Here is a 72,089-nt window from a genome sequence, read left to right on the forward strand (position 1 = left end):
TATGAAAGTTGTTAAGACAGTAAATCCTAAGAGTTCTCATCACAAGGAAAAACTTACTTTTCTATTTCTTTAAACTATATGAAATGATGAATGTTCACTAAACTTATTGTGGTAAACATTTCATGATATGAGTCAAATCATTATGCTGTATACCTTAAATGTATACAATGTTGTATGTCAATTTTATCTCAATAAAACTGGAAGGAGGGAGGGAGATGCATGAGGGAAGGGATGTGGGAACAGATGTATATGTATGACTGATTCACTTTGTTATAAAGCAGAAACTAATAAAAAAATAAAATAAAATAAAATAAAATAAAAAACTGGAAGGAAAAAAATTTTTAAGATGAATAAGTTCTAGAGATAGGCTATACAACTATCATACCTATAGTCAACAATAATATATTAAATACTTAAAAATTTGTTAAGAGGGTAAATCTCATGTTAAGTGTTCTTTCCACAATAAAATAAAATACAAAAATAACTGAATTGCCAAAGAATTCTAACAAGTATTGGGGTTACTCAAGACCCCCAAGTCCAGAACTCCAAAGTGTGAGACAGATACCTTGCCACTATCATCAGATACTAGACTTGGAGATTTAAATCCCACACACTCTTGGTGACATTTGCTCAAAACTGAGCAGAGGAAGGAAATAGAACTATATAAAAAGAAACACAAATCAGACTTTTGGTCACCTCTGTGGTGACAGTAAGGCATGACAGTGGAGTGATTCAATTCACAAACTCCCCTTTGGGAACAATACTAAGGAGCAGAGAACCAGTGAATTTCCTCCCTACAGGTCAGTGTAATATCCTGACCCTCATACCTAACACAGTACTGTGACGCTTGGCTCTTCCATAGCAAAAAAGAAAAGGGACACACTCAGACTCACTTTAGCTTTGAACCTGCAGAACGTTCCATACATTCATATTCAATGCATGCTCCTTGAAAAAACAAACAGTATAACAACATTGTAAATCAACTATACTCCAATATAAAATAAAAAAATTTTAAAAACAGAATATAAAAGTGTAGAATATTTAAAAAGTCTTTTCTCTCCTCCCTACTTTGCCATGTATCCCCATACTTTGCTATCACTTTGATATATATCCTCCCAGCTTGGTGTGCAGGTACACTCACATGCATATGCACACACACAATATTTGAAATAAATGATATTATCCTAACAACACCATTCTGCAGTTTGTTTTTCTTACTTAAAATTTGTATAGATGGACCTTGGTTTTTCTACTGGCTGCCTAGTATTACGTATGACTAAACAATCCCTCACTGATGGGATACTTTTTATTTTATTTCATTTCTTTTTTCTATTTTTAAAATTTTTATTTAAAAGTAATGCTCACCTTTAAGTCTCAAATCCATTTTGAGTTTATTTTTGTATATGGTGTTAGGGAGTGTTCTAATTTCATTCTTTTACATGTAGCTGTCCAGTTTTCCCAGCACCACTTACTGAAGAGGCTGTCTTTTCTCCATTGTATGTTCTTGCCTCCTTTGTCATAAATTAGGTGCCCTTATGTGCCTGGGTTTATCTCTGGGCATTCTATCCTGTACCATTGATCTATATTTCTATTTTTGTGCCAGTACCATACTGTACTGATTACTGTAGCTTTGTGGTATAGTTTGAAGTCAGGGAGCCTGATTCCTCCAGCTCCATTTTTCTTTCTCAAGATTGCTTTGGCTATTCGGGGTCTTTTGTGTTTCCATACAAATTGTAAAATTTTTTGTTCTAATTCTGTGAAGAATGCCATTGGTAGTTTGATAGGGATTGCATTGAATCTGTAGATTGCTTTGGGTAGTATAGTCATTTTCACAATATTGATTCTTCCAATCCAACAGGGAGGGGATATGGGGACATATGTATGTGTATGGCTGATTCACTTTGTTGTACAATAGAAACTACACACAGTATTGTGAAGCAATTATACTCCAATAAAGATCTATTTAAAAAAAAGTAATACTCGCACATGTTCTAAAAACTCAGACTATACAGAAGTGCCTAAAATGAGAATCAAAAACCTCCCACCAGCCATCCCCACCAACCCCACCACTCCCACGCCCATTACTCAAAGGTTTTATTAGTAGTTTCTGTCTTAAGTTCTACTGTTGATTACCACTGAAACTGTATGTAATATATTTATACCTCTTTTTCTTCATTTATCAACTATATATATTATCTATTGACTCCTCCTGATGAAAAATTAGGAAAAAATAGTACATTCACCACATGGATGAAAATGAAATATGGCATTTGGCTACTGGAACAATCTCAGCCTGCTACTGATAATGAGTCATCTTCTATGGCAATACAACTTGGTTGCTACAAATAATGTTTTAATTATAGAAATATAGTGGTTTAGTAATAAATTGGATTTAGTACAGATAAGCTCCCCCAGGAGACAAAATACCTCACTTCACATCATGGTCCTGCTGCCAATTAATTCTGTGACTGTAAACACATTACTTGACCTCATGGTGCCCTAACTTCTTATCTCTTTAAATAGGAATAACTATTTCACAGATCTGAAAGAGGATCAAATTAAATCATGCCTCTGAAAATGCACTGTAAACCATGGGGGTAGCATTAGCGCCTCTTTAGCCACCTCTGTCATTCCTGGAGCTGGTGAAGGGCAAACAAGGCAGAGAGTTGGGCAGACAGGTCAAGCTGCAAGGCCAGGAATTCTCACCTTGCCCTTCGCTTCTCAGGTTTCAGCCCCTAAGACATCTGATGGAATGGAGCTGCCAGCAGGAACAGAAGCTGAACCAGCAGTTGAGTTAGCAGGGTCTGTCATGTATCCCAAGAATATGACGTCTTAAAGCAAAACCAGAAGCTGGAAGCAGGAGAAATAGATCCAGTGGCAGCAGTAGAGGCACCCACCCCCTCAGCCTGGAACAGGATTTAAGTGCCTGACATGGGGATGGGGAGTGGGATGGATGTAGACATCAGATGTCTAAGTCTTGAGACAGTCCCTGGAACTTACCTTGGGACAGAAGAGCAGAAGGGGAGACAGGAGCTCCTGGCCACAGACGGGTCAATGTCATTGCCTGAGTGACCATCACAGTCCCAGGGTACAGGGGTCACACGGGAGAGCTCAGACCCAGAGGCCTCTGGAGCCCTCACTCTGTGCTCTTGAAGCGAGCTGTCATTCTGTAAAAATGATCTCTCTGGTGCTAATTCATCTGTAGACATGTGAGGAAAGTTCATTCTGTAATTAATCTAAACATCCCATAAGAATACAGCTGCTAACTCACAGATATAGAGAACAAACTAGTGGTTACCAATGGGAAGAGGGAAGGCAGGGAGGGACAACATAAGGGTAAGGGATAGGAAAAAGAAGTTTTTATGGGGTTCTATGAAATCGTGTGAAACTTTTGAAAATTGTAAAGCACTATAGAATTTAAAGAATCTTTCATTCAATTAAAAAAGAAAAGAAAAATAATGTTACAGTGAAAACAATAACAGAATACAGCTGCTAGAGGTCCTTTGTGGAGGGCAGCACGTCACAGCTCTGTAGTGCACCCCCTTGCCGTGAGGCTGATTTTGTCAGACTACAGGCTTGTTCCTGCTGGTCTTGAGCTGATTGGGCTTTAACTGTGATGGATAATGGACAGCTCCATCGGAGACATGGCTGGGATGGGAGGGAACAACCGTGAGGTGTCCCTCAAGACTTGAAATAAGAGACTAAGCCATCCTCTAAAAAGTTAAACACAAAGGATAGGATCAGTTGTCTGTTGGAGTAAAGTAGGAAGCTGTGAATGAGTAAGCAGAGAGTTCGGGGGCACTCAAATATGCTCTGGTTGTATTCTTAGGGAGATGGGACCATACTGGAGTTGTAATTTAGTAAACAGAATTGTTTTTGGAGGAAGATGTGGAAAACAGAAAGGATGGTTCAGTCATCTTATATGGTTAACAGGGCAATCGCCTTTTGTGGTACACATTGTCATGTTACAAAAATAACAGAAATTATAGCAATATAGTAGTGAGGTGATGTTCTGGATTTAGACACAGATAGAATCCTACAAGCCAGAAGACTGAGCTTCTATCTGGCCTACGGCAGCTCAGAGAAAGCCAATATCTTTTCAAGCAAGTCTGAGGGATGGGAGTCCTGCCAGGCCCCCCCAGTGGGTGACTCTCCTTGGTGGAAATGACCCCAGAGCATGGAGTCATTAGCTTGGATCCTCCAGCTAACACCCCTTGCTAGGACTGCAGGTGTACCCAGCAGTCTTAAATCAAATTAGCTTTCCATGTTGTATTCCTGGTGAAGGTAACTTGAACATACAGGTAACTTATTTTACTTCTCTCTGTAAATTATCGTCATTTTCTTTATATTTTTAAATTTTATATTAAGAAAATTTCCAACACAAAGCAGAAAAAATAGTATAATGAATATGTATAACATTATATAATGTATAATGAATAATGTAGAATACTCATTAACCAAGTTAAATCATTATCGAATCCCATACTTGCTTCATTTTCCTGCAATTTTAAAAACTAAAATTTTTTTTGTTTTAAAGAGAGAAAAAAAAAAGGGACTTCCCTGGCGGTCCAGTGGTTAAGACTTCACCTTCCAATGCAGGGGGTGCGGGTTCATTCCTTGTCAGGGAGCTAAGATCCCACATGACTTGTGGCCAAAAAACCAAAACATAATACAGAAGCAATATTGTAATAAATTCAATAAAGACTTTTAAAATAGTCCACATCAAAAAAAATCTTAAAAAAAGAAAATATTGGGCCTCCCTGGTGGCGCAGTGGTTGAGAGTCCGCCTGCCGATGCAGGGGATACGGGTTCGTGCCCCGGTCTGGGAGGATCCCATATGCCGCGGAGCGGCTGGGCCCGTGAGCCATGGCCGCTAAGCCTGTGCGTCCGGAGCCTGTGCTCCGCAACGGGAGAGGCCACAACAGTGAGAGGCCCGCGTACAGAAAAAAAAAAAAAAAAAGAAAGAAAATATTTTAAAGCAAATGCTAGACTAAAGTCATTTCATCCTCACTTACTTCAGGATGGATCTCATAAAGGATTAGTGTTCTTATAAAGGAGAGCCCACTGAGCTCCCTAGCCCCTTCTACTATGTGAGGACACAGCCAGGAAGGGCCAGCCATGAACCAGGAAGAGGGTACTCACCAGAACACAACCCATGCTGGTACCTTGATCTTGGATTTCTAAGCCTCCAGAAATGTGAGAAGTAAATTTCTGTTGTTTATATGTCATTTGATTTGTGGTATTTTGTTATAATAGTCCAAACAGACTAAGCTAACCTGTTAAGAAATATAGGCTGGATAGATGGATGATGAGCGGTTTAAATCAAAGGGTAATACTTCAAGACCTACGTGAGTTTTGATGGAACTCTAACGTGACACTGAAGGACCATTCGCCAAAATGGGTAACCAATCATAACAAGTGGCTGCTCCCCCAAAAGATTATATAAGTGAGAATGTTGCATACACACCTTCCCACCACCATCACCAACCACCAAGCATAAGAAGGGAGGAAAATGTCAGATTGGAAAGATGATGGACACTTGGCTGGGACAAATCTTGACTCCACCATTTCCTAGTTGTGAGGCTAATAAATTTCATTTATTCCATTATTTCATTTTTTACGTGGAATAAATTTCATTCCACATAAAAAAAGGGGATAATAGTGTCTACTATGTACAGCTGTTATAAGGATTAAATTAAATGATGCATGTAAGGTCCCTAGCACAGTGGTGGACATGTATTGGGCTCAAAATATTGTAATTTTTTTTTGAATTTTATTTTTTTATATTTTTATACAGCAGGTAAGATACTGTAATTTTTATTACATGATATTCATTATCATTGGGACTTCCCTGGTGGTCCAGTGGTTAAGACTCCATGATTCCAGTGCAGGGGGAGTGAATTTGATCTCTGGTCGGGGGAACTAAGATCCCGCATGCCACGTGGCACAACCAAAAAAAAAAAAAAAATGCATTATCATTAAGAAATCTTGGAGGGAACCTGGGAAGTTATGGTTTCCTTGTGAAATAGGCAGGCTAAACACTTAAAATTAACTTCAGAGAAGAATGGCAAGAAGGGTAAAACTTGACAAACTTAGTTAAGTTTTAAGGAGTAAATAGCATGTGATAAAAGGGAATTGCATAATATCATCCACTTTGAGACCTTAAGAAAACCTCTGACAGGTTTCCAGAGGAGAGGCTGAAATAAAAGTCGCATGAGATTGGAATGTTTTGTGAGGCAGTAAGGAACTAGCTCAGAGGCAAAAGCAATGGGGAGGGCCTGTTGATTCCAGTAGGGGGAGGGAACTCGAGGGCCCAAGTGACAGCTCCTGGAAAGGCAGCAGATGTGTGAAGGGTGTGGTAGTCACATTTCTAATTCTGGACTTCTCAGAGGAAACGCCTCTTCAAGAAGGTGGAGTCCTGTGCGCTTGAGGAATCTGGGCAAGAGGTAGTTAGGCGTCAGGCAACCATGGAGTTGACATCAATGAGAGGAAGCGGGGAAGGGGACTAACATTAATCTCACCACGACTGGGGCAAGCCATGCGCCAGGTACATTATCTCTTTAAGTCACCACAACCTGATGATATTAGCTATTACCTCCATTTTACAGAGGAGGAAACTGAGGCTCAAAGAGATCTTGTAATTCATGCCAGTTCGCTCTGCTGGTGAGGGGGGGGCAGGGGCTGTCATAGACAACAACGCCCCGGCCAATAGGCTGAGGTCTACTGGGGTTCTGGCACCTCTGTTCAACAAATGCTTGTTGAACACCTACTATGTGCCAGGCAGAGGGCCAGGTGCAGGAGATACAGTGCTGAGCAAAGACAGACAGCCCCCCTCTCATACAGCAGAGTCTAACAAGGGAGTCAGAGGCAGCTCTTAGTCAAATAATGCCACTAATGAAAATAAAAGTACAAAGTGAGGCATTAGCTCATGTAACAGATGGACTCCTCTAGACCTGGGGTGCCATGGGGGAGAGTGGCCCCAGAGTCTACCTAGAATTGATTAGGAAAAGGAGTGGCGAAGAAAAGCATTCCAAATAAGGCACCTGCACTTACAAGGGCTGTGGTCAAAGCCTCAAACAACGCAAGTTCAGTGCAGCTTCCATTTATAGAGTGACTCAGCTGGGGGTGAGACGACGGTGGAGACACAGTCAGATTTCCATTCTGAAAAGTTCAATGCATTTTCACAGGAGTCACTGGGAGGCTTGGGCAGCCACAAACAGAGCACGCTGGTGGGTTCTGGGATGCCAGCTGTACCCCACCTATATGAGGACAGTTAGGCTGCCTTAATAGAATGTTGGGAAGCAGGGATTGATGGACCCAAGTAAACAGCCTGAATCCTCCAGCACATGTGTTAGGGAGGGGCTCACTGATGTGTGTATGGGATCAGGTGGAGGGAGTATGCAGTAAAATCCCTAACAACACTTCTAACTAGCAATGGGTCTAGATCAGGGTCAGCAAACTACAGTCCAAGAGCCAAATCCAGCCAGCATCTATTTCTGTGCAGCCCACAAGCTAGGAATGGTTTTTAAATGGTTGGGAAAAATCAAAAAAAGACTAATACTTTGTGACACATGGAAATTATACGAAATTCACATTTCGGTGTCCATAAATAAAGTTTTATGGGAACACAGCCCTGCTCATTTGTTTACTATCCTCCATGGCTGCTTTCACGACACAGCAGCAGAGCTGTGCCTCCGACACTGGGGTATTGCTGCAAAGCTAAAATTATGTATTATCTGGCCCTTTACAGAATAAGTTTGCCAGTCCTTGGGCTAGTCAGAAGAGCCTATAAATATGAGCATGTGTTCAGACAACTGACAAATGAGTTTTAGTAGGAACAAGTGCAAAGTAATGTACTTTGGGATAAAAATACCCAAACTATTTATAAAATGAAGACAGGGCTCTGAGCTGTGAGATCACAACTCAGAACTAAGCACAATGGCAAGGACTGAAGGCAGCTAGAGTAATGTTGTGTGAATTTCCTGCCCCAGACTATAAAAATCAGTATACAATGGATGGAGTTGGTTATCTGACGACTTCCCTGGATGGGGGCCCGGGGAGTGATTTCAGTAAAACTAAACTAAAATTCAACTGAGAAGAAAGGCTATATTATTTTGCACTTTCACTTAATTGTTAGATATAGCTATAGATATCAACGGTATGCATGTAATCTCAGGAAAAATTAGTGATAAAGATTTACAATGTGTGGTGTGTATACAGGACTATTGCAGGATGGGTTATCAGCTAGACTTTGTCTTGTTCAACTTTATAGTTTAATTACTGGCATATGATAAGCATTCAAATAATATTTATTGAATAAGAGGAAAGAAGAAAAGGAAGAAGAGAAGGAGGGAGAGAGGGAGGGAGGGAGGGAGGGAGAGAGAGGAGGGAGAGAAAGGAGGGAAAGAAGGAGGAAACTGGGCAAAACCTACAGGGTTTGAAGGCTGAACAGAAGTTAGCCGGCCACCAAGGATGAGGAAGAACACCCCAGCAGGAAAGCAGGAGCATTTAAGAGGCCAGGAGAGCCCAAGAGGCCTGGAAATAATATCATATAAAACTCCCTGTCACCTTTGCTCTAGCTCTAAGGTAACTTGATTTCTCATATCACTGGTCCTGTGAAGGGGGCATCCAGGGCAACAGGAGAGGTGTATCCTTCAGGATAATTAAGTCATCAGCCACACAGTAATTTCCTCAGTCTCTCTGGGCAGTGGGGCGTACACCGATTTCTTCAGCCTGATCCTCAGGGGTAGTTTCCACAGCTGCAAAGCTTACCGAACTGACCTGGGACCTTGGAGGCTCTAACGGGGTCATTGGGGGCGCTACATGGTGTGGCTGGCCTCCCTCTTGGACACCTCTGATCTCTTCCATCTCAATGTAACAGGAGTCACATCCACAGAGTTCCCTGAGAACACCCAGCCCAGTGTGCTGCGGGCCCAAAAGGAATAAGGTGTCTTTCTCAAGTAAGATACTCTCCCGGCCCAGCAAAGACACAGCCAGCATTCAGGAATCTAAATATTCAGGGTTCCGGACTCTGTTCTTGCTGAGAGGTAAACTCATCCCGGTAAACCGAATGTCCCATGCCCTGGGAATCCCCTCTGTCCCAAGCAAACCAGGACAGTTGGGCACCTGCCAGACGGGTTCCTCATTTACAATGGGTCTACTGGGGAGGGGGAAATTTCCCTCTCTATCCCTCTTGAATTTGCGTGGTTGGATTAAAAATAAAATTAACAGAGAAAAAGAAACAAATTTTAATTCACGCCCATGGAGGACCCATAGAAATGAGACCTAAGAAGTAGCCAAAGCAGGCAGCTTTTATACTTTTTAGACAAACAAATTTGTAAGGAATTGACAGGACAAAGAAACTTAGGTTCTGGGTGCCCAATTAGTGAAGAATCAAAACAGAGTTTGGCAGTAACGGAGTTGAATACTGATGTCTGCCAGGAATGCAGGCTCTCAGTGGTCCCCTTGGCTCCTCTCCCCTTGCTCAGAAAACGAGACGTCCACGCTGGAGGTCAGATGGAGAATGAGAAGCTTCATGGAGCCCCCTTGTCCCTCCCTCCAAATGGTCTTTCCATCATGGGCAGTTTCAGGAAGTAAGATGACCCTGGATGGAACTCAAGTTAGCCTCCATCACTTGGACGGCCCTGCAATCAAGTATCTGTCACTGAGGCTCCCTTGTCGGGAGGCATGAGTTGCAGAGCATTTTTATAGGGTTTTAAGTGTTGTTACTTTAAAGAATGACTGAAATAAAGCGGTTTGTAGAGGAAGTGCTTTAGGGGAGAGAAAAGAATTGTCAAAATTAGAATAACTTATTGGGAAGCAGGGAGAAGGGAAACTAGCTCATACTGAATTCCTACTAGGAGCAGGGTACTCTGCACGTGCTACCTCTTTCAATTCTCACAATAATCCTACAACAGAAGAACTATGATCATCTCCATTTTGCAGATGGAGAAAACAAGGTCCAAGAGGATAATAATATCCCTCAGGGCACAGTGTTAAGTGACAGAGAAGGAACCTGAGCACACGTTCTATCTCGGTTCCCAACCCATGTCCATTCTTATGTTCCCACACAGGGTGCACATTCACTTCTAAAGTTCTTGACAGTGTTTAAGGAAACTTCTTAAAGTTGCTCACGAGTAATGGAGCCTCATGGTTAAAAATCTGGGCTTCAGAGTTGGACAGCCTGGGCAAGTTACTGAACCTCTCTAAGCCTCTATTTTCTCATCTGTGAAATGGAGACAATGGTACTTCCCTCCTTGAGTTATAATGAGGAATAAATTTAAAAACAAAAAACAAAAAACAGAGTTTGGGCTTAGGGTAGTAAGCTAAAGAAGTAGTAAGATTTGTTTATATAGTCTTCTCAGCCCAAATTCCCTACCTTTGGCGATAAAGGTGTCCTATCTCCAGACACAGGGAGTACACCTTTCACATGAGAGATTTATTTTCTGCTTTCAGGAAGACAGAAGATTCAGAGTGTCCCTTCTTCTGTTGGCCATTAATTTAATTCAAAATAAATAATATGCCATTGAGGCACATTTTGGGGTGGTCTACCCAACAGGCCTTTTTTTTTTTTTTTGGCCACGCCATGTGGCACGTGGGATCTTAATTCCCCGACCAGAGATGGAACGCGTGCCCCCTGGATTGGGAGCTCGGAGTTTTAACCACTGGACCGCCAGGGAAGCCCCCCAACAGGCCTCTTGTCCTACTGTTCCCCAGACCTCATGTGGGCCTGTTCCAGAGTCTGCTGCCTCCAGCCCGTCAACCAGAATGTGCAGAGTGGCTCCTTCTGGGTCAGGGGAAGGGATTGCATGGGCCAGGTGGGTCACTGGGGACAAAGGAGACCAAGAAACTGAGTTAAAGTGGTTCCCAAGGAACCTCAACTGTTGGAGAATTGGATCTAGGACTGTTGTCTTTTATCTGGTGTCTGTATGTGTTTCTGTGTAAACAATGAAGATCGAACAGTACCTGGTATCAGGGAAAATTTTCAACATTTGCAATGTTTGAAGATAGGGAGGACCTACTAAAGGGAAGGCTGCATGAAACCCTATTTGTAAATGAGCAGAATGTGAGTTATTAAAATATAAATAACAAACAGGAGAGTAAAACTTTGTTGCTCAGTATAAAATAGCTGTAATAATTACAGTAACTTATATCTAATGACCATGTAGCACAGTGATTACAAGGCATTATTGTGTCATGTAAATCATACACCAAGATCTTTGTGATTAGGGTACTAAATTCTGCTCAGTCATGTGTGCACTGGTACCCGCTTAAAACCATTAAAGGTAATTTAGGTTGGCTTAGTCTGGCGTTTTGCTTCAGGGAATACAGAGAGTTAAACAGTAGGTGAACTTGTTTCATTTGATTCTAGGAGGACCAATATAAAGATACTTAAAAAAAATTAAAACCATCTTTATTTATAAAAGAATTCTGGGAAAAAGTCAAAGCATTTTGTAGATTTTAATCTAATTAATCCTCACAATAACCCCTGGAGGGAGTTCTTATACAATGGTCTTCATTGTTTAAAGCCACCAGTTGTCAGAGGCCACAAAAGAGTCACTTTGTCTGCAGTTGCTTCTCTGTCCCAGCTTAATTCATAAACGTTATAATGTTCTTTGAAATAAGTCTAGTATAAACACAAACTGACTACTAGTGTATCAATAATCTCTAATTATTATGAGACACATTGACCTCACCAATAAGAATTTCTTACAAATGACTTTACACACCAGCTTAAAGAAATAGAAATGTTTGTTAGAGGGGAATTTAAAGTCATGGATGAGCTCTCTATAACCAGAATATTTTCATCTATTAATCCACGTGTATTTACACGGTTCCTGCTCTGAGCACAATGTTAGGTGCTATGGACACAAACAGAGCCTAGGAGAGAAATAAAGGAATTTTAACAGTGAAACGTATGTGGTGGTGACCTAGAGGTCTAAGTGAGTCAAAACATATTATTAATAAACCAAGGATGGAGTGTAGCAGTCCTTAGAAAGGACAGGCACAAGTGGAAGATATTTCATGACCAGCATTTGTCTGTACCCTTGCTTTGCAATTTGGTTCAGATGGCATGGTCTTTAGTAGTTCTCACTAGTGAAGTAGGTAAGGGGATGCTTTCACATACAAAATCTCATTGCATTCTTACAGTGTCCCTATGAAATAGGTAGGACAAACATTATTTTCCACTGTTAACACACAAGAAAATAAGCTCAGCAATAGTACCCTGCTAGAGATCATAGTGAATGGATGGCAAAATTAGAAGCTGAACCAGGTTCTACAAGTCCCACCCTCACCTTCAAGCTCCCTCAGCCCAGCCACCACCTCCAGATTCCAAGACTGGCGTGCTTAGTTCTCAAATTACCGTCCCAGCTGGGACCTCGTTATTCCCTCTCATTTCAGCCAGACATAGTTACAGAAATCCATAGGAATGTTTAATTTAAGCACTAAGCAAAGACAAAAACAAAGATGTGAAAACAATGAACTTGACTAAGTGTAGGTTTTGGCTCACAGGTTGGTGACAGGGTAGATGGTCTCCAGGGCCAGAGATCTTCTCATTTATCTCCTCCCCGTCCAAGAAGGCAACTGCCTGTCCTCAGGCAATCTATTTCTGGTATTTCTTCTTCTTCCCTGGAGGAGGGGTTAAACTGAATCTCCAGCCTCTCTGTTACTAGAGTAACCCACAGAAAGAAGAAATGATTACGTTCACCGTAGTGGTGTATCACGTCACTAACCCTTGTTCATGCCCACCCAACAGCTTTCATCCCCTTCTGAAAAAGATAAGGGGACACTTTCCAAAAACAACCTAGGGGAACCTCCTATCGCCACATACTCCAATGGAGAAAGGAGTTCTCATCATGGGGAATATGCAGCATTTGAACCTGTCATCTAAGTAGATGAAGCACCTTTTCCACATTTCAGTTTTAAAAAAACTTTTCCACTTTTTTTCCCTCCATTCCCAAGAGGGATTTCACCAGACAATGCAGAGGTCTCCAGGTGCTGGCAAATCTTTCATATATGAAACAGGGATCTCTCCTAACATACCGCAAGAAGTCTAGATGCTTTTTTGCAGATCATTCCATTTTTATGCAGAAAGAAACCGAGAGGGGCAGTGTAGAGTGATGGTTAAGAGCTTGAGCTCTGAAACCAAACTGATCGGGAACTGAGGTCCTGCTCTGTTTGCTAGCTTCACGACTGTGGCCAAGTTACTTAATCTCCCTGAGGTTCCATGTCTCCACCTACTTAAAAAAATAGTAATAGCTGGCATTGATTGAGCACTCACCATGTGCTAGGAACTAGGTATGCTAAGTTTTACATGCTTTACATCCATTAACCCTCATCACGGCCCTGTGAAGCAGGTACCATTATCATCCCCACTTCATAGGTAAGAAAATTGAAGCACGAAGAGGTTAAATAGTTTGCCAGAAATTATAGGACTCTAAGATGTAAAGCCAGGATTCTAACGCAAGCAGTCTGACTCCAAGAGCCATGCTTTGAATACCTTCAATACCTTCTTCATAGTGATGTTGTAAGGATTAAATGAGCTCAGGTAAATCAGGTCCCCTGCATAGTGCCTGGCACATAAAAAAGCCTTAAGTAAATGTTAGCTGTAGTATTATTTTTAGCACCGTCATTTGTTCTAAGAGACATCTAGGCCAGAAAACAGGTTTTGACATAGGGTATTTTACATCTATTCCAGTTAACTGCCCCAAGATATGCGTCCTGCAGTTAAAATGACAGGCCTCTGCTATTAACTAAACAATCTGTGTAGTATGGGCTACCTAGTTAAGAGATAGCCTAAATCGTTGACAACTTGTTCCATTTGCCCAGGCAGAAAAGCTCTTCATACTAAAAAGAAGTATTGAGTCTCTTATAAAGGAATGGCGTACTGAACAAGAGCTAGCAGAATTGCAGGCAGTACTCAACATTGGGTTGAGTTTCAAAAGTGTTTCAAAAGTTGGTGTGTTTCAAAAGTTGGTTTGTCTACTGTTATAAACTCTGAATACATAGACATAAGTTTGAAAATGGTGGTTACATTCCAAGACTATTCACAGAAGTCTATCTATTTAGCCCATTTTAAAGTTCAATGATAGAAACCACGCCACTAGCCCAAGGCAGGCCTAGGAACAAGAGCCCATGTGATAAAAGACTAAGAAAGGTGTCTTTCCTGGTACAGAGGAAAGTTGATATAGACTATATTAGTCATCTATTGTTGTGTAACGAACTACTCCAAAACTTACCATATTAAAACAATAAACATTTATCATCTCATAGTCTCTGTGGGTCATCTGAGAGTGGCTTATCTGGGTGATTCTGCTCAGGATCTCTCATGAGGTTTCAGTCAGCATCACCCAAGCTACAGTCACCTGAAGGCTTTACTGGGGCTGCAGGATCCACTTCCAATATGGCACACTCATATGGCTGTTGGCAGGAGGCCTCAGTTCCTCATCATGTGAGTCTTTCCACAGGGCTGCTTGAGTTCCTCATGACATGATAGCTCTGGCTTCCCTAGGTACAAGTGATCCAAGAGTGAGAACAAGAAGGTAGCTGCAATGCCTTTTATGACCTCGTCTTATAAGTCACACACTGTCACTTCACCCATATTCTGTTCATAATGAGCCACAAGTTATACATTAAGAGCAGCCCACACTCAGTGGGAAGGGGAATTAAGCTCTACCTATTGATGGGAAGCACATCACAGAATTTGTGGACATACCTTAAAATACCCTACAGTTTTTGTTGTCCTCCCATTACTCTCTCTAGGTACTCAGTACACAAAATAGTAAAAATAAACTGGGGTGCAGAGCTGCAGCCCTTCCCAACAAAGTTTACTGTAAATACCCCCCCAAAATCCATGCTCTTGCCTCATCTTGCTTTAAAAACATCTATCCCCATTCCTTAAATGGAATCTCATTTGCAAAATGTATACTAAAGAGTGATCACATTCCTGAAATACTTGCTGTATTCATTTGTATCTCTCATTAGTAGAATGTCAGGCAATATAACAAACTAAAAGTAAAAACAACAAATAAACGACTCCCAATCTGGGTGGATTAAGATATTTGGAATTAAGAAAGCAACCTTCAGGAAACTTTCACCCGTCTGTCGATAATGACCTGAGTCCCCTGGTTATTGAGTATTCTGGGTCTAGGGAACTAGGGGATCTCTGACCCCCAGTTCCCTAGACCTGACCCCCATGGCTGCAGCTCTGCAGGAATATTGTGGGCATTCAAAAGTGATGGACTGCCCTGGATTCCAAAAACAGTTGCTGCTCTTGCACCAGAGACATGCAAGATTCTAAAGTATCACCGGATCTTCAGAGGAAAATGATGTTTCATATGACTTTCTATTGTATTCTTTGTAACTTGAAATTTGGTAATTCATGTAGACTGTTGTCAAAATACATTTATAAACATTGGATAAACGGGAGTTTGCACTGTAATTCAACTCCAAGTAGAAGCTAGAGGCTTGATCTATGAGTTCTTCTAACAGTGTTGTTGTTGTTTTAAATCTTGAGTGCCCATTTGAGAATATGATGAAAGCTAAGGGACTTACTCAAGAAAATACATATACCCACAAAATTTTGCACATAATTTTAAGGCCTCCGAATCCCCTAAGACCCATCCAGGGAATCGCTGGAGAAGCGGGAGGCGGGGCTTACTGTCACTTCATTTTGTCCTTAAAATGTAGATCTAAATTAGAAGCTACTACTAAAAACTTAATTCCTTTTAAATCTTGTTGTTAAACAAAACCAACGGCCAGTACAGATACCTCTACTAGATTTTCTGTGCTGGGGTTTAGTCCATACTGTAAATACCTTGGAGGCAAAAGGAACCTGGAGGTGAGCACACAGAGGACAACACACATTTGCTGAAAAAAAAACAGGAAATATAACGCAGGACACAAAACTGCTGACGACCACAAGCCTTGCCCTCTCCAAGCTGACCTCACTGTGCAGCAAATTCTGCCAATTTGCCAGAGAGGCAGCAATTCGAGGAGACAAAAGCGGCTCAGCAACCCACTTAAAAGAAAATGCTAAATTCGTTTTCTGTCGAGCATCCGAAACCCAAATCCCAGCCCAGGATTCTCTAGGCCCTCCTTCGGTGGGGCGAACTCCCGGCAGCAACGCCCAGCCCCGGGTGGGCGGGACCGCTCGAATCTACCCACTTAGCCCGCGGACTCCAGCTCCATCCGCTCATGCCTCCCAGCCTCGGGAAGTGGAAGCGCCGCGCGGGAGACTAGGGCTTCGCCTGTGAGTGTCCCCCGGGCAGAGGCGGGCCCGCGGGATCCGCATCCAGGAGCGGGACGAGGGGCGCCCCTGTCCCGTCCCTCGCGGGCGCCCCAGCTCAGCGCTCAGGGCCTGCGTGCCCTCGTGCCGACTCCTCCCTCGCGCGCCTCGCCCGCGGCTGCTCCGGCGCACGCGCGCGGCCTCGCGCAGGGCGGGGAGGGGCGGCGGCCGAGGGCGCCTGACCCCGAACCTGTCAGACCCGGGGAGCCGGCCTGGAGTTGTGGGCGCCGCAGGCGCGAGGACGGCCCCGCTGCCCCGCAGCCCCGCAGCCCCGGGCTGAGCTGTGCGTGCCGGCCCCACCGAGCCGGCCAGGGGCGGGGAGATGAGCGGCGGCACCGCGGCGGCGCCCCAGGTAGAGCGCTCCCCCCTTTCGGAGCCCCGGCTCCCCCGCCGCCTCGGGCTTCGGAACTTGTGGGCTTTGTTGGGGCGCTTTTAATTTATAATGAGTTTCGTTTTCTACAGGATGGGGAGGGACGCGCGGCAGTGCCATCGGGAACTGGCACTCGGGTGAAGTAGGAGCCGCCGGCCGTCCGCCTGCACCGAGCCGTTCGGCGCCGCGGCCGCACAGCCTCTGCCATGGCCGGATCCGGCGTGTGGAAGCGCCTCAAATCTCTGCTGAGGAAGGATGATGCGCCGCTGTTTTTAAATGACACCAGCGCCTTTGACTTCACGGATGAGGTGGGGGATGAGGGGCTTTCTCGGTTTAACAAACTTCGAGTTGTGGTGGCCGACGATGGTTCTGAAACCCCGGAAAGGCCTGTTAACGGGGCGCACCCGGCCCTCCAGGCCGACGATGATTCCTTGCTGGACCAGGACTTACCTTTGGCCAACAGTCAGCTGAGTTTGAAGGTGGACCCCTGTGACAACTGCAGCAAACAGAGAGAGTTGCTGACGCAGAGAAAGGTGAAAACCAGATTGACCATTGCTGCCGTTCTTTACTTGCTTTTCATGATTGGAGAACTTGTAGGTGAGTTGTGTTGCCAACTCACTTTCCATTTACCTTGCCTGGAGAGTCTTTGTCAAGCTGTAGTCACACATAACTTGGCGTTTAAACTTTCTTTTTAGGAAGCTTGTTATTTATCAATGTACTGATCTGGTGATGTGAAAAGGCCTCACGGTTCCAAAGTGCAGATCAACCTAGGTACAGCAAACTTCCAAAGATAACTCTGCCCTTTTCTTCTGATTCTCCAAACACTGTGTCATCTACTGTAAAGTTAAGGACATTATCTTCATTATATATCATGTAACTTAATCTTTTAAAAAAAAAACTGATAAAACACCAGGTTAATTTTTGCAACGTTTAAAATAGTAAATGATTCTACAATTATTTAGAGTCATACAATTTTACAGTATGAAGGGACCTTACTGAACACCTGCGCCACCTTTTTCTTTTTTAAGAGATCGGAGGGCCCAGAGGTTAAATATTAATAAATTATAAGGACACTTAAGTGGGTAATTGAAGAGCTACATCTACAGTCCTGTTGTCTTGATTTTTTGCCCTCTACATTTGAATTAAGTGGTCTCTTACTATTTCCTTTTGTATTTATATTCAAGAAATTTGCAAAGCTAAATAATGCTAACCAACCTCACCGTTTTTCATTATAAGGAGGATCTGAAGGCCAGAAGTCTCCCCTGGGTTTTATAGAACTTGGTTTTATTTTTCATTTTTTAATTATTCAAGTAATGCAATCTTATTATAAAATACATGCTCAGTTTAGATATTAATTTTAGAGTCACATTAGTGTAACTGCTAACTTCTTTTAGTGACAATTGATAAAATGACATTAAAGCAGGGAGATTATTCTCCTGTGTTCTCTTTTTATTTTTTTTCTTTTGGCCACACCGCGTGGCTTGTGGGATCCTAGTTCCCGGATCAGGGACTGAACCCGGCCCCTCGGCAGTGAAAATGCAGAGTCCGAACCACTGGACCGCCAGGGAATTCCCTCCTGTGTTCTCTTAATGATGAACCATGACAAGAACAAAGGTGGCAGTCCAGATTTAAGATGCTGGCTGGAGGTTATGTGCAGGAAAATTATATACATTTCCTACCTCTTTTCATACCACTTCTCGCCAGTGCTCACTTCAGCCATGCTGGCCTTCTTTCTCCCTATGACTCACAAAGCTCTTTTCCTGCCCATAAGACCTTCAGACTGAGTGGTCTCTCTACCTCTGGCTTTCAAACTTTTTTGACTTCACTGTAGTAAGAAATACACTTAACATTGTGACCCGTGTAGGCATGCACGCATACGTATGTATGTATGTACACACACATATACATTTGTATAAATATATGAATAACTAAAACAAAAATTTTACTTCATGTGCTGTGTTCTATTGTTTTTTCAATTATGGTCCCAGCCCACTTAATTGATTTCATGGTCTACAAATTGGTCACGGCCTGCAATTTGAAAAGCACTGGTTTATATGGACTGCCTTTTCCCAAATCTTCTCTTGGCTGCCTTCTTGTCATTCATGTCTCATAACAAAAGATGCCTCTTAGAGACCTTTCCAACTGCCTAAAGTCAACCTCTCTTCTCCCCTGTTCCTTCCCCAGCTTTAAAAGCCCTCAGCACCTGAGATTATCTTGTTTGTATATTCACTTGTTTAATATCAGTGTCCACTGAAATATAAGCTGAATTACCAGCACCTAGCACAATGACTAGCACAGACTAAACACTCAATAAAATTTTGTTTAATTAATTAATAATTGCTGTTAGAGAATTATAAATGTTTAAGCTATGAAGAAATTAAAGACAGAAGTGAAACAGATCAGATAAGGCATGGTCAGCAGATTAAGAGTCAATGACTTGGGGCTTCCTGGTGGCTCAGTGGTTGGGACTCCGCCTGCCAATGCAGGGAGCATGGGTTCAAGCCCTGGTCTGGGAAGATCCCACATGCTGCGGAGCAGCTAAGCCCGTGTGCCACGACTACTGAGCCTCCGCTCTAGAGCCCGTGAGCCACAACTACTGAAGCCCGTGCACCTAGGGCCTGTGTTCCGCAACAAGAGAAGCCACCTCAATGAGAAGCCCACTCGCCACAACTAGAGAAAGCCCGCGTGCAGCAATGAAGACCCAATGCAGCCAAAAATAAATAAATAAATAAATCTATTTTAAAAAAAGAGTCAATGACTTGCCCAAATTCAGTTAGAATATTGAGTCATTCAGACTTAGTGATTCTTGAAGTTAATATTTAATATTTGAAATTAAAATCACATTAGTCACAATTTCCCCCTTAAAATTAGAGTTTACACCTATAAAAATTACTAAGATATAATTGTCCTGATTTACCATTATTTAAATCTCTTACTTGGTAAATGACATTTTGTGAAAGCTACAATAAGTATTTCCTTTCAAATGCTAACTTTATTTTCAAATATGAAAATCTTTTGTTAAACACTGTAGAGATGCTAGTACTTCGAATAGACATTAAAAATATTATTCAGAATGTTACATAGAATTAAATTGTATACAGTAGAGCATTTATTAAAGTGTGTCAAAAGCACTTAGAAATAAAGCATCTTATGTAGGAAGTATGGAGTAATTTTTAAAATGAAGTATTTTAAAGATCTGAAAGGGGAAACTTGATTTTGAATCTTGGATTTGCTCTGAGACCTTAGGCAAGGTCAATTCTTTCCATTCAGCAAGTGTTTTTTAAGTACTTACTATATACAATGGAGAACAAAACTTATGCTCCCTACTATCTAAAACACTTAATCTAATGTTTGGAAGACATTATATCTTCCTGTAGTGGAGGACACAGGTATTAAATACACAAGTAAATTTAAAACTCAAATGGTCTTAAGTACTGTGAAGAAAAAGAACAAGATACTATAAGACATAGTTTAGACATGTCCAGCAGGACACGGTTTATGCATGAGCCACATACAGTTAAACCAAAAAAAGAATATTAGGAGTTATTTGAGCAAAGGGAATGGAGGAAGATTTTTCGACCAAAGAGAACAGCAAGTTCAAAACTCCTAAAACCTTCAATTCTTTAAGAGGATCTAAAAAGGAGACCAGTTTGGCCAGAATGTAGTAAGTAAGAGGGAAAGAGATGGGGGGACCAGACCAGGGAGGTCATGATAGACCATATTAAATGAGTTTAGTCTTTAATTCTAAGTACAATGGGGAGCCAGTGACTGCTTTGGTGTGGAGATTGACATGATGGGATTTATCTTTTTAAAAGATTACTCTGACTCATATGGAGAGTGGATTGGAGGGTACAAGAGTGGAAGCAAGTATACTTTTGCAGAGGTCCAGACAAGAAATGATTATGGCTTGAACTAGAGTGGATGGAGAAAAATGTACTGATTGAGAAACATTCTAGAGGTAACAATGGCAAAATGGCTAATGGTTTGAATGTGAGAGTTGATGGGAGAGCAGTATCAGGAATGATTCTGAAATTTCTTACCTAAGCAGCTGAGCATATGGGAATGTATGTCAGTTATGAACCAGGGAGAAAATACAGAGCAGGATTTAAGCATGGGCTCAAGGGTTGTTTCAGGCATGTTAAATATCATATGTATGTGAAATAAACAAGTAAAGATGTCTAGTGAGCTGTTATATATAAGTCTGTCATTCAGAAGGGAGGTCAAGGCAGAGAGAGAAACAGTATGTAATGCCATAGCAATAGAAAAAATTATCTAGAGAGCCCCAGTTTTGAGGAACTACAACTTTAGAAGTCAGGCAGAAGGCAAATGGGTATCCCAGAACTGAAGAAAAGAGTATTTCAAAATGGAAATAAGTAAGTGAAAGCTGGTGAGAGGCCTGATAAGATGAGAACTAAAATATCCTTTGGATTTAGTAACATTTATTGACTGCTTTAACAACTGCATTTTATTGGGAATGAAAAAACTTAAAGAATGATTGCAAATAGACTTCCAGGTAAAGATGGCAAATGAACTCATGCATCTAGTTGTACTCTCTTAAACTACAATAAAAGGATTTAAAAAATACACACACACACACATACACACACACATATATATGTACACACATATATATACATATACATGTAAATATATATTCACATATGTATATGGAATATATATATATATATATATATCTCCACACAGGTGGGGAAAACTGGAGAGGAGACTCTAGCAACACAAACTAGAAAGGAATCAGGTAAAAGAGGTAACTGACTTGACCCAAGAAAGCCAACTCCTAAACAAGCAGTGGGGAAAGCCAAGAACCAATCTAGTTTACACTAATGCGTCAGAAACACCTAGATAACTTATTAAAAAACAAATTGCTGGACCAGAGTTTCTAATTAAGTAGGTCTGGGGTAGGGTAGGCCCTGAGGATTTTCTAACAAGTTCCCAGGAGATGCTGATACTGCTGACCCTGAGGACTACAATTGAGAACTACACTAGAGAACCCTAAGCAGGCCCAGAATTGGTTGTACCAGGTACCCCTATAAGTGTGGGTAAAGAGGAAGGCTAAAATAAGGAAAGTTCATTAAAACCTATTTAAGAGCCAGTCAGATATAATAGTATAATAATATAATAAGTATCCACAGAGATAAAATAAGATCATGAATCCATGAAACAAGAATAGGCTACTTTTTAAAAGAAATTCAGAGTAGAAAAAAGAGCTTTTGAATAATACAAACATTTTAAAAAAATTTTAACTCCAAACAAATTAGAAGGTGAATTAAGGTCATCTCTCACAGGATATAGCAAAAAGAGAAGATAATGGGAGAAAAAAGGCAAGAAAATTAGTATATTAGTTCAAATTCCAGATAATAGGAGTCTGGGGAATAGAGAAAGCAGAAGGAAAGAAGTTATCAACAACATAGTTTAAGAAACTTCCCCAGGGACTTCCCTGGTGGCGCAGTGGTTAAGACTCCACGCTCCCAATGCAGGGCCCCAGGTTTGATCCCTGGTCAGGGAACTAGATCCCAGATGCATGTTGCAACTAAGAGTTTGCATGCCACAACTAAGAAGCCCACATGCCGCAACTAAGGAGTCCGCCTGCTGCAACTAAGACCTAGCGCAACCAAGTAAATAAATGAATATTTTTTTTTAAAAAAAAAAGGAGAATCCTTTCTAAAAAAAAAAGAAAAAGAAATTCCCCAGAACTGAAGGGTATACAATTCCAGATAGAGTCAATAGGGCTTCCCTGGTGGCACAGTGGTTAAGAATCCACCTGCCAATGCCAGGGACACAGGTTTGAGCCCTGGTCTGGGAAGATCCCACATGCCGCAGAGCAACAAAGCCCGTGCACCACAACTGTTGAGCCTGTGCTCTAGAGCACACAAGCCGTAACTACTGAGCCTGTGCGCCACAACAACTGAAGCCCGCACACCTAGAGCCTGTGCTCTGCATCAAGAGAAGCCACCGCAATGAGAAACGTGTGCACTGCAACGAAGCGTAGCCCCCACTCTGCAACCAGAGAAAGCCCGCAAGCAGCAACACAGACCCAACGCAGCCAAAAAAAAAAAAAGTCAATAAAAGCCCAAATTGGATGAAAATAATCCCACACCAGGTACATCATTGTAAAATTTCAGAACACAGGATACACACTTATTACTGCTTCAGGCAGCTGCTATGTTAAACAATTGCCTCTGATTGTTTTTGACAAACACTGACCGGGGTTTGCACCAGGGCCAAGCTCCAAGTCAAGTCAAATAAAAAGAGCCTTGCAAGTATAGTCTCCCAGGAAACCACCAGACAGGTCAAATAATGACAATTTCCTGGCAATGGAGCTTTTTTTTTTTTTTTTTTTGGCTGTACGCAGGCCTCTCACTGTTGTGGCCTCTCCCGTTGCGGAGCACAGGCTCCGGACGTGCAGGCTCAGCGGCCACGGCTCACGGGCCCAGCCACTCCGCGGCATGTGGGATCTTCCCGGACCGGGGCACGAACCCGTGTCCCCTGCATTGGCAGGCGGACTCTCAACCACTGCGCCACCAGGGAAGCCCGCAATGGAGCTTTTAAGGAACTCTTAACGCCATCCTATTCCTTGCAGTGGCTGCCAGGCTGAGGTTTTCACTGTGATTGCTGCTTGTTAGTTTTCAAGGCTACCATAGAACTGAAGAGGGGGAGATTGGGTATAAGGCAAGTTAAAATGCCACAGAGCTAGTGAGCTTCTTACCAAGATTCAGCCTTTTTCCTTGAATAAATGCTACCTGTATCAGCCTTTGTTTAATTTCCATAGTTTTCAGAATGCTGATTTGGACAATTTTTGCCCATGTTCTTATGGCTTTTATGGAGGAGATGATTTTCATAGGTCCTTACTCTGTTGTTTTTGCTGGTGATCATCACATGTGGCTCTTTAGGTTAACAAAAATTAAATAAATTCAATTCCTTAGTTGCCCTAGCCGTATTTCAAATTCTCAAAAGCCACCTGTGACTAGTTGCTGCTCCATTGGCCAGCGCAGATAGAACATTTCCATCATCTCAGTTTTATTGCACAGTGTGGCTTTAGGGTATTATCCTTATTTTATAGATGAGTAAACTGAACCTCAAAAATGGTAAGTAACTTGCTCAGTCTCTGAGATTTCAAAGCCCCATGTTATTAACCGCCAAGCTGTATTTTCTGTCAGTGGTTCCAGCTTTTTCATGTAAAGGAATACATAAAAAATGATATTTCTATAGAGCACACTGGAGTAAATGGATGTGACTACAAGATCACCAGCCCCAGTTCTCCTGCTGCTCTTGACTCTGCATACCCATCCCAGGAATAGGGGAATCAACATCTCAGCACACTTATGTGTCACAACATCCTGATCATGAAGTTCTGCTATACATTATAACAGTGTTTCTCAGTGTGGTTCCAAGACCAGAAGCATCAACATCACCTGGGAACATGTTAGAAATGTAAATTCTCAGGCCCCATCTAGACCTACTGAATTAGAAATTCTGGGAGTGGGGTCAAGAAGTCTATAGTTTAACAAAACTTCCAGGTGATTCTGATATACATAAAAGTTTGAATACCCTGTATTATATTATAAAAACTTATTCTATGGTGCTAGGAAAATTAGTTGACCATAATGGTCATAAATAAGTACATATATATGTATATATGTACACATATTATATATATATATTATTATGTATATATATACACACATATACATACATATATAAAATACATAAATATAAATATACATATACATACCCACATATATGAAATATACACATTATTATTATGTATAATAATACATAATACTGGAAAACTGATATCAAAAATTATATTTTAAATACCATCTTTTATCCCTCTGTTAGGAGACACTGCTGTTTAAGAGAATCAGTTAATTTTTATCTTTTGTTTTGAACTAATGAATCATTTTGTGAATTTCTTCAGTTTATGTTCAAACCATCCCAAACAAGTGAATACCTACCTTTTATTCAGCTTTATTGTAATATTTAGATATGGTGGTTATTAATTTCACTGTCTAATAGTAGAATTAGTAGGTTGAGTAAAAGCTGTATTGCTAAAACACAAAACTTCTCTTTGTGTCAGCCCCCATTTAGTGGCTCTTAAATTTTTTAAGGTCATTTACTCCTCAGAGAATCTGTTCCTGGAAATGGACATCTTCACCAGAAAAACAATATGCATAGTTAATGTTTTGCATAAAATTTCAGGATACCTTGACTTAATTGCAATAGGATAAGTTAACTTTAGTTAGAAGTTCATGTTTTGTAGGATGCTGCATATTTTTGGTTTGATTGCTTATGTTTATTATTTTAATTAACTTATTCCTTCTTTCCTGTCACCCTTACTCTCAGGTGGATACATTGCAAATAGCCTAGCAATCATGACAGATGCACTTCATATGTTAACTGACCTAAGTGCCATCATACTGACCCTGCTTGCTTTGTGGCTATCTTCAAAATCACCAACCAAAAGATTCACCTTTGGATTTCATCGCTTAGGTAAGTAATTGGGTGTTTCTTTGGTTTATAAAATTTTATAGTAAAACCACAATGAACTATAACCTTTGATTAACTGAAATCTTTCTGGTGATAGTCTGTTTGAACAAAGCAAATGAAAATAGACAAATAAGATTCATTCAGATATATATCTTCCAGGGTACATTCAGTTCAGTCAGCTAAATAGTTTACACATATAAAATTATATGGGGGCTTCCCTGGTGGTGCAGTGGTTGAGGGCCCGCCTGCCGATGCAGGGGACACGGGTTCGTGCCCCGGTCCGGGAAGATCCCACATGCCACGGAGCAGCTGGGCCCGTGAGCCATGGCCGCTGAGCCTGCACGTCCGGAGCCTGTGCTCCGCAACGGGAGAGGCCACAACAGCGCGAGGCCCACATACCGCAAAAAAAAAAAAAAAAAAAAAAAAAATTATATGGTAATCATTAATCTTCAAATGTTGTTCCTTGTGTCCTGAAGGCATTAACAGAAAAAAAGTTTACCTTCAGTTTATCGAACCAAGCAAAACCACATGGATTTAATTCATCAATGAGCATTAGCTTTGCTTTCTCTTAAGGTATTCCAACCAAAGTGACTTATAGCCCAGGTTTTAGGCACTACTATAATATGTATGACATACTGTATGGCTGACCTTCATTGTGGCCATTAACTGTAAATGCTAACAAAGATTCCTTGCTTGACCAAACCTTTGTCAGTCTCCTGAGCTGTCTCCCAAGCCCATCTCTGTACTTCCTTGTAAAATCTAGTTTTAGGAAGAACCCTGCCAAACCAATTTAACAGAACCTCCATTCTCAATATTTGATGGGTTATTCCCAGGTGATGTCTCATCACCCTGGCCTGTTTTCAACAAGGCTTCCCTATACCAATCTTGACAGCTTCCCCCCAACTGTATTAAAGTCTTCTTTACCATGTTTTAATAAGTGTCATTGAATTTTTTTCTTTAACAATGCACACATATTTATATTTTCCTATTTTGAACAAATATTAATATTTAATTAAGAGAGGTTAAAATCACACATTGTTATCCACACAACTCTTCTTGCCATGTTAGTGGGTTTTTTTATTTTTACTTATTGTTAAAATACATATAAAACAATTACCTGAATTAGTATATGAAGTACCATATGACCAATTTTTGGGTTTGCTTAGAACCCAAAAATTGATTTAGGCAGCTTCAGCAAAACCTGTCTTAAAAAACCAGAATTAACATCTTGTAGTTTTATTTTGTGTAGACACTGACACTCTTGGCTAATATTTCAATCAGTTCCTCCCCTTCTTTGTTACTTTTTAGCCTAATCTTAACTCAACTCTAGGTCTCCTATAATTTAGTAGCTGGGTCTTCTAGTGTAAAACTTGACATTTTACCTGAATGGCTGTATTCCAAGTAGCTATCCAGGTCATAAGTTTGGGAAATTATCTGGCATCCCCATTTCTCAGCACCCTCAGCTGCTGTACAAGAGCAGTAAAGCCCTGAGTGAGGCCTTTCTGTTATTTGTTAAGCAACTGAATAACACATAATGCATTTGGATGTGTTCCTAAAAAAACTCCCACTTCTAGCTGACACATTATACATCCATTTGTTTACTGATTGCCTTGGGGTTTTTAAAAAACTTCAAAATTATTCTTAAACTTTAATTTTTTTGTGTGATTTAAACACCTGCAATTTAAGATCAAAACTAAAACATAGCGTCGTGGAATGGGGATTTTTACCTTCTAACACTATTTGAGAGAGTGCATTCATTTTAGGTTATAGACCCCTTGGAATTCTAATGAAAACAGTGGAATTCTCCCCCAGAAACATGCAATACCAGAACATAGAAAGTTCTACAAATGATAAGTTAAGAACCCATAATCATGAAAATTCTATTAAACATCAGAGAAGTACTTAGTGTTTATCTAGATAGTCATGGATAACAAGTACTATGAAAAGATGAAAGAAAATAGAACTGACTGGTCCTATTGTATTTCTGTACATTTCTATAGAAAGTCAATTTTTTCCCTTTCCTTAAAAGTACTACTTCAAGATGGTGGACTATAGGTCAGCATTTGAGAGTCCATTGAAATAAAAACTACCGAATCAACACAGAGAAGCAAATGGTTGAGTCACCAATCAACAAGACATTTCCAGAAATTCCTGGAAGTTGGAAAGTAGAAGGGAGTGGGTTGAAGAAAGAAACAAGCCAAGAAGCGGCAGCCTGGAGAACACTAGGGTAGAACTGGACCAGCCCAACAGAACTCCAAAGAAGACTCAGGGACAGAGATGGCAGAAGTGAGAATTGGGGCTGAAAACAAGACTAACTGAATGACTGCAAATGAGAGACTGCTCCCACTAGTCCACTGTGTCCCTACCTTCCTCCCACCGCCACCTCCACTCAGGCGGTCCGCATTTTCCCCCATGTAAACACCACATAGTTCTTCCAGAAGGAAAATGAACCAAATGTTTGGAGAAAGCTGAGGCTTTTAGTGTGAATGTTGATGCTCCAAAATAATTCTTTTTCATACTAGAATTCAGGGTTCTCCAGCCTTATAGTTTGGTTCCCCACATACTCACACTAAAGTAATACACTTGTCCTAGTCTTCCCTGCTCTACACCCCTTATTAGTAACCATTTTAAATAGTTATGGCCTATCCTTCTAGCATTTCCCTTTTGCAAAGGACAGTTTCCCTATCCTACTACCCTGTATGTGAACGGACAACCAAGGATCTTTCAGAAAATGGGAAAAACCAGCAGCATGAAAGAAAGTTAAAAAACAAACAACAAAACAAAAATTTGTCCTACAGGAAAGAGAGGTGACTTAAGAAACAGAAGAAAATGTTTTCAATTATCTTATTAATATACCCAGAATAATAAAACAGTAAAATGTTTTGAAAAAGAAACATATAGAAAAAGCTCTTTGAAATTGAAATATTACTAAAATTTTTTTAAGTTTTTTTCAATAGAAGGACTAGAAAATATAATCAAGAAAGTCTCAGACTTCCCTGATGGCACAGTGGTTAAGAATTCACCTGCCAATGCAGAGGACACGGGTTCGAGCCCTGGTCCAGGAAGATCCCACGTTCCGTGGAGCAACTAAGCCTGTATGCCACAACTACTGAGCCTGCACTCTAGAGCCCGTGAGCCACAACTACTGAGCCCATGAGCCACAATTACTGAAGCCCGTGCGCCTAGAGCCCATGCTCCACAACAAGAGAAGCCACCACAATAAGAAGCCCGCGCACCACAATGAAGAGTAGCCCCTGCTCAACGCAATTAGAGAAAGCCCACCCGCAGCAACAAAGACCCAACGCAGCCATAAATAAATAAATAAATTTATAAAAAAAAGAAAGTCTCCCAGAAAGACAAATACCTTATGATATCACTTATATGTGGAATCTAAAATATGATACAAATCAACATATCCATGAAACAAAAACACACCTACAGATATAGAGAACAGAGTTGTGGTTGCCAAGGGGGAGGAGGGGTAGGGGAGGGATGGAATGGGAGTTTGGGATTAGCAGAGGCAAACTATTATATATAGGATGGATAAACAAGGTCCTACTCTATAGCACAGGGAACTATGTTCAATATCCTGACAAACCATAATGGAAAAGAATATGAAAAAGAACATATAAATATGTATAACTGAGTCACTTTGCTCTACAGAAGAAATTAACACAACATTGTAAATCAACTATACTTCAATAATTTTTTTAATAGTTAAAAAAAAAAGGTCCCCCAGAATACAGAACAAAAAAATTAAAACAGGAAGAAAAAGTTTAAAACTATAAAAGAATAATCGGGGAGGTCCAAAGTTGTATTATTAAGAACCTCAGAAAAAGACTTACAAAATAAAAGGGAGTGACTGCTTAAGGGGTACAGGGTTTCTTTTTGGGGGTGATGAGCGTGTTCTGGAATTAGATAGTGGTAATTGTTGCACAGCCTGTGTGTATACTAAAAGCCACTTCAAAATTGTTAAAGTGGTGAATTTTGTTATTTGAATTTTATCTAAAATTTTTTAAGTCATCTAAAAAATAAAAGGAAGAGAATTGTTAAGATATAGACAGGTATTTCCAGAGCTAGGGAGGGAATCACATCCTCACACTAGCAGGGCCTTTTGGGATCTTCTTTTTCTTTGTATTACAAAAGCTTATAAGGATATATCTAGATAAGACTTATTTCACTTATCCTGCTCTTTGAAGTAATGGAAGAAAAACTTATGATGTGGGGAGGATTAAAAAGACAACAAAGATATGTAGAATTGAATAAAGCTATAAACCAAAGCAGTGGCTGTCCTTGTGTGCTGTAAAATTCCACCACTTCACGAGTAATCTCTCTAAGTTCTGTAAGGGAAAGGTTTGTTTACATTGGACACATTTAGATAGTGTGCCTCTTTTGACCTCTACTACCAAGACTTGGGAATTCAGGTCTTAAAGAACACTGCAGAAGGAATCCCCCCTAAGAAACTTCTGGTTTATTACTGTATTGTTGAATTTGCTTTGTTTTAATGGCATGGGTGGTAGGACAGGAGTTGGTTTTTTCTTTGTTGATTTATTTTGTAAATATATAAAACATGGTACAAAAGTCAAAAATTATTTTTTAAAAGAAAAGATTTACTCAGAGAAGCCTCGCTTTCATTCTGTCCCCTCCAACCCATCCTCCTGCCCCACTCCTAATTAGCAATCATTTTAATTAGTTTCTGGCCTGTCCTTCCAGCATTTCCTTTTGAAAGTATAAGAAAATATGTATATATGTTCATATCCCGCTCCCTGCCACCCTTTCTTATGCAAAGACAGCATACTGGAGGTGTGTGTCTGTGAATGAGAGTCAGATAGTAGTAGTACCATACCCTAAATTTTCTTTTTGTTTTCTCATAACACTTTATACATGCCTAATAGCATTTATCACATTTTTATAGATATTTTTATGAAACAATGTCTCCTTCTAGACCCTGAATTAAGTAGGGAGAGGAACAGAAAATATTAAACTCCATGGGTCTGGCACTAATAAGTGCTGTATAAGATATCATTAATCAAATTGTTGCATATTCAAGCTGAGTAAATATGGTTATGAAAACTGAAACAGATAATCTAATATAGCTCATGATCCACAAATCATTTGTGTTTGGGTTAAATTAAACCAATTTCTAAACTGAGAGTAGGAGTATTTTTGAAATTTTGGGACAAAAATATTTGGGACTTGAAAACATTTATCTGTAATTCTGAATCTGTTTATGCTCACAAACTATAAAAATTTATTTGATCTGTAACATAGCTGGGTTATATAGCCTGGCCTATAGGTCCTTTGGACAAATTAAGAAACTAGTCAGAAGGGAATTTCTTCTTCCTTATCTCAGTCAGGGGCTGATCCTATTTGTTTTGGTACTTAACCTCTTTTAGAGTTTTGTAGTTAAATTGTCTTTGGTTCACATCTGAGATCTGCACTTTTACTAGCTGTATGACCTTTGGAAGAATGATTTAATCTAAGTATGGGTTTCTACTGTAAAATACATATGATAATGTATAAGTTCCTAACATGGTACCTGGCACAGAGTAAATTCTCAGTAAAAGTTAGTTCCAGTCGTCTTTTCCTTCCCTCTTCTACCTGCCAGTTTATCATCTTACCCAGTCTTTTTATATCTCTCAAAATGCTCCATGTTCCAAAACTACCTGCCTTCCCCCCTCCCGCTAATTGGAATTCTTATCCTCTTAGCAAAACTGTCTCAGCTAGGTAGGAGGAGAATAAGATGATTCACCCTGATGATTAAATAACAATTTTTAAAGATGTGCTTTTTAACTCAGGTCTTTGGTAACTTTGGGGACAATATAACAAAATTTATTTTAGCAAAAATCATTCAGTCAAGGTGAGAGAAAGGTAGTTTTAGATTTGAGGGGTAAGCCAAACTCGCTGTCCCAGGAGTCAGGTCCATTTCTGTTGGTACTTTCTTTCCTTCATGTGAACTCAGAGATTGTGTAAAATCATTCAAGGTTTTTCTTTTTCTTTTTCTTCTTTATTACATTACACTGAGCTACAATGGCAGCTCTTTCGTGGGAAGAGGGAGAGCAGGGTAGGAACTATATGTGAGTTATTTTTAAATGCCTGGATTTATTTGACTTTGGGTATGTCTTCTTATTCTGGAAGTTACTGAAACTTAGAACTTCATGAAGCCACACTGAGGAGAAATCCCACAAATCCTTAGGAAGAATAGCCTATATCTCAGGGGACATGCTATTCTAAAGAGAACAGCCCAATCCCTTGCTTGCTTTCTACTTTTATCTTTCTCTGTGGATTATGAGTATAATTGACTTTATTTATATGACTATTCCAGTTCTTGGGCTGAAGAGTCTGCATGGATTAGATAAAGATAGTGACCATGTGAAAGGACTGTAGTAAGTAAGTAAGAGTTGTCTGTATTTGAAATAAAAAGCAAGATTTACTTTGGTAATAAAATCATCAGCCTAGGTTAATGATGAAGTGACAGTGCAGGCATCTTTAGTAGCAGTGTGTCATTCTACTGAACAAAGACCTTGGCAGATCTGACTAGATGATGGTTGTCCTGAGGTAGGTATATGGTTATAATGCTAGTTCTACGTAGTTTGTTATTTTTCTCCTGATACTTACTAAAGGAACAGAAAGTATTCAGCTAAAAAATCTCTTCCCCCACGTGCAGCAAAAAAAAACCCACAACCCTTCTCCCTAGTGATTCATTTTAACAACTTCCTCCCACCCCTGACAAGAGTTATGCCTATTAGTTATACTCATATCTTAGAGTTATTTCATATCACATGAACATCTATAGGAAAAGAATAGGTACATGCTAGAAATGGGAATTTTTACTGAGGCAGGAGTAAGACATGAGTGAGGTGGTCAACACTGGATAGCCAAAAGTCAACTGGAGCACACTGGGCACCTTGAGTGTGGGCTATAGGGAATGGTATGAAGGCAGGAAACAGGAGGTGATTCAGAGTAGGAGGTGAGAGGATCCAAAGACAAACTTTGCAGTCTAGGTTAGCATTCTGGTGGCAACAGTGGGCCCCTGAAATCCTGTATGATGTCTTTATCCTGAGTGCATCCTCATCTGTGGATGAGGTGAAATTAAAGTACTATCAATAGTTTGGAGGTCCTGGGCACATCCAGTACAGCTCACTGATTTCCTTCTTTTCTCCTTCCTATCTGCTTTTAGAAGAATGTAGGAAAGAGAAATAGCAAAAAGGAAGTAGAAGAGAGAATATGTCTCCACTTTCCTTCCCTATTCATTTTTATAGACCTCTGAAACCTGAACTTTAGATGTTTACTATGAGGCAATAGAAAGACAAGTGTTAATAATAATTTAAGGGAAATACACATTATTGGCATCATAGCATTAGCAAAGATAACAGTTATGATAGGCCAGTACATCTAGGCAGCACGCATAAAAAAGCAAATATGCTTGAGTTGAGTGTGGTTTACATAGTTGAAGCAGATTGTTACTCATTCACTGAGTAGGTGCTCAAAAGTTACCTGTTGAATGAATGTGTAAAGTTATAGGGTGGGGAGACAGGCAGTAAATATGTACGTAAGCACAACATAATCATAAACTGTGTTAAATGCTGTGAAGAGAAAGAATAAGGTACTATGATGGAGAATAACAGGATGTCAGAGAAGGACTCAATATTCTTCATATGAACCTTGAAAACCTCTAGTTTTGGCAATTTATAGATGTGTTAAAATGTGCAATAAACATTTTTCATATTTTATCCTATCAAAACTTGATAATCATCTGTGTTTTCTCCCATTTAATTTTTGCTCTTACTATTTATTAGCCATTCAAATCAAAACTGTTTATTCTCTGTATGCGAAATTCACTGTATATTTTGGTCTTTATTATATCATTGACTATAAACATTTGTTTATATTTCAGCTGAATAAAAAGACCCAGGTGATGTTATAACAAAAAACACATATTCATTCATCTTACTCCATCCTCCAGTGCTACAGTTCAGCCAGGTGGAGTGATAAAATTATTTGTGTGTAGAATAAAATAGCAAAATATGTTAGAACTACTATAATAATAGGTTTCTAGAATTTCCATAAAAATCTATTTCAAGTTTTTCATTTATGCTAAATTTCCATTTAGTCAAGTTTGTCCAAAATGAATATGGTAGTAACTTTCACAGAAATCCAGCGTTTCATTTATGAAAGTTCCTGGGTCTCCTTTAGAAAATGAAAAATCCACCTGTCGTGCACTCCTTTCATCTTGAAAAATTTTACTGTATGTTATGTGACCAGATACCAACCCAGGGCAACAGGGCAAGAATGAGAAGACTGGAGCAAGTCATAATTTGGTTGTTGATTGAAAGCTTCCTTCTCTCTTAAACGTTGTGGGAGAAAAAAAATCCTGCCTATATTTATCTGCATTCCATCATATTTAAAATACTATGAAAAAAATTCAAACACTAATTAGTTCTACTCATGATATTTCACCAAAGTTTAATTTATTCACAGTGAAAGAGCTTTTTGTTCATTTTATCAGAATGATCATACAACTACTATTAGGAATTTTAGCTATATGGTATTACTGTGCCTTATACTTCTCAATTATAAATCTCAGCCCTAAAAATCTACTTAAAATTTTGAGTTTTTTTGCTTTTGCATTTATCAGTATTCTGTTCAGAAGACATTTTGACAGGCCATTAGAATAAAAAAAATAACAGATGAATGTCTTTGCTTTTCACCAGGGAAACTAGATATGAGGCATATTCCTATTAATTGCTGAATAAGGCATATCTTTGATAACAATATCCTAATATGTCATTTTGGGAATTTCTAGGAATCAGTTGAATTCCCTTACTCTTAGCTATGGGCAGGCATTAGGATCCTTTGTGCTACTCACATGGGTGAAAACTGTGTGGTGGAAAACTGAGTTTTCAGCTGCAGGGACCTAGGGCCTTCTAAGGGTGGGAATCCTCCTTGTCAAGAGCTTTGTTTATGCTTTAGTTTGACTTTCATTTTACTTTATTTTGAATGTGGTTTTGCCTTATCTGAGAGTTCACAAAAAGATCATTTTCAGTGTTTAGGAAAACTATCACTGGGATGTGGGTGTTGCCAGATTTAGCTTGCTCTCCCTCTCTCTCTCTCAGGATGACAGTATGTCTGAAATATTGCAGGGGACATACTTATATGGAAAAAATTAGTTGTTTATCTGAAATGAAGATTTAACTGGGCATCCGCTATGTTATCTGGCAGACCTACTAGGGTAACAATATATCTTATCATCCAAACTAGGACACTTTTGAGAGTTAAATGGGACACTTTTAACAATTATGCCAGGATAACAGGCATAAATTGGAACTATCTGGGAAAACTGGAAAGTATGGCCAACCTAATTACAAGGGGTTTTGAAAATTTTAATTATTGGTTTTAGATTTCCATAAGCAATCACATCTCTCTGTCATTAACTTGTATAGCTGTTAATCTTTATAAAGTATATTGCTTTATAATTTCATATTAAAAATTTGATTAAGGCACCTTTAAAACTATGGTGTCCTAATTGCTAGCTAGCTTCAAGCTTGACACAGGGTTAGAGTTCTCTTCTTTTTTTTTTTTTCAGAAGAGTTTGAGAAGGATTGATATTTTTTACATACCAATATTAAAGAGAATTAAAGTTCTCTTTCTTCATGAGTAAAATGAGGAGCCTACCATTAGTAGATGAGATTTTACAGTTCAAAATTTTTAAATTATTTCTTCTTTCTTTATATTATTTATATATGTATATGTTGCCATCAGCCGTTATAACTTAAGACAAGAAATTCCATGTGTTTTCAGTCTTATATTTGGCTTCTTTTTCATTTTAATTTATTTATGTGTTTGTTTTTATTTTTGTTTTTGTTTTGTCTCCGTTGTGTCTTCGTTGCTGCACACGGGCTTTCTCTATTTGCTGCAAGCGGGGACTACTCTTTGTTGCGGTGCGCGGGCTTCTCATTGCTGTGGCTTCTCTTTGTTGCGGAGCACAGGCTCTAGGCGTGCGGGCTCAGTAGTTGTGGCACGTGGGCTCAGTAGTTGTGGTTCACGGGCTCTAGAGCAGAGCGCAGGCTCAGTAGTTGTGGCGCATGGGCTTAGTCACTCCGCGGCATTTGGGATCTTCCCCTACCAGGGCTCCAACCCATGTCTCCTGCATTGGCAGGTGGATTCTTAACCACTGCGCTACCAGGGAAGTCCCTATTTGGCTTAATTCTTTTCTTTTAACCTATTCTTGTTTTGGGGGATTTAGTAAATAATTATTGTTCATATTTAGCTTAACCTTCTTAATTGTATATATATACCCCTTTCTCTTCCCTTGCTCAGCCCAACTAACTTTAGTCTACAGATCCATCCATAAATATATGAGTACATGCTACATGCCAGCCTTTCTGCTGAATGCTACAGTAAATGTGACGTGGAATGTAACTTGGTTATATCCTTAGGGGCTTAGAGTCTAGACTTGATATGGTAGTCTCTCCACAGCTTTGTATATTTCAGTTGGGGTTTTTTCTCTATCTTCTTCAAGCCTGTGTCTCCTATGAAGTATGATAATTAGTATGTCAGGAATACATGAATCATGGTTTTGAATAGGAGTTGTATGTTTTTTGTCTTATTCTAGTACCGGCTGATGCACAGAATTTTATTAGGATTTTGGCTACATTAATGAAATGTCTTTGGGAAAAAACTTTTTACTGCTAGTTTTTCTGTGTTGTAATTTATGAGGTGGAATAGAAATGTATCATAGTCCAATATACTTGAACTGCCTTTAAACTTTGAGCAATGAGTTGACTCAGATAACAATTTTCCAGATTGTTTTAACTTTTAACACTTAATAGTTTAATATCTGGTTTCTTTAAAGAGAAAAAAATTTGTGTATTTTCTTGCTATTATTGTTTTGAGTGTCAACACTAGTTTTATATAATAATTATTTTAAAATGTACATTGCCCTATTTTTATTGTTTTGAAAAGATATAAAATTATTTCTACTTCATACTCACATGGTAGAAAACTCACATGGTATAAAAGCATATATAGTGCAAAGTCATCCCTGTCTCCTAGCCACCCATTTTCCTCATAATCAGTTTTTATCAGTATTTTGTATATTCTTCCAGAGTTTGCATGTACAGATCATTATTTATATATTCTCTTTCTTCTTTTTGCACAAATGCTAACATACCATATATACTGTTGTATACTTTTCTTTTTTCACATTTTGAAGATGACTCCTTATCAGAACATAAAGAGCCTAATTTTTTTCCAAGCTGCATAGTATTCCATGTTACAAGGCCCCTACTAATCACTTTTTTAATTGTTTGCTATTATATACAATGTTTGATAAATAGCTTCATAACATACCTCATTTTGCACATGTGCAGCTCAGTTGGCAAGAGTGTGTATATCACTCCTGGAAAAGGAATTCCTGAGTCAAAGTGCATTCATACATACCTTAAAAAATGGGTTTGTTTTTCTTTAGTCTAAAGGTAAATGTGTTTATAGTAAAAACTTAAAACTTTTCAAGCATTACCAAAAAGAATAAAGTGAAAAATAAATTCCCCAAACTCTTAGTCTCACTTCCCAGGTATAACATTTTCTCGTCTATCTTTCTTGTGATTATCAATTTGCCTGATTTTTTTTCTTTTTTTTAAATATAAATGAACCAACAAGGACCTACTGTATAGCACAGGGAACTATACTCAATATTTTGTAATAACCTATAAGGGAAGAGAATCTGAAGAAGAATATATATATATCACTGTACTGTACACCTGAAACTAACATGATATTGTAAATCAACTATACTTCAATTTTTAAAAAATACATATTTATATATATGACTCTATGGTATCCCATTATATGTATATACCATAATTTACCCATTAAGTTCCTCATTGGCGGGCATTTAAGATGTCTCCAGATCTTTTTTTATACTACAGACAAAGCTACAGTAAAAAACCTTGTAGATATCTTTGCATACATTTGGATGTGTTTCTACCGGATAGATTTTTAGAATATAAGGAATATATGCATTATAAAATTTTATTCGTTTTACTAACTGCTCTCCAAAAAGATAGTTCTATTTTATACTTCCACCAGTATATCCTTGCTAACTATGGCTGTTATCAAACTTTTTAATCTTTGCCAATTTAGTAAGGGGCAAAAAGGAATTCTTATTTGAATTTCTTGTATTATGATTGATTTTGATAAATTGGCCATTTCTGTTTATTTTCTGTGTATTACTATTTGTGTCCTTTACCCATTTTTCTTACGGGTTGTTCACTTTTTTATTGATTTGTAAGTATACTCGTCTATGGGGAAATTAGCCTGTGGTCAAGTATGTTACAATTTTTTTTTCTCAGTTTTTTCATTTTTTTATCACATGTATAGTCTGTAAATATACATAATTTGACCCTAAAGAGATGAGGAGAAGGCGGGGAGTGGTGGGAGTGAATTAGTGGAGGATCCAAAGCAAACTACTAATCACTTTTTAAGTAGGAAAAATAATATAACAAAAATAATGTAGTGCTTTTATCTCCTTAGAGGAAAGAAGATAAGAGATTGTACAGTATTTTGTATATATGAAGTATAATGACCATTCTGCAAATATATTTATTTTTTATATTTTTCCCTCCAGAGGTATTGTCAGCTATGATTAGTGTGCTGTTGGTGTATATACTTATGGGATTCCTCCTATATGAAGCTGTCCAAAGAACTATCCATATGAAATATGAAATAAATGGAGATATAATGCTCATTACCGCAGCTGTTGGAGTTGCAGTTAATATGATGTAAGCTCTATTTTAAAAAAAATTTCACTAGGCTTTATTTTTTAAAGCAGTTTTAGATTCACAGAAAACTTGTGCGGAAGGCACAGAGCTCTCCCATATATACCCTGCCCCCCCCACACGCATAGCCTCCCCGGTTATCATATCCCCCACCAGAGTGGTACAGTTGTTACAAACCGTGAGCCTACACTGACACATCATTATAGCACAGAGTCCATAGTTCACTTGAACTATGGAAGGTTCTCTCTTCACTAACTCTCTTCTTTAACACTTCAAGGTGTTAAACTCATTCTATGAGTTTGGACAAATTTATAATGACATGTATCCACCATTATAGTATCATATACTCTATATTGTTTTCACATGAATATTTTCAAGTACTGTGAACTTAGAGACTATTATGTATGCATTCAGTAGCATGCAGTGATATTTTAATGTATTTTAAAGTTATGTAGTACATTAATTTTTCTTCTAAATGTTAATAAAACACTATTGGAATTACAAATTTCTCATGGGTTTGCTCAGGTATACTGAAGTTTGCCTAACAATCAGGAATTTAAGTAGGACAAAGTTTTTTTTTAACTTTTATAATATTTTTATTTTAATAAGATTTTTTTGTAACTACCAACTTTTTTTCCTAAAAACTACAAAATCTTTAAGTTACATACCTAATCATTTGGACCAGGGGTCAGTAAGCTTTTTCTGTAAAGGGTCAGATAATAAATATTTTAGGCTTTGAGAGCCATACAGCCTCTTTGGCAGCTACTTAACTTTGCGGCTACAGAACAAAAGCACCCACATTCAGTATGTAAACAAATGAGCATGGCTGTGTCCCAATAATACTTTATTTACCAAAAAAAAAAAACCGCTTTACTTATAAAAACAGGCAGTGAGCCAACTATGGTCTACAGACCATGCCAATCCCTGCGCTAGTGGCCTCCATTCATACTTAGAATAAAATCAAAAGTTTTTACCATAGCCACCCCTCCAACTCATCTCCCAACACTCTTGCTCACTTTATTCTAGCCACCATGGCTGTCTTGCGTTTTTAAGCACATATACATATAGCACATTTTCATCTTAGGGCCTTCGCCCTGGTGTTCCTTCTGCCTAGAACACTCTTCCACCACCATTTGCTTCCGGACTTCATTCAAGTCTCTACTCAGAATCTTAGTGAGGCCTTTTCTGATCACTCCCCATCACTCTCCACCTCCTTGCGATGCTTTACTTTTCTTCAAAGCATTCGCATTGCCCACCAGTACATTATGTATTTATTTGTTAATTCTCTGCCCTCTCTCCTAGAACATAAGTTCCATAGGGATAGGGATATGTCTGTCTTATCACTGTTTTGACCCCAACACCTAGAACAGTACCTGATACATAATAGGTGCTCAAATATTTATTAAATGAACGAGTTCCATGTTGCCTCATTAGTGTCTGATTAGGAACAAATATTTCTGTCAATAATATTAAGAAGAATAATAATCTTTTCTTTTATTTTTAACAGAATGGGGTTGCTATTGAACCAATCTGGTCACCATCATGCCCATTCCCACTCCCTGCCTTCAAATTCTCCTACCACAGGTTCTAGTTGTGGACAGAACCATGGGCAGGATAGCTTGGCAGTGAGAGCTGCATTTGTACATGCCTTGGGGGATCTGGTACAGAGTGTTGGTGTGCTAATAGCTGCATACATCATACGATTCAAGGTAACATGATTGCTAGTTTTTTTTATTTTAAAATATATATTTAATTTCAACATTAAAACTAAAGGTGACTGTCTTATCAGTATACTAGACACCAGTGCCAGTCCTATTCATTTTGCATTATGCAAGCATACTTGAACTATCAGTATATCTCTTTTATTAGCACCAAACACAATAGTATCAGCCTCACGGGGTAACTTATCTGTTGGCTTTGGTGGTGCCTTCACTGAAGAACTCAATTCTAAGCCTTGTCACTCAACTGCTAGGTACTGGAATGTGCACTGGAGTGGAAATCCAGAGACCTGAGTTCTAGTCTTGGCTCTGCCTTTAATGCTTTGACCTTGAGCAGATCCCTCAACTCTAAACTTGAGTTCCCTCCTCTTTAATATGAGGGGCTTAGACCAGATGGATGGCTGCTAAAACTCCTTCCAGCTCTGATAGTCTACGGTTCTGGGTGGAAGATTTAGAGAAAGCACAGAGGAAAACAGTGGAACAAATGACTAAACTTCTGGAAATACAATAGGTTTCACAAAGAAAGGCATTTAAACAGTCTAGGAAAGAGTGAAGACGTTTCTCAATTGGCATTATCCAAGTTTTAAAGATGTGCTCCAGTCCTGCTAAAGAACAGGGGACAGAGTATGTCTTGCTTTGCTTTACAGACTGTTTTATGACTGTCTGTATTTAATCACACAATTTTGATCTGTCATCTTTCAGCCAGAATACAAGATTGCTGATCCCATCTGTACGTATGTGTTTTCATTACTTGTGGCTTTTACAACCTTTCGAATCATATGGGACACAGTAGTTATCATACTAGAAGGTAAGATCTCTAATATCCCCACTGTGGATTTATTATTTCCCTAAATCAGATTGGGGCTGTTGGTGGGGGGCAGGAATACTCCAGGGTAGGAGCCATGTCTTTCTTTTTACTGATACTTATTAGTCTATAATACCACCTTACATGTAAAAAACATGTGAGAGTCAATGCACTCTCCCATCTATTACCCATTTGATCCTTATAATAGCCAAGAAAAGTAGGCAAGGCAGACATTATTATTCCCATTTACCAACAAGAAAATTGAGGCTCAGCGGGGTAACATAACTTCATTAAGGTCATGCTGCTAGTAAACTGTGGACCTAGGACAAGAATGCAGCTCATGATTCTTAATACAGTTATGTTTAGTAATTTATTTATTAAGTCTGTAATTCCCATTTAACTTGCTATTCTATTTCCAACATCCCTGCCTTACTGATATTAAGTATAAGCATTTAACTATAAGTTCTCAGAAGTAGGTTTATCTTTATTGTATGTTCGTTTTTCTTTTTTGTCTATCCTAGCTTGTTTATTAGATGAAGTCGTCTGGTTTGAGTGACATTTCTTTTTAGTGAGAATGAACATTTTTAAAGTATTTATTAACCTCTTGTATATATCCTGCTATATGTGTGCATAGTTTATCTTAAAGTTTTAATATATTTTAAAGTGTTCATTTAAACTGAATTTGGTAAAGCCATTTGGTTTCTTTTTTTTTAAATGTCCTATTAGTAATATATAAATTTTTTCTCAAAATAACCTTTATTATAAATGATACATTCTGAATAGGTGTACCAAGCCATTTGAATGTAGACTATATCAAAGAAGCTTTGATGAAAATAGAAGATGTATATTCAGTGGAAGATTTAAATATCTGGTCTCTCACTTCAGGAAAACCTACTGCCATAGTACACATACAGCTAAGTATGTTGCTGACGGTGAATGCTGGGGTTGGTGGACTTCTATCTTTGGAATTAAACATCTGTGCTTATGATTAAATAGGAAGACTTTTCTGCTGGAAAGATATGTTTTAAGGGAAGGGTGAGGCTTTTCAAAACGTGAGTTGCAGGTCAATTTACTGTGGGCAGAGCAATAATTTTCGATCTCTTTGATGAGATATTACAAGTTGATTTTTTGCCTTCAGATAAAAGGCACAAAGTATATTTACCATGTTTTTTCTATATAAGAAAAGCTAAACTCTATGTTTTTATTTCTTTAAATCATTTCACAGATTGATGCTTTTTATTTTTTTATCAAAATAATACATGCATATTGTTTATTTTAAAAACTACAAAAGATGAAAGACTTGTAATTGATGTCTAGTATTTTTTCTCTACCCAAGAGTGGAATAGAGAGATTGGAATAATGAGAAGTCATTCTGGCTTTGTAAACTGAAATACTTCTCTAACAGAATAGCTTCAAGAGGGTAGAAATCAAACTAATAAAAAATCTGTTCACAGTATAGTAAGATTGTTTTTGCCCTTTGTCTTGTTCACTAATGTGTAACTGTATACAATGAATAGTAATGATATTTTCTTGACCTTGCAGTTCCTGGAAGTTCATCTAAATGGGAGGAAGTACAGTCCAAAGCAAAGCATGTATTATTGAACACGTTTGGCATGTATAAATGTACTATTCAGCTTCAGAGTTATAGGCAAGAAGTGGACAGAACTTGTGCAAACTGTCAGAGTTCCAGTCCCTAATTGTATACATTTGGGGGACTACCGCCTTATTTATCCTGCAGTCACAGATGTAAGAGCAATAAATGCACACCTAAATGAGAAATGGAATCCCTGACAGCTGTGTCAGTATCAAGCACCGGTCTCTCAAAACAGTCACTCTAGCCTGACAGTGCTACTTTCTGTTTAATGGCAAAATGAGACTTCACCATGATTTTCAGATGAAGATGTTTCTAAAACACTGTTTACAGAATGAGACATGACTCTACAGATACCTCATAGAAGACAATCCAAGACCGTACTTCATTAATTATGACAGTACATGTCTTAAAGGAAGCATCAAGAATTCAGTATTTGCATTTAAAAATCCTTTTTAAAGGCCATTTTATATCAAGCCAGTGCTGGAAAACTGAATTTTTTTATTATGTAATCTTGAACCCAGCTTCTGGAATTCGACACCCAGCTCTCTTTTTACCAAAATTATTTCTCAGCAGATTTCAGAAAGTACTACTAATTATCCAGAGAATGGAATAAGCATGTATTCCTAGAGTTTCAGAAATGTTTGATTTCACACATAAGTCTTAATCTTACTGTTAACAATTTGTAATCAACTTTTCCCAGACGTTACAGGGTTTTGAATCTCAAAGTTAGCATTTTTGGTTATTTGTAACCTTATCAGAACCAAATCTTTACATATTGTGGTCACTGTCATTAAATTGTTTAGGAAATATTTTCAATATTATTCTGAATAGCAGAAGTTAATCATAAACTCAAATTACTATATGATAATTTAAAACAAAATATAGGAGTGAGCATGGGGTGTGGAGTTTCAGATTTAAGTCTTCCCGAAATCACTTGTTGTTCATGGAATTATTTTAAGAACAGCAAGAGACTGCAAAAGGTAAGCAATGATCCTCTGTCCTTTTAAGAACTGCCTTACCTTTTGTACAGAAAGTTTGCTTGGTACCTTGCTTCCTTTCTGCTTCCATACCAGTTAATCTGTGTGAGCCCTTTCAGGGTAAAACTCTGGGAAGCTAAGGTTCAGTGTGCCCTTCACCTCTCATGTGTAGATTAACCACATTCCTCCAGAGAATTTTGGCTGGATGATATGGGTTAGGGATTCTCCATGGACTCCAGAAACCCTAGGATGTAATTTTGAGGTTTTTCCAATAATAATACCATAACAGAAATTCCCAGAGGGATTGGGGCAAGATATTACTCTGAGAAAACAAAATTTTCAAGGGTTTTTGACCTTGTGTGTGTGTCTTTTAAAGCAGGGGAATGGGGATGGACATGAAATCTGTGTTGTAGGGAGGCTAAGCATAAAAGTTTTCAGAGCGAATGCAACTAATTGGTAACAATTGTGTTAAAGAGGCAGCTGTGAATATTCATGTTTCATTTTGCAGCTGTTGGTTTTGAGATTATCTTTATGCACATTAGAAATCCATTTTCAAGAGGAACAGTTTCTTATCCCGAGAATGGATATGGTTCTTTGACTCCTCAGAATCAGAGTAGAGTGTACTAGACAAGTTGTGAACTGAAATCCCAGGTGGGCATGCAGTTGACTTCTGATATAAATGAAGAATAGGAAACAGATTTCATCTTCCTACCAAGAAACTTACTATGTAATAAACCTAAGATAAAACCTAGATTTACCTAAAAATTTATTGAGTTGATGGTATCCAATAAAAGGGTTGATGAGGATTAATGGCTCCTAATAAAACCCAGTGTCTGTTGAATTGAATTGAAAATTCACTTTATGGGATTCTTATTGTGAATCTATTTAAAATAATGCTTTGAATTTTTCAAAAATTTCAGTAGCATATAAACTGTTTAAATCAAAATAAATATAAAATTAAAATACAGAGGGCAAGTAAGAATAAATGAGAGGCATTTCAGTGGACATCTGGGTATTTATGGACTTTGAGTACCCAGCAAGAGAAATGAAAAGAATATGCGTTATATATGCTAATTATGCTAATGGATTTCCCCATATTTGCAAATTGTTCCTCATATCTGCGGAGCTTGTTTCTTGTAAACTTTCCTTTATCTTAAATAGCTATATATGACTTTTCATAATGACCCATTCCTTGGAAAGTTATTTGATGAAACAGTCTAAAATCCATTTGAGTATTGAAAGGATCCTCTTGTAAAATGCAGAAACACTGAAAACTTTTGTAAATTTTAATTATAGTGTTCTCCTTAAAGTGAGGTACACATGAAGTTTCCTGTGCTTTGCTTTTTGTAGCAAAGACTATAGACTTTGTACTTGTACTCCACTGGGTCTGTAAGATTTGAGGATTGACAGATTTAACTTTTTGTAACTTCACAAGACCCAGAGAGAGGGATGTGAACTTAGCAGATACGACCAGGAACTGCACAGCTGGTCTGTCCTTCACCTGCTTAGTTACAGCCCTAAGTTACACTCCTCAGCCAGCCCTCAGAAAGGGCTTTCCATTGTCCTGGGAAAGGCAGTGGCTGTTTGTGTAAATACCAAGCATTGTTAATTTTGCACAGGGAAAACATCACAACATAAAAACTGGGCAGTTCTTCATTGCAATGTATTTCAGTTAACATTTGCAAATAATCAGTTACTTGTGTATATAACCTGTGTTTCACAGCTCTGGCCAGATGCAGCATTTTGATTTATTTTAGGAAAAAGACCTATTGTTTCATTAATGACCAGGCTGCTTTAGAAATATAATGTGGGGAATGCAGTTGAATAAGGCATATTTCAGAAGGCTTTGAAATGCAGAACCAGTAGCGCTTGTAATTCCTCCATACATTTTCCATTAGCTATTTCTTGTGTAATGTGAGCTCAGATTTTCACAACTTGCAGCTTCCATCAGTATTTATTTGCCAAATCACTGGATTTCTTATTTTACTGTTTTCAAGTTTGGGTGCTTTGTTCCCATTTTCTAAAACTAGTTTTCTGCTCTTAGGAGTCTCAGTGTTCTGGTTCTGTCTCTTGGACCCAGGTGTCCTCACCAACAGTGTTTGTCTTTAGTAGAATTTTCCCAGGAGAGACTCAGGCAGGATCAGATACTTGAGCTTCCCTTTCATTTTAATGTGAGGAAAAACCATCTTCCAGAGACAAAGCACCACTTATAAATGTGTTTCTGGGTAGGGAAGAACCTTTTTTTAAACAGCTGGTTGTTCCTGATCCAGATTTCTCTGCATGCTGAGCTCTACAGAGTAAGTGTGGTAGAAGTGGATGCACTATACAACAAACAGCAAGCCAAGATCACTGCTGATAAGACTCGGGGTCGTGTTTCTCAAACTACCACTCTTACTACTTTAGAAGAGAGAAGAATTCACTTCTGAAACAAGCACAATTAGTTAAATTTATTGTCTTCTTATGTGTTTATATTAGTTGGTTCACCGTAATGAATAAGGCGTTCTGACGGAATTTGAGCCCCTTTGGAATAAGGTTTTAGGCACTTTTGCTGTTGCCTCTACCTTACATACAGTAAATTTAAAGTTATAGAATGTGTTCATAGATACAAGATTAGTTCATTGGGTTCAGTTTGTCTTTGAACCAAGCTTCACTTTTGAGCCTGTTGGGTATTAGTCACAAATGAATAGCGGCACCTCGCTATATGCTGTGTTGAGGGGAGGCCAGCCTGATCCCCAAATTGATGATTAGGCTTAATGTCTCTCTAACCAAAATAGCATTTGCAAACCCTGGCTACAGATCTATCCTGTGAATCCCACCAGACAGGGCTTCAGATTTATGTTAACAGATCGCTAGCCAGGGATATTTATTGTGATGTTGATAGGAGCACGCAAATTGGAGAGAAGAATTGTTGTGAGAGTTCCTCGGTGTTGAATTGTGTGTGTGCAGCTGGGTTACACATTTGGGCCAGCCTGTCATTGAATTCTTGCTTACAAAAGGTTTAACCCGTTCTTCCAGTCATGCGGTGAGGACCAACAAACATTTTCTGATTTTTGGTAAGATTGGAAAACATTTATGGAGACTTTCCCAGTTAAACCTGTGACAGTGTCAATTTAAATATTGCAATTAAGTATATTACAAAATAACTGCAACACAAAATTGAAATGTGCCAGTATGTCAGCTTTGCACCTGAAAAATAATGTATATTTGGAAAGCTTATGCTTCTCTAAATAAATGTATGTTAATAAGTAAGCCATATCACATTTTAAGAAATTGTATATACTTTTCCATATACACCTTCAGAAACCAGGTATTTTGCATAATGGTTGATTTTAGAAAGATTTTGAAGCTGGAGTTTGTCCATGTAATTTAAGATCAAAGTACAGTATATGTATATGTACTGTATTTGCAATTTTCAAATTGTAATTTCCTATACATTTATTAAATAAAGTATTGTTTTGCCATGTGGTTTATTAAAAACTGAAAGTGTACATTGCCTTAAATTAAATTTCTAGGTTTTTTAAATTGAATAAATAATCATAATGGGCCTTAAAAGAAAATCTTCTTAGAAAGAAAAGCATTGGAAAATAGATTTTAACCTATCTCGTTTTATTTATTTATTTTTAATTAATTAATTTAATTAATTTATTTTTTGGCTGCGTTGGGTCTTCATTGCTGCCCGTGGGCTTTCTCTAGTTGGGGCAAGTGGGGGCTACTCTTCGTTGCAGTGTGCAGGCTTCTCACTGCAGTGGCTTCTCTTGTTGCAGAGCATGGGCTCTAGGCATGCGGGCTTCAGTAGTTCTGGCATGCGGGCTCAGTAGTTGTGGCTCGTGGGCTCTAGAGTGCAGGCTCAGTAGTTGTGGCGCATGGGCTTAGTTGCTCCGCGGCATGTGGGATCTTCCCAGACCAGGGCTCGAACCCGTGTCCCCTACCTTGGCAGGCAGATTCTTAACCACTGCGCCACCAGGGAAGTCCCCCTATCTAGTTGCAGAATCTCTGATTGTAATGCCTTTTAGATGTTTAAGAAATAAACCTGAAAAAAAACTTCCAGATAGGATAAAAGAGAGATTAAAAGAACCTTTACTTTTTATATCAGTCACTTTTAATGTCCCTGCAGCCCCAGCAACAGTGGCAGACAGGAAAGAAAGAAGCCCTAGCGGGAGTGAGTTTGGTGAGGACCACCGGGAAGTGTGAGCGTAGCGACCTGAGGAGCCTCCAACAGTGCAGACCAGGGGTCGGCGGCACACCTCACAGGCCCTTCTGCCACAGCCTGTTTGTATGGCCCAAAGAGCTGAGGGTGGTTTTCTCATTTTTTTAATGTTTAAAAAATCAGAGTAACAATATTTCATGAGGTGAAAATTATGTAAACTTTAAATTTCAGTGTCTGTAAATAAACTCACTGAACATATCCACACGCATTCAACCATGGCTGCTCTCTCATGCTGCAGTGGCAAAATTGAGTAGTGACAAATATAAGATATTTACTATCTGTCCCTTTATAGAAAAAGTTTGCTGGCCTCTGGTGTACCCTATTGTACCATTTTAGGGCCATAACAGCATAAATGGATGCAGCAAGCTCTTGTAGAGCCCCCTTGGAAGTTTCTGTGACTGGTTGGTCTCACGGCTACCCTAGTCACCAAAAGGTCTTCTCCTCCCTTTACCTTTTTTCTTTTCTTTACCTGCCTTGGAGTTTGGGGCCGAAATATAGGGAAAGAGTAGCAAGATTTCAAATATTATCTACGTACCATATGTTCTATGTAATGTTCAGCAGCAAAGCCATTTTCTACCCAGAGCACCATGATCACCAGCATCATTTAAGAATATTCTTCGGGGGCTTCCCTGGTGGCGCAGTGGTTGAGAGTCCGCCTGCCGATGCAGGGGACACGGGTTCGTGTCCCGGTCTGGGAAGATCCCACATGCTGCGGAGCGGCTGGGCCCGTGAGCCATGGCCGCTGAGCCTGCGCGTCCGGAGCCTGTGCTGCACAACGGGAGAGGCCACAACAGTGAGAGGCCCGCGTACCGCAAAAAAAAAAAAAAAAAAAAAAATTCTTCGGGACTTCCCTGGTAGTCCAGTGGGTAAGACTCGGAGCTCCCAATGCGTGGGGCCCAGGTTCGATCCCTGGTCGGGAAACTAGATCCCACATGCATGCCGCAACTAAGACCCCACGCAGCCTAAATAAATAAGTAAAATATTTCTTAAAAAACTATTTTTCAACGTAAAGCTTATTCACCTGAATTTTTTAATTTCTCACTTAAGTTATGACAAAAAATGAAGGAAATAAAAATGTATATATGTTGAATACCTTATGTAGTTGGTGCCAACTGGGAGTTCAAAAACAAAAAACATTTTATCTGCTAAGTAAATTGAAATTTGGCTGTAAGTCTTTTAAAAGAGTATGTTCTTTAGAGTTTTCCAGTTACCTAGCTAGTAAAAGACAACTATTTTTGAAAACAGTAATAAATACAGTTTTAGATAAGTTATACTAGTAAACACTGATATGTTACATATTCTTTGTGATTATATACCTAGCTCTATTTCTTTTAGATGTGTTATATTTTGGGGTCCATGTCACATGCTAAAACAAATCCTAATCTGGGCTACCAGCCATACAAACTCTTATTTATGCTAAACTTTCAGCTTTATTTAATATATTAGAATAATATTTTCTGATTATAATTCAGTTCCAACTATGATCTATTATAATTGCTATAAGCTGTGAAATAAACTAAGCATAAATAGGAATTACAAAGCCTTACGACATCTCTATGTGAATCGTGTTTAAGATTAAGATGTTTAAACCTCCTAAGATTATAAGGTTCAGTGAAATACAACCAAAGATGTCATTTTCAAGCAGCACTCTGGTTTAAGGCTCTCGTGTGACTTTTACAGAATGTAAACTGTAAAGTTTGGCCTGTGGGTATTACCCAATAAACATGAAGATGATACTTTGTAAGTTACCAAATAGCTTCGATGTCTCCTGTCCTGGAATTTTCAAAGACTTATTCTGGTTAGATTTTAAATTCCTATTGTCTGTGTTTCACTTGCCCATTTCTGCACATTGGTTTGTGGGTTGTTGTTATGGGTTGTTTTTGTTTTTTCTTTTTTAATTTTATTATTATTTTTTAACATCTTTATTGGAGTATAATTGCTTTACATTGTTGCTGCTGTATAACAAAGTGAATCAGCTATACGTATACACATATCCCCATATCCCCTACCTGTTGCGTCTTCCTCCCTCCCTCCCTATCCCACCTTTCTAGGTGGTCACAAAGCACCGAGCTAATCTCCCTGTGCTATATGCAGCTGCTTCCCCCTAGCTAGCTATTTCACATTTGGCAGTGTATATATATCCATGCCACTCTCTCACTTCGTTTCAGCTTACCCTGCCCCCTCCCCGTGTCCTCAGGTCCACTCTCTATGTCTACGTCTTTATTCCTGTCCTGGTCCTAGGTTCTTCAGAACCATTATTTTTTTTTTAGATTCCATATATATGTGTTAGCATATGGTATTTGTTTTTCTCTTTCTGACTTACTTTACTCTGTATGATAGTCTCTAGATCCATCCACCTCACTACAAATAACAATTTCATTTATTTTTATGGCTGAGTAATATTCTATTGTATATATGTGTCACATCTTCTTTATCCATTCATCTGTTGATGGACACTTAGGTTGCTTCCATGTCCTGGCTATTGTAAATAGTGCTGCAATGAACATTGTGGTACATGTCTCTTTTTGAATTATGGTTTTCTCTGGGTATATGCTCAGTAGTGGAATTGCTGGGTCATGTGGTAGTTCTATTTTTAGTTTTTTAAGGAACGTCCATACTGTTCTTCATAGTGGCTGTATCAATTTACATTCCCATCAGCAGTGCAAGAGGGTTCCCTTTTCTCCACACCCTCTCCAGCATTTACTGTTTGTAGATTTTTGATGATGGCCATTCTGACCAGTGTGAGGTGATACCTCATTGTACTTTTGATTTGCATTTCTCTAATGATTAGTGATGTTGAGCATCCTTTCGTGTGTTTGTTGGCAATCTGTATATCTTCTTTGGAGAAATGTCTATTTAGGTCTTCTGCCCATTTTTGGATTGGGTTGCTTATTTTTCTGATATTGAGCTGCATGAGATGCTTGTATATTTTGGAGATTAATCCTTTGTCAGTTGCTTCGTTTGCAAATATTTTCACCCATTCTGAGGGTTGTCTATTTGTCTTGTTTATTGTTTCCTTTGCTGTGCAAAAGCTTTTAAGTTTCATTAGGTCTCATTTGTTTATTTTTGTTTTTATTTCCATTTCTCTAGGAGGTGGGTCAAAAAGGATCTTGCTGTGATTTATGTCATAGAGGGTTCTGCCTATGTTTTTCTCTAAGAGTTTTATAGTGTCTGACTTTACATTTAGGTCTTTATTCCATTATGAGTTTATTTTTGTGTACAGTGTTAGGGAGTGTTCTAATTTCATTCTTTTACATGTAGCTGTCCAGTTTTCCCAACACCACTTATTGAAGATGCTGTCTTTTCTCCATTGTATATTCTTCGTTCCTTTATCAAAGATAAGGTGACCATATGTGCATGAGTTTATCTCTGATTCTGCCAGCTCCATTTTTCTTTCTCAAGATTGCTTTGGCTATTCAGAGTCTTTTGTGTTTCATACAAATTGTGACATTTTTGTTCTAATTCTGTGAAAAATGCCATTGGTAGTTTGATAGGGATTGCATTGAATCTGTAGATTGCTTTGGGTAGTAGAGTCATTTTCACAATGTTGATTCTTCCAGTCCAAGAACATGGTATATCACTCCATCTGTTTGTATCATCTTTAATTTCTTTCATCAGTGTCTTATAGTTTTCTGCATGCAGGTCTTTTGTCTCCCTAGGTAGGTTTATTCCTAGGTATTTTCTTCTTTTTGTTGCAATGGTAAATGGGAGTGTCTCCTTCATTTCTCTTTCAAATTTTTCATCATTAATGTATAGGAATGCAAGAGATTTCTGTGCATTAAATTTGTATCCTGCTACTTTACCAAATTCATTGATTAGCTCCAGTAGTTTTCTGGTAGCATCTTTAGGATTCTCTATGTATAGTATCATGTCATCTTCAAACTGACAGTTTTACTTCTTCTTTTCCAATTTGGATTCCTTTTATTTCTTTTTTGTCTCTGATTGCTGTGGCTAAAACTTCCAAAACTGTGTTGAATAACAGTGGTGAGAGTGGGCAACCTTGTCTTGTTCCTGATATTAGTGGAAATGGTTTCAATTTTTCCCATTGAGAACGATGTTGGCTGTGGGTTTGTCATAATGGCCTTTACTATGTTGAGGTAAGTTCCCTCTATGCCTACCCTCTGGAGAGTTTTTATCATAAATGGGTGTTGAATTTTGTCAAAAGCTTTTTCTGCATCTATTGAGATGATCATATGGTTTTTATCCTTCAGTTTGTTAATATGGTGTATGACATTCATTGATTTGTGTATATTGAAGAATCCTGGCATTCCTGGGATAAACCCCACTTAATCATGGTGTATGATCCTTTTAATGTGCTGCTAGATTCTGTTTGCTAGTATTTTGTTGAGGATTCTTGCATCTATGTTCATCAGTGATATTGGCCTATAGTTTTCTTTTTTTGTAACATCATTGTCTGGTTTTGGTATCAGGGTGATGGTGACCTCACAGAATGAGTTTGGGAGTGTTCCTCCCTCTGCTATATTTTGGAAGAGTTTGAGAAGGATAGGTGTTAGCTCTTCTCTAAATGCTTGATAGAATTCACCTGTGAATACATCTGGTCCTGGGCTTTTGTTTATTGGAAGATTTTTAATCACAGTCTCAATTTCAGTGCTTGTGATTGGTCTGTTCATATTTTCTATTTCTTCCTGGTTCAGTCTCAGAAGGTTGTGCTTTTCTAAGAATTTGTCCATTTCTCCCAGGTTGTCCATTTTATTGGCATATAGTTACTTGTAGTAATCTCTCATGATCCTTTGTATTTCGGCAGTGTCAGTTGTTACTTACCAGCTTTTAGTTTTATTGTTCTTTGCTATCGTTTCCTTCATTTCTTTTTCATTTCTTTCTAATCTGATCTTTACGATTTCTTTCCTTCTGCTAACTTCAGGGGGTTTTTGTTCTTTCTCTAATTGCTTTAGGTGTAAGGTTAGGTTGTTTATTTTAGATGTTTCTTGTTTCTTGAGGTAAGATCATATGGCTATAAACTTCCCTCTTAGAGCCACTTTTGCTGCATCCCATAGGTTTGGGGTCATCGTATTTTCACTGTCATTTGTTTCTATGAATTTTTTGATTTTGTCTTTGATTTCTTCAGTGATCTCTTGGTCATTTAGTAGTGTATTGTTTAGCCTCCTTATGTTTGTATTTTTTACAGATTTTTTTCCTGTAATTGATATCTAGTCTCATAGCATTGTAGTCAGAAAAAGATACTTGATACAATTTCAATTTTCTTTAATTTACCAAGGCTTGATTTGTGACCCAAGATATGATCTATCCTGGAGAATGTTCCATGAGCACTTGAGAAGAAAGTGTATTCTGTTGTTTTTGGATGGAATGCCCTATAAATATCAGTTAAGTCCATCTTGTTTCATTTAAAGCTTGTGTTTCCTTATTTATTTTCATTTTGGATGATCTGTCGATTGGTGAAATTGGGGTGTTAAAGTCCCCTACTGTGATTGTGTTACTTTCGATTTCCCCTTTTATGGCTGTTAGCATTTGCCTTATGTATTGAGGTGCTCCTATGTTGGGTGTATAAATATTTACAATTGTTGTATCTTATTCTTGGATTGATCTCTTGCTCATTATGTAGTATCCTTCTTTGTCTCTTGTAATAGGCTTTTTTTTTTTTTTTTTTTTTTTTTTTTTTGTGGTACGTGGGCCTCTCACTGTTGTGGCCTCTCCCATTGTGGAGCACAGGCTCCAGATGCAGAGGCTCAGTGGCCATGGCTCATGGGCCCAGCCGCTCTGCAGCATGTGGGATCTTCCCAGACCGGGGTACGAACCCGTGTCCCCTGCGTCAGCAGGCGGACTCTCAACCACTGTGCCACCAGGGAAGCCCCATAGTCTTGATTTTAAAGTCTATTTTGTCTGATATGAGAATTGCTCCTCCACCTTTCTTTTGATTTCCATTTGCATGGAATATCTTTTTCTATCCTCTCACTTTCAGTCTGTATGTTTCCTTAGGTCTGAAATGGGTCTCTTGTAGACAGCATATATATAGGTCTTGCTTTTGTATCCATTCAGCTAGTCTATGTCTTTTGGGTGAAGCATTTAATCCATTTACATTTAAGGTAATTATTGATATGTATGTTCCTATTATCATTTTCTTAATTGTTTTGGATTTGTTTTTGTAGGTCTTTTCCTTCTCTTGTGTTTCCTGCCTAGAGAAGTTCCTTTAGCATTTGTTGTAAAGGTGGTTTGGTGGAGCTGAATTCTCTTAGCTTTTGCTTGTCTGTAAAGCTTTTGATTTCTCTGTTGAATCTGAATGAGATCCTTGCTGGGTAGAGTAATCTTGGTTGTAGGTTTTTCCCTTTCATCACTTTAAATATGTCCTGCCACTCCCTTCTGGCTTGCAGAATTTTTGCTGAAAGATCAGCTGTTAACCTTATGGGGATTCCCTTGTATGTTATTTATTGATTTTCCTTGCTGCTTTCAATATTTTTTCTTTGTATTTAATATTTTATACTTTGATTAATATGTGTCTGGCATGTTTCTCCTTGGATTTATCCTGTATGGGACTCTCTGTGCTTCCTGGACTTGACTAACTATTTCCCTTCCCATATTAGGGAAGTTTTCAACTATAATCTCTTCAAATATTTTCTCAGTCCCTTTCTTTTTCTCTTCTTTTTCTGGGACCCCTGTAATTTGAATGTTTATGCATTTAATGTTGTCCCAGAGGTCCCTGAGACTGTCCTCAATTCTTTTCATTCTTTTTTCTTTATTCTTCTCTGCGGTAGTTATTTCCACTCTTTTATCTTCCAGGTCACTTATCCGTTCTTCTGCCTCAGTTATTCTGCTATTGATTCCTTCTAGAGAATTTTTAATTTCATTTATTGTGTTGTTCATCATTGTTTGTTTGCTCTTTCATTCTTCTAGGTCCTTGTTAAACGTTTCTTGTATTCTCTCCATTCTATTTCCAAGATTTTGGATCATCTTTACTACCATTACTCTGAATTCTTTTTCAGGTAGACTGCCCATTTCCTCTTCATTTGTTTGGTCTGGTGGGTTTTTACCTTGTTCCTTCATCTGCTGCATATTTCTCTGTCTTCTCATTTTGTTTAACTTACTGTGTTTGGAGTCTCCTTTTCACAGGTTGCAGGTTCATAGTTCCCATTGTTTTTGGTGTCTGCCCCCAGTGGGTAAGGTTGATTCAATGGATTGTGTAGGTTTCCTGGTGGAGGGGACTGATGCCTGTGTTCTGGTGGATGAAGCTGGATCTTGTCTTTCTGGTGGGCAGGACCGCGTTAGTGGTGTGTTTTGGGGTGTCTGTGAACTTAGTATGGTTTTAGGCAGCCTCTCTGCTAATGGGTGGGGTTGTGTTCCTGTCTTGCTAGTTGTTTGGCATGGGGTGTCCAGCACTGCAACTTGCTGGTTGTGGAGTGGAGCTGGGTTTTAGCGTTGAGACGGAGATCTCTGGGAGAGCTTTCGCCAATTGATATTACATGGGGCCAGGAGGTCTCTGTTGGTCCAGTGTCCTGAACTTGGCTCTCCCACCTCAGAGGCTCAGGCCTGACACCCCGCCGGAGCACCAAGACCTTGTCAGCCACACAGCAGTGAATGTGGCGGTCTCCATTATGAAGTCAGATTACGAGGGTCTACAATAGCTGTTCAGCTAGAACAGGCTGACTTGGTAGCACTTTGTCTATGAGGCTGTATCCAGCAGCTGGTCGCTAAAAGCGTAGGTCTCAGCATGTGCGGCCAGAATCTTAAACGTTTATATAGAGGTCTTCACTGGGTTCAGTCACGGATTCGGTACAGATGGTCTCAAGAACACCTTACTCTCTCAAGGTTGTGTGCTTGAAACAGCTCCTAAGCCTGAGGGTCTACAAGCTGCAGGAAGACGAGACCACCAGGAGCGACCTGAAAGCTGTGATTCTTGCCACGAACCCTGCTGCTGCCGTCGTGGACTCTGGCTTCCCCCGCCACTCTGCAATGAGTTTTCAGTGAAGCTTTCTCTCTGTGCTGATGAGATTCATGTTACCTGAGTTGCCCAAAGCCACAGAACTCTTAAATGTTGGGGCGGGGGTACAAACCCAGCAAACCTGGCTCCAAGGTCGGTGTAATCTCACCCTGTCTGAAGCAAGGTCCTGGAGCAACACCCCACTGTGTGTGGCAGACAGCGGGCAGGACCGTTTTGGTTTTTTTTTTTTTAACACTTTTGCTCACTTTAACAAAATGCTGACAGTATGGGTAGGTTTTTCTCCAAAATATATTGAGGTATTTCTTGTTAAGAGAGTAGGATTTTTTTAAATAGGAAACTTTTAGAGACCTCATGAAGCAAGGCTAGCCCTGGAGCAAGACAGACCACCTCTGTTCCCTTGACTTTCCTAGGACTGAGGCTCTGTCCCCACCTTCTTCTATCACCTTTCCCCTACTTCCTTTCCAGAAGAAACTTGCTAACAGCATAAAGGTAACAGCGATATTTACCTCTGAACAGTGATTACATTGAATGGCCTCAAACTTCAGAACTGGGGTGAAGATAAGAGTTTCCTGGACTTCCATTTACTAATTATCATATTCAACTGTGAAGGCTACAAGGCAAATCCTAGTTCCAACAGGTTTTAAATCAGTTACAGCTTGACCAGAGTTTCAGTATTATTAGAACATGAGCCTATTCCATCCTCTCTTTGCTTTTTTGTATAAGAATATTTTCCAAAGGCCAGAATATTCTTAAAACCCCTGAGACAAAGTACTACAGAATTTATAGTGTTTTAACCATTGATATATATTTGGTTTTAGAAGCATTCTCATCTTTAAGATACCATGATATTGAAATCGGGACATCTCAAAAAGTTGGTTCAACTGGTTGGAAATTTTTTTTTTTTCTAGAGTAGATTGAGACTATTTCCAGATGCTGATTTTATAAGCGTTCAACTAAGAATTGCTCTTTGAAGGTCACCTCCCTACCACTGAACATGTTACGGAATAGAACATGAAACTCCTACGTATTTTTAAAATTAAACAGGAAATTAAACAATATTATGTTTTTGGAGAGCATGTTGAGCCATACGGTCACCCCTATAGATAGATCACGCTCCCATTAGGGATGGCTTGAGAAACTGGCCTGTAGGATAAAGCCCATCCTCTTGGTAAAAACACACAAAATCCTTCTGATTGGTGACTGCTGACTTCTCCACCCACAGTTCCATCCTCTCCATGACTGCCATCCTACTTCCCATGCATCAGCCATACCGAACCACAGTCAACTTTTGGTTAATGGGGGAAATAATTGCTAACATGTATTGAGACTTTATTGCCCTTCAGACACTGTGCCATGCACTTTTTATGTATTATTTTACCCTCATGATGGTACTTTGAAGAATATTATAATATTCATTTTGCAAATGAAGAAACTGAGATCAGAAAAGGTTAAGTGACTTGCCTAAAGTCCTACAGGTGGAGCAGTAATGCAGGAATAGAAGTCACAGACAACTCTTTAATATAGTTGTAGCTAGTAAACATGTAGTACAAAAGGGATGCAATGTAGACTAATGTAGTTAAAATCACAACCAAGTTTTAATAATGGATGTATAAAAGTAATAGAAGTATAATAGTTTAGGAACATTCAACCTTATATAAGTTCATGCATGATTGGCAAAAAAAGTAGCCAAAAGTTTACTCTGTTTCTTGAGTTCTTGTTTTTTGAGGTACCAGAATGGCACTTAATAGGGTCCCAGCATGTTCCCTTCATTGGCCCTTCCTGTCCTTATTTCTCAGCCCTCACAGCCATGACTGGGAAGGGCTGGAATCCAAGCCACAGGGCTTGGACTCCTCCTGGCCTTTCCTCTGTAGCCAGCCACTCCTCTAAGGCCAGGACACTGCATTTCCCAGTCCACACCTGGTCTTGTTTGTGAGGGGTGTGGGGGCAATCCATGTTACAGTCAACATACCATGGCACCCACTGGTCACAGCAGTCCCCCAAATTTTAAGTCACTTCATGCATGGTTTGGGGGGAGGGAAGGAAGGCTAAATTAAGAAGGGGCTGTGCCCACCAGTCAGCCATCACCAAGACAGAACAGAGACGAACAGCTCGGAAATGCTGCATAGAGAATGTGAACCCACAGGAAACAAAACAAATGAAAACACAAGCCTCTGGTAATTCATAGAAATTTCCAGGAAGACAATGAACTTCTCACAAGTCATGGAATTATGGGTTAAAGTTGATCTCATCTTGGTTGGGAGTGCATAAAACCTAGTTGATATCTGGGTTAGTTACTAGGTAGCTCCAAACCAAATAGATGCTTTCATTGTGAGCTCACACAGAGGCAGGGGCTCTGGCAGGCAGCCTAGATTTCCATCCTGGCTCTCTCACCCTAAGAATTGCAGAAAGTTACTAAACTTCTCCATGCCTCAGTTTCTCCATTTGCAAAATGGGGATAATAATTGTCTCTACTTAATGTGACTTTTACGAGGATTAAATGAACCACATAAAGTATTAAGAATACACAAAGCTCAAATGTCAACTATCGTCTACAAGTTAATTTCTTCACAAATGCACTTTATTTTTTTTAAACACTAATTGAGCACTGCCAGTCTTGCAGCTCCCAGAACAAGACAAACTTCCTTATCCTCTGCTCCCTTGCCCCCTTCTTGACCTGAAAGATCTTTTCCCCAACTTCTTTACCTCACAGAAACCAATTCATCCTTAAAGACTCTCCTCAGGCATCACCTCCTCCAAGAAGCCTTCCTTGCCCTCCCTAAGTGAATTAGGAGCCCCTCCTCTGTGCTCACTTCCCTAATTCTGTCTCCGTCACCCTGGAGAGCCACCACTGTCTGATTACCCACAAGCCCCCTGGGGTGGAACGTAGGTCTGCTCTTTGAATTTCCAATGTTAGAGACACAGGAGGGCTGGGTGAATGTTCCCATGGTTGGAAACTATAGTCATTAAATATCTATTTATACACAGAAAATTTTTAAGGAGCCCTAAGAACCCCCACTGTCAATGCTCTAACCTCTTCCCTGTAATGTAACTGAAACCCTATCGTAAAATTACTCTTCTGGAAAAATGTTCCAGATTGGCCATCTCCCAATGACAAATTGTTTTTTTCTACTTATGATATGTGTAATTATACTGCAGCCATGCAAGTACTTATGGTTTTCTTTATCTTTTTAAGATTGCAACAGAAATTAGACACTTTTCTGAAACACCCAAGACAAGTATGCAATTAACTGCAACTAAATTGGTGTTAACAGCCAGCAGTTTTTATCACTTACAGGGCCTGATGATCTCTCTTGGAGCCCAGTGGTAGGACTGAGCTGGTTCCTATCAGTTCTAGTCTTCTTGATGACAGCTTCTTTGTTTTTATAAAAGACCCTTTCTTTTTGAAAGATTAGTGAAGTGATTATTTGCAGCATGGGGGAACAGCTCAGGCTACTTCCAAAGTATTGATGGATTTTAAGTCAATAATCTTAGTGTTAAAGCGTGTAGCCAAGTATACACAATTGCTCTGGATTAAGAGGCCAGAGAACAGGTTCTGATCCCAGCTTTGCTATGTGTGTCTCATCAGACAAGTTACTCTGTTTGGCTGGGCCTCAGTCTGGCTATCTGAATAATAATAATAATAATAATAATAATAATAATAATAATGGGGACTTCCCTGGTGGTCCAGTGGTTGGGACTCCGCGCTTCCACTGCAGGGGACGGGGGTTTGATCCCTGGCTGGGGAACTAAGATCCCACATGCCACGTGGCATAGCCAATAATAATAATAATACTTATTATTATTAATAATTAATACTTATTATTAATAATAAGTATTATTATATTTAATAATGCTAATTATTAATAATAATTATTGTTATCTTATACTTAATAATAATACTTATTATTTTAAAAACATTGATGGAGTGCTTAGCGCTGTACACACCAGGCATTGTTCTAAAAGATTTTTCATTTGGAGTAATTAACAGTTCTAAAAGCTTTTCAGGTTTTTGAGAATCCTACCAAATAGCCCTATGAGTTATCATAACCCCAGTTTTACAGGTGAGGAAGCTGAGGCAGAGAGAGGTTAAGAAACTCGCCTAAGGTTGACTAGTAACCTTGAGCTGGGATTCAAATCCAGGTGGTCAGGCTCCAGTGTCCATGCTGTTACCCTTTATGATGTGATTAGAGCTGTGACTGGCCTCATGGGTTATCTAGTACAGTATTGTGCTATGCTCTCTGAGGGCCCCGAGTGACTGCCCTGGGCCACAGCAAGAACCTGATTCTGTGGGCGGCTGTGTGGGTGGTATGGATGTGGGTGAAGAGGGGCACAGCAGGAACGTGCCTGCTTCATCAGTGATTGTCCAACTGGATGGACAGGTTACCTTAACTCTGCCCCCATGTCTCCCAGGATTACCTGAGGCTTTCTAACACGTTTTGCAAATAAAGACCCCGAGGGGCTATGCTCTTACTGCCTCTTCTCTTGTATACTTTGTTGGTGAGACACTAAGGAGAGACAGCATGGTGCAGTGGAAAGGAGAGGGTTTGGATCCAGCCTGCAATCAGTTCAAATTCAGCTCTGTGAACTTAATAGCTATGTGATCTTAGCAAGGGCCTAAAAGTCTCAGCTGTGCAAGAGGATAACACCCTGGGCCTCACAGGCTTGCTTTAGGGATGAATTAAAGCACTGTACATAAAATGTCTACATGGTGCTTGATGCTCAGTAAAATGCCATCTCTTTCTTCCACTCCCCACTCCGGGGTTGAGAGGTTGCAAGCGTCCCTGCTGGACACATATAATCAACTTAGTCTAACTCAGGCAGATTCTGTCATCAAGGGATCAATCTAAAGACTGAAAGAAACTAACTGTTATCAGAGGTTTTATGTCAGGTCATTTCATACATACCAGCTTCTCCTAACTGGGGCAACACTGACCCTGACTTTACATCCAGGTTCACTCAGTGTGACCTTAGGTAAATTATTTGACCTCTTTAGGCTCAGTTTTTTCATTGGTAAAGTGGTGGTCATAATATTACCTGACCTCATAGGACTGTTGTGAGAATTAAATGAGATGATGCATGCAAATGCTTCGTGCTCACTCAGTGGAGGCTGCAGCTGTCATTATTCCTATTTTGGTTTCCCGAGCTTCCTTGGCCCCACAGAAGCTTTCCTGACACCGTAAAAACAGGTTCAAAGTCACAGACTTAAATATGCAATGAAGGTGCAGGATCTGTTTCACAAGGAAGTCACTCATAACCATCCCAGCACAGATCACACCATCAGGTCAAGGATGACATATCCCAGCCCCTTCCTCTTCCTTCCACCAAAATCCTGTGCTTAGGGCTGCTTCTGGGGGAAGTATCCACAGCCGACTCTGATGAGCCATGAGCACAAGGACCTAAAAGTTTTTAGGAAGCCTCTTGGTTCAATAAACACACACCTTCTAACTCATGGACCAAAAATAGTTTTTCTCTAGAGGGAGACCCAAGTAGAGATGTGTGTATATCATGTCATAGTGACAGAATGAGAGCTCAGGTTATGGGGAGTCCCGCTACTGTGCCCACCATGTCCCTCGGACAAGCACAATTAGTACTAGGACAGCATGTGTCCTATCTCTCCCCCCAACAACACGTCCCCCTACCTGAAACATCAAGTTCGCCACCTACACCCCCATCCTCCAAACATACCATCTGTCCCTGTCCCTCGTTCTTATTTTCATAGTAGGACAGTAGGACTTATTTCATCAGTAAGACAGGGAGGGCCTCCATCCCTCACCCTAACCCCACACCCTTCCTGGGGCCAAGTTAAGAGCGTCTAAACAGACCTGGACTACTCTACTTGATCATCACATTGGATTCTTCCTCCCCTTCCTCAGTGGACTGAAATGTTGAATACACCCATAGCCCAACCAAACTGAGTCCACTAGACTGTGAGTGCCTTGAGGACAAGGTCCACATCTATCTTGCCCCATCGCATCCTTAGTGTCCAGCACGATGAGTGGCACAAAGTCGACCTCAAAAGATCTTTGCTGAATAAATGATGAATGAATAAATTCAGGTTTTAGAGAAGGAGCAGAAGTCTTGAAACCAAGCAGGACCCTGTGGGGCCCTCAAGGGTACAGGTCCTTTCTGTGTCTCCTGTTTCTTGTTTATAGGAAATAGGCTTCATTCAGCCTCCTTGATCTTCCCTGAGTTCCAAAGGGAAAATTCAAATAGTCGCTAAACAGGGAAGGGAGGAGATGCAGAAACAAAGGAGGAGCAGTCAAGAAGTGTATCAACTATTCATACACACAACAACGTGGATGCGTCTCAGAATAATTATGCTGAGCAAAAGAAGTAGACAAAAATAAATATTGTATAATTCCATTCATATAAAAGTTGAACTAATCTATATTGACAGAAAGTAGGTCAGTGGTTGCCTGGGGATGGGTGGGGACAGAGAAGCATGAAGGGGAGGGATTACAAAGGCACACAAGGAAACTTTTAGGGGTGATGGATATGTTTACCCTCTTGATGGTGGTGACTGTTTCACAGGCATATACATATACAAATATTATAAAATTATACCCTTTAAATATGTGCAGGGTATTGTATGTCAATTGTATCTCAATCAAAAACAAGAGTAAAGGCCCTGAACCAAGATGGCGGAGTAGAAGGACGTGCTCTCACTCCCTCGTGCGAGAACACCAGAATCACAACTAGCTGCTGGACAATCATCGACAGGAAGACACTGGAACTCACCAAAAAAGATACCCCACATCCAAAGACAAAGGAGAAGCCACAACGAGACGGTAGGAGGGGCGCAATCACAGTTAAATCAAATCCCATAACTGCTGGGTGGGTGACTCACAAACTGGAGAACACTTATACCACAGAAATCCACCCACTGGAGTGAAGGTTCTGAGCCCCACGTCAGGCTTCCCAACCTGGGGGTCCGGCAACAGGAGGAGGAATTCCTAGAGAATCAGACTTTGAAGGCTAGTGGGATTTGACTGCAGGATTTTGACAGGACTGGGGGAAACAGAGACTCCACACTTGGAGGGCACATACAAAGTAATGTGCGCATTGGGACCCAGGGGAAGGAGCAGTGACCCCAGAGGAGACTGAACCGGACCTACCTGCTAGTGTTGGAGGGTCTCCTGCAGAGGCGGGGGTGGCTGTGGCTCACCGTGGGGACAAGGACACTGGCAGCAGAAGTTCTGGGAAGTACTCCTTGGTGTGAGCCCTCCCAGAGTCTGCCATTAGCCCCACCAAAGAGCCCAGGTAGGCTCCAGTGTTGGGTTGCCTCAGGCCAAACAACCAACAGGGAGGGTAACACTAGGATGACTGACAGTGAAATCTAGACATTTGGGGCAGAAAATCCACCGCATATTACATGCAGGGTTTGCACATGTGACCCATGACGAGGCATGAAGGACAGTCCAGCCTGTGCAGAGAACTCTTGAAATTACACTGACTGAAACTTACACCTACATTCCACCAATCATCTCCAAGGCCTCTCTCCCTCTTGCCCCCTACTTCCAAGAGAAATACCCCACTCAAAAGCCAATTGGGAAGACAGATCTGAGCATTGCCTCCTGTCTCCTTGCTTGGCTGCCTTACAATAAAGGCTTTTACCCTCTGCAAAAACCATTGCCATGGTATTTGGTCTTTTTTGCTGTGCAGCAGGCAAACAGAGCCCACTTGCTCTGTTATACCATAAAACATCCTCTTTTGTCTTTAGCTGAGGATGGTATTTAAGGTGAAGGTTTCAGCCACTTTGGCAAGTTACTCAGTTTTTCTGGGTCTCTTCCATATATACATGTAATTAAAGTTTTGTGTGATTTCCTCCTGCTAATCTGTCTCATGTCAATTTAATTCTTAGACCTGCCAGAAGAACCTAGAAGTATAGGGGAAAATTTCTTCTTCCCCCTGAGGCAGGAGACAGATGGGCCCCAGGCTGAGCAGCTGGAGTTTGTCCCCTGTGGACAGATACTCCAAGAGGAAGGTAATAGCAGGAGGATAATAGGAGAGGCTGAGCCCTGCCCAGATAAAAGATAGAGACCACATATTTCTCATTCTCGAGGTCAAGGAGACCTTCCCAACTATACATGTTCAGAAAGGCTCCTTGGAGTTCAAAAAGGGAGTGATGTCAACCTACCCATAGGGCTCTTCACTGGAATCCATCTAGGCTAAGAGATGTGCATGCACACATGGGAGGAACCTGAGATAAACCAAATATGGACTCAGAACCAGGCAAAGCAAGATGATTGGCCAAAGGAAACCTGGAAGAAATGTCCCATATAAGGGATTCAAACTACCATGAGGGCACAACTCTCTCTGAGTCCACCCGTATATCTATCCACACATACTTTTTTAAAAAATATTTATTGGGCCTCCCTGGTGGCGCAGTGGTTGAGAGTCCGCCTGCCGATGCAGGGGATACGGGTTCGTGCCCCGGTCTGGGAGGATCCCATATGCCGCGGAGCGGCTGGGCCCGTGAGCCATGGCCGCTGGGCCTGCGCATCCGGGGCCTGTGCTCCGCAACGGGAGAGGCCACAACAGTGAGAGGCCCGCATACCGCAAAAAGGAAAAAAAAAAAAAAATATATTTATTTATTTATTTTGGTTACGCCGGGTCTTAGTGTGGCATGCAGGATATTTAGTTGCAGCATGCAGACTTCTTAGTTGTGGCAAGCAGACTTCTTAGTTGTGGCATGTGGATTTTTTTTTTTCGGCTGTACCTTACGACATGTGGAACTTCCCCCACCAGGGATCAAACCTGCGCCCCCTGCAGTGGAAACATGGAATCTCAACCACTGGACACCAGGGAAGTTTGCATGCGGACTTCTTAGTTGCGGCATGCAGACTCTTAGTTGCGGCATGCCAACTCTTAGTTGCAGCCTGCATGCGGGATCTAGTTCCCCAACCAGGGATCGAACCCAGGCCCCCCTGCACTGGGAGCATGGAGTCTTATCCACTGGACCACCAGGGAAGTCCTTATCCACATGTACTCTTTTTTTCTCCTAATAAACATTTTACTTGTTTCACTACTTTCCATCTCTTTGTGGGAATTCATTTCTACAAAGCTGACAGGCCACAGGCCTTGTCACTGGCCACTGGTTTAGTGGCTAGGATTCAGGGCTCTTACTGCCATGGCCTGACTCCAATCTCCGGCAGGGGAACTGAAATTCTGCTTCAAGCTGCCACAGGAGAGATCACCACCCCTTTCCATTTCTTTCCCTCCCGCTGTGTTATATGCACTGTGTGCTAGGCCAATTTGCTCTGCTTGTTATCGAACCAAGTCTGTGTGCCCACGCACAGTGAGGCCAAACAAATTGAAACATGAGTTTGGAGCAGAGAAAGGTTTATTGCAGGGTCAAGCAAGGAGAATGGGTGGCTCATGCTCAAAAGCCCAGAACTCCCTGATGGGTTTCAGGGAAGGGTTTCTAAAGGCAACATTTACGGTGAGGGCTGAAGGGTGCATGACTTTCTTCTGATTGGTTGGTGGTGAGGTAACAGGGTGGTATTCCAGGAATCTTAATGATCAACCTTCTGGTTCCCACCAGTCTAAGGTCTCAGCATGTAGTTACCACACTCCACCTAGGTGGGGCCTTAGTTCCAGCAGAACAACTCAGACCTATGTAACAGATTGTTGTGTGTATCCCTTGAGGGGGAACTAGGACTCTGTTTAATTGCTGCACTATTGTTTCTTGACTGCTTTTCCTTTGTTTCTGCATTCTCTCACTACTCTAATTAGTAAGTCCTTGAATCTGCCCTTTGGAACCCAGGGGAGGTCTAGGAGGCTGAAGCCTTTATCTACAAACAGGAAGGGGGGGTGGGGATGTGGCATCGAGGGGACTTTGTATCTGGGAGGGCACTGCAGGGTCCTGCTTGGTTTCAAAGCCCCCTTTTCTTTGATACTCCTCAATCCTGAGGGGACAGGTGTGGGACAAGAAAAGGAATAAAGTTCTGGATGGAGAGGTTAACCGTAACTTGGCCGGAGCACTTGGTTTTAGGGGGACTCAGTTTCATACTCATCTAGGAATGTTATCTTAGTGATCTTTCATGCCAGTACTTGGAACTCTTGTTTAGCTGAGTTCTCCCTGGATTTGCAAGGTTGGGTTTTTTTTAAGATTTAATTTTTTTAGAGAAGTTTTAGTTTTACATCAAAATTGAGAGGCAGCTACAGAGATTTCCCATCTACCTCTTGCCCCTACACATGCAGGGTCTCCCCCACTATCAACATCCCCTCATCCCAGAAAATAGCCTCTTAGTAGCTCTGAGGGGACTGCTTCAAAGAGGTAGGGGAAGAGCCAGTACATATGTGAATTTTTTGGCTGGGAAATACATGTATCTAGCATACATTTTGGTAAAACATTACTGCTAATCACAGAGAACAGACATCTCAAGTTAATGATTTTAGTGCTCTTCTATGTATGAGAGGATGCAAGAATCTGGGGTCACTGAAATTCTTCCTTAGCTATGCATCTTAACTATCTAGGGGCTGGTGTATCCAAAGCACAGAATGTGTTTTTCCCATCCTGAATTTCCCTCAGTGTGCATTGTCAGTGGAATTAGCCCGCATAACTGGATTATTAGTGACATTCTTTGTTCTTTTTGTTTACAGCTTGATGAACCTACATCGACACATCATTGTCACCCAAAGTCCATAGTTTAGGGTTCACTCTTGATGTTGTACATTCTATGGTTTTTGACAAATTTATAGTGACATGTATTCACTATTATAGTACCATACAGAGCATTTTCACTGCCCTAAAAATCTGTGCTCCACCTATACATCCCTCCTCTGACCCAAACCTAGGCAAACACTGATTTTTTTTACTGTGTCCATTGTTTTGCCTTTTCCAGAATGTCATATGGTTGGAATCATACAATATGTAGCCTTTTCAGGTTGGCATCTTTCACTTAGTAATATGCATTTAAGTTTCCTCCAGGTTTTTTCATGACTTGATAGCTCCTTTCTTTTTAGCTCTGAATAATATGCCTGGATGTAATTGTCTGGATGTACCACCGTTTATTTATCCATTCACCTACTCAAGGACATCTTGATTGCTTCCAAGTTTTGACAATTATGAATAAAACTGCTATAAACATCCAAGAGCAGGTTTTTGTTTGGCCATAGTTTTCAGCTCCTTTGGGTAGATTCCAAGGAGTGTGATTTGCTGGATTACATGGTAAGAGTAGAGCATAAGTTTTTACTCTGTTGACCAACTCACCTCCTTCGGTCTGTGCCTGCATTCTCTCCTGGTTCTCCTTTCACCTCTCTGATGCTTCCTCTGGCTTCCTCACTTCCTCCTTAAATATTCCTTAAATGCAATGTGACTGGCATATAGTAAGCACTCAATAACTATCAACTTCTCCTCCACTCCTCATCCCCTCCAACCCCCAAATACTCCTCCAACCAAGGCCAGCCATCCTGGTGGCCAGATGGGCTGGGGAGGCTCCAGGGACTTTATAACCCTCTGCTCTCATGCTTCTGCTGAGAGATGCCAGGCTCTTGCTGGCAGATGCCTAGGGAAACTGAGGCTCAAGGGCACCACTTCATCTTAGCAACAATTAAAGGTGGGAAAAGTGACAGTTCTTCTCCTTTTTGCGATACAGTTATTTATTTCCTTCATCATAAATACACAGTTCAGATATATGAACCAATGAAACAAAATAATTATGCCACAATCCCAAAATTATGGGAAATTTATAATCAGTGAGTGGACAGTAAAACCACACAAAGAAAAACCACATTTAACAAACTCTGCTAAGTAATGTGGATGAATCTCTTAGGAAAAATGAAAGTTGATTCATGTCTTTCATTTCATGCCACAAAAATTCTAGATCAGGATATTCCATGGAATCATGTAAAAGATTAATAGGTGATAAAAGAAAGAGTGTTGCTCAAATGCATTGGAGAAAATCTGTCTACTGTGTCCTCCTCCTGGAAATACACAACATACATTTGTCTCGTTGTTCACTGCTGTATTCCCAGCCTCTAGAGTGCCTCATTATAGTGTTCAACAAATATCTTGCTCAATGAATAAAGTACCATATTTATGATCTGATAAGTGCCGTAATAACGGAGCTGTTTAGTTTTTGTCTAATTCATTATTTTCCAATTTTATTTGACTATAGAACCCTTTGAGAAAATGCATTAACACCCAAAGAGATAAGAGGAAACTGGTGTGGGAAACACTGCTTAGAAAAAATTTATGTTAATTTAGGAAGAAATATATATATGTTAGGTAGTTAGTCAGACACGAGCAGGTCCACACCCCATCCTGGAAGGGGTCATCTTTCCCTCCCCCACCTGGACACTGGTATCAGAACACACCCAGAGGTCCTCCCTCTTGTCACCAAGGACCACTGCTAGGTTTCCAGTTACATCAGGACCAAACAAGATAAAAACTGCCAGCACAGGTTGGTGCAGGCGCACCAAGACCTAAAAGGTGGCTCAAGGTAACCAGGGGTTCATTATGCCGTATTTTTAATAAATTAGCATTTCGGTTTTTGCCCCTCCACCCACCATGGGTTTCGAGTGGGTGCTTATGGGTAAGCACCTGCACACCGGGAGAAAAGTTATATAACCTAAAGCTGTCAATCAACTTGTCAGTCAAATGATGCAGGACACAGGGAGGGACCACCAATCTAAAAAACCCAACCCTACCCCATTGCAGTGCTGCTTCTGGTTTCCAGACAGCACGCTCTCATCCTTTCTCAAGAACATACTTTCACTTTTGCTGAATAAAACTTAAAACTCCTTAAAGCTCCTCTATGTCTCTCAACTGAATTCTTTCCCTTGAGAGGGCAAGAACCGAGGAAATCACCCTTCCACTGGTGACATATTTATTACTTACTATTGAGATAATAAAAAAAAAATTGAGGAAAAAATGGAAAGGTGTAACCACAGAAGCATTCAAGTAAATTTTTATTATTTTCTTTCGTTTAAGAGTAACCATTAGAATTGGAGAAATTGTGACAACTATGACAGATAAAAATTTGCTAATAAAACATAAAAAAGATTAAATACAGACCCATAAAGAATACAAACTCCTAAATAGGCAGAGAACACACTGACCAGGCAGTGTGTATGAGGGAATTATTGTCAGCATTTTAAAGGAAAATATTTAGTTTCGCTAATAATTAAGGAAATGTAAATTAGTCCACTTCCATACCATTTTTTAAAATTTTATTTATTTATTTATTTATTTATTTTTGGCTGTATTGGGTCTTCATTGCTAAGTGCGGGCTTTCTCTAGTTGTGGCGAGTGGGGGCTACTCTTGGTTACAGTGCAGGGGCTTCTCATCGTGGAGGCTTCTCTTTGTTTTGGAGCACAGGCTGTAGGACCACGGGCTTCAGTAGTTGTGGCGCAGGGCCTTCAGTAGTTGTGGCTCATGGGCTCTAGAGCGCAGGCTCAGTAGTTGTGGTGCATGCGCTTAGTTGCTCTGCGGCATGTGGGATCTTCCCGGACCAGGGCTTGAACCCCATGTCCCCTGCATTGGCAGGCGGATTCTTAATCACTGTGCCACCAGGGAAGCCCCCATACCATTTTGCAAATGTTAAATCAATAAGCTCTTAAAACCCTGTTTTAGAAAACACACACTTTGAAGCATTCTTGATTTGCTATGGGTTGGTACAGTCTTTCTGGAGGACAATCTGGCAAAGTTTATAAAATAAGACATTAAAATAGCTGTACCTTTTGACCAAATTATTCTACTCGTGGAAATTTTCCCTCTGGAAATAATTCAAGAGGAAAAAAAAAGCCCAAACAAAATGTTTGCATAGGGCAAGAATTCTCAGGGGGGAAGACAGAGAGGCAGACCCCCAGTGGGAAGAATCTGAATTACCTGCAGATTTTTTGTAGTCAGCACCTGCTTTTCCCCTTTCCTGAGTTTCTTATACCTTCCTTCCACACTCTTGCCTATATTCTCCTGGTTAGGAATCCCATTCTACCCTTCCACCTTTCACTTTTTTTTATTTTTTATTTTTATAACTGAAGTGTTAAGTGTATTTTTTAAAATTTTTTTAATTAATTTTTTTTTGTGTGTGTGTGGTACGCGGGCCTCTCACTGTTGTGGCCTCTCCCATTGTGGAGCACAGGCTCCGGACACGCAGGCCCAGCGGCCATGGCTCACAGGCCCAGCCTCTCCGCGGCATGTGGGATCCTCCCAGACCAGGGCACGAACCCGTGTCCCCCGCATCGGCAGGCGGACTCTCAACCACTGCGCCACCAGGGAAGCCCTTAAGTGTATTTTTTAAGTGCTCAAATCAAAGATAAATGATCACAATGTGAACACACCCATATAACCACCAGATGAAGAAATATACTATCATCAGCCCCAGCCCAGTCCCAGTCTCTGCCTGCATCCTCCACACCATCATCCTGACACCTAACACTATAAAATGGTTTGACTTTTATATAATCATTATCACATAGTAGGCATTGTTTTATGTCTAACTTCTTTTACTCAACAAAATATTTGTAAAATTCATCTATGTTGTTACTGTGTGTAGCTGCAGTTTTTTGTGCTTTTGCTTGTTTTGCTGTTAGATATTCCATTGCATTAATATACTACAATTTATTTATCCAGCCTATTTTCATGGACATTTGCACTGTTTCCAGTTCTTGGCTATTACCAGTTATGCTGTTAACAATCCTGCATGCCTGTTGGTGTACATGGGCACACGTTTTTTGTGGTGTATACCAAGGAGTCAGGTTGCTAGGTTACAGAGTAAGCCATTGTTCAACTTTTTTAGATAATGCAGAACAATGTGTCAAAATTGTATCGGTTTGCACTCCCCATAGCAGTGTATGAGAATACCCATTGCCCCACATTTTTGCCAGCTTGGCATTGTTAGTCTTTTAATTTTAGCCATTCTGGAGGGTAAATGGTGATGATACCTCATTGTGGTTTCAATTTGCGTTTCCCTGATGCAAATTAAAGTGAAAGTACTCCCCCTAGTGGTTGAAATCTGAATTACCTGGGAAGTTGGCGGGGGGCGGGGGTCTGTTTTAAGTATTCAGGCTTCCCCTATATCTAGGCCCTCCTTCACCTCTCTTCCTCTTCCAAGAGTCTCCAAGAATGAAAAGTCGACCATCTTTCATAAGTTCATCGTGCACTGGATATCCTCTTTTATAAAGTGCCCCTTTAAGTCTTATGCTCATTTTTCTATTGAGGTGTTTTTTTTTTTTAACTTGTAAGAGTTCTTTACAGATTCTGGCACAAACTCTTTGTTATTTGCATGTGTTGTTGCACACACCTTTTCCATTTTAAACCTTTAAATCAACTCATTTCCAACACAACATTGTAAACCAACTATACTTCAATTTAAAAAATAAAAAATAACTCATTTTCACCTGTGCAAGAGGCTCAATGCAAGTTTCATTGTCATACTTAGGAGTTACCAGTAGATGGCGCCCTAGCCTTGCTCCTGAGGCTTCCACCGGCTGTGCCTGACTTTCAGCTAAATTTCCCAAAATTTAGCAAGTATTAAAGAATGAGAAATCAAACTTTAAACCATCATACAGCTAGATGGAATACAGCTGCAACTGGGTCTTTTGGTGGGAACAACACATTAATGTTTTTTGCTCCGAATAAAGGAATAAAAAGGTCTTTACCACAAGGCAGGAAAGACTGGCGAGGCTGTCCGGTGATGGGCGGGGCACCAAGCGGAATCCATGGAAACACCTTCTAAGAGTAACCTGCAGGCGGAAGAAAACCAATAACTGCCACACCTAGCATTTAGACACTGTTTTACTGTTTACAAAAGGCAGGTACCCACCAGCACAAGGTCTGAGAGGGGAACAGCGGTTTGGTCTCAGTTCCTGCCTCCCTCTGCCCCTCCTTCCGCCTCCACTCAGGGTGCAGATTTCCCTGAGCTGCGCCCCACTCAGAAGTGGACCGACCTTCCGTCCTCCTCCCTCCTCCCTGTGCCCGCTCCCCACTGAATGAAGGAATGAACTAGTGAGTGAATGACAAGGTCCTGGCTTTCCTGAGCTTAGAAATCAGAGCACATAAACCTACACGCAAAGGAAGACCCCAAGGGAGAACGTGGAAACGCTACAATTAGAGGTGCAACTCCAAGAGCCGGAGGGGGCGGGTGCGATGGGTTGGCTTGCGGTGGGCTGTGATTATGAGCAAAGGGAAGGCACCTTTAGTTACGGGAAGACATAAATCGAGGACCGAGGCATATTTGGGGTGTGGTGAGAAGGTGACCCCTTTTCTCCAACATTCACAATGGTGATTGGCAAGAACACAGAAACATCAAACCGGAGATTCAGCTTACTTCCTGCAGTAGCCAAGACAAGGTTTCCACCACAGTGGGTCGCCACGTCTGATGTCCCCACAAAGGGGGACAAAGACTGGCCCATTTAGAACATGTCTCTGGTGGTTTTCATTCTCACTGTTCAGAAATGCCCGGAGGCTGAGTTGCACCCCCGAAGCTCTCTCTGTCCCACATCTGTTCAGACCCAGCATGACCTGCCTTGCAGCCCATGGATATAAAGAGAGGCTCAGAAAGAGAGGCTTTGTCTCCTTTTGTTTTCTTCATTGCAGGTGATTGGGCAAGCTTGCTTTCTGAGAAATATGCAAGTTCCAATCCTCACAGGATTTCACACTTTTCAGGGTGAAGGAAATTGCACCACTCGAACTTCCTGGCTCTGGGGGCTGCCAGGGTGGGTGTCCAGAGGCTGCGGCCTGGGCGGGCGCAGAAAGCACACATCTGTGGGTGGAAGAGGTGCCCAGGGCCCAGCTCTGCCCCTCCTGGGTCTGACTTTAAATGGGGATTCAGAGGCTTGCTACCTGTCACATGCCACCCACACTGACACCCACACGGCGTGGGCAGGGAGAGGATGCCAGGCGAGAGTGCACTGAAGTTTGGGGCTTGGAATCCCCCCCTTTTCTCCTGGCCCAGGTGGCACTCAGTGGTTTGCTGGAGCTGGTTTG

General features: G+C 40.1%; 1 protein-coding gene and 1 long non-coding RNA gene across 3 annotated transcripts; one reads left to right on the forward strand and one right to left on the reverse strand.

Moving 5' to 3' along the window:
* Positions 1-11,423: 11,423 nt before the first annotated feature.
* Positions 11,424-16,273, reverse strand: LOC309803205. Its single transcript, XR_014293911.1, has 3 exons — positions 16,168-16,273; positions 14,241-14,508; positions 11,424-12,670 (listed from the first exon to the last, which is right to left on the reverse strand). It is a non-coding gene; the product is annotated as an uncharacterized lncRNA (long non-coding RNA).
* Positions 16,146-49,367, forward strand: SLC30A4 (solute carrier family 30 member 4). 2 transcript variants are annotated; one of them, XM_082619143.1, is made up of 8 exons: positions 16,146-16,252; positions 16,751-17,255; positions 25,020-25,166; positions 37,792-37,945; positions 39,450-39,651; positions 40,363-40,468; positions 41,249-41,383; positions 42,008-49,367. In XM_082619143.1, the coding sequence occupies exons 2-8, from the start codon at positions 16,865-16,867 to the stop codon at positions 42,160-42,162; spliced, it is 1,290 nt and encodes a 429-aa protein (XP_082475269.1). In that variant the 5' UTR covers positions 16,146-16,252; positions 16,751-16,864; the 3' UTR covers positions 42,163-49,367. The 2 variants fall into 2 exon arrangements, with proteins under 2 accessions (XP_082475269.1, XP_082475268.1); XM_082619142.1 differs by lacking the exon at positions 16,146-16,252 and adding an exon at positions 16,449-16,640.
* Positions 49,368-72,089: the final 22,722 nt, after the last annotated feature.

Source organism: Mesoplodon mirus (genome assembly GCF_964341445.2).
Source record: "Mesoplodon mirus genome assembly, chromosome: 4".
Lineage (NCBI taxonomy): Eukaryota > Metazoa > Chordata > Mammalia > Artiodactyla > Ziphiidae > Mesoplodon > Mesoplodon mirus.

Excerpts from the sequence above, each read along its gene's own strand:
- SLC30A4 (XM_082619143.1), top strand. The coding sequence starts at position 16,865 with ATGGCCGGATCCGGCGTGTGGAAGCGCCTCAAATCTCTGCTGAGGAAG. Across the intron at positions 37,946-39,449 it reads GGAGTTGCAGTTAATATGAT|AATGGGGTTGCTATTGAACC; the intron begins GTAAGCTCTATT and ends TATTTTTAACAG. Across the intron at positions 41,384-42,007 it reads CATAGTACACATACAGCTAA|TTCCTGGAAGTTCATCTAAA; the intron begins GTATGTTGCTGA and ends TTGACCTTGCAG.